The 69,869-nt window shown below is 32.3% G+C and overlaps 11 protein-coding genes and 1 long non-coding RNA gene across 14 annotated transcripts in view; 9 read left to right on the forward strand and 3 right to left on the reverse strand.

The window, feature by feature from the left end:
• Nucleotides 1-7,178: 7,178 nt before the first annotated feature.
• LOC139098270 (uncharacterized) lies at nt 7,179-9,494 on the reverse strand. 2 transcript variants are annotated; one of them, XR_011545166.1, is made up of 2 exons: nt 9,373-9,494; nt 7,179-7,481 (listed from the first exon to the last, which is right to left on the reverse strand). It is a non-coding gene; the product is annotated as an uncharacterized lncRNA (long non-coding RNA). The 2 variants fall into 2 exon arrangements; XR_011545165.1 differs by having other exon boundaries at nt 7,179-7,547; nt 9,373-9,486.
• Nucleotides 9,495-12,202: 2,708 nt separating this feature from the next.
• Nucleotides 12,203-16,865, forward strand: LOC139098477 (uncharacterized). The gene is made up of 4 exons (XM_070650700.1): nt 12,203-12,366; nt 12,855-13,039; nt 13,435-16,367; nt 16,428-16,865. Exons 1-4 carry the CDS (start codon nt 12,208-12,210, stop codon nt 16,730-16,732), a joined length of 3,582 nt encoding a protein of 1,193 aa, XP_070506801.1. The 5' UTR covers nt 12,203-12,207; the 3' UTR covers nt 16,733-16,865.
• LOC139098428 (SREBP regulating gene protein) lies at nt 13,367-32,506 on the reverse strand. The gene is made up of 6 exons (XM_070650632.1): nt 32,308-32,506; nt 32,111-32,240; nt 31,860-32,041; nt 31,678-31,784; nt 31,297-31,614; nt 13,367-13,493 (listed from the first exon to the last, which is right to left on the reverse strand). Exons 1-5 carry the CDS (start codon nt 32,425-32,427, stop codon nt 31,533-31,535), a joined length of 621 nt encoding a protein of 206 aa, XP_070506733.1. The 5' UTR covers nt 32,428-32,506; the 3' UTR covers nt 13,367-13,493; nt 31,297-31,532.
• Nucleotides 16,940-24,069, reverse strand: LOC139098478 (scoloptoxin SSD14-like). The gene is made up of 4 exons (XM_070650701.1): nt 22,609-24,069; nt 21,216-21,361; nt 18,745-18,986; nt 16,940-18,628 (listed from the first exon to the last, which is right to left on the reverse strand). The coding sequence occupies exons 1-4, from the start codon at nt 24,052-24,054 to the stop codon at nt 17,145-17,147; spliced, it is 3,318 nt and encodes a 1,105-aa protein (XP_070506802.1). The 5' UTR covers nt 24,055-24,069; the 3' UTR covers nt 16,940-17,144.
• Nucleotides 25,558-26,767, forward strand: LOC139098184 (probable isoaspartyl peptidase/L-asparaginase GA20639). Its single transcript, XM_070650311.1, has 3 exons — nt 25,558-25,691; nt 25,748-26,354; nt 26,435-26,767. Exons 1-3 carry the CDS (start codon nt 25,581-25,583, stop codon nt 26,728-26,730), a joined length of 1,014 nt encoding a protein of 337 aa, XP_070506412.1. The 5' UTR covers nt 25,558-25,580; the 3' UTR covers nt 26,731-26,767.
• On the forward strand, nt 27,314-28,269 carry LOC139098479 (isoaspartyl peptidase/L-asparaginase-like). Its single transcript, XM_070650702.1, has 2 exons — nt 27,314-27,766; nt 27,826-28,269. Exons 1-2 carry the CDS (start codon nt 27,314-27,316, stop codon nt 28,267-28,269), a joined length of 897 nt encoding a protein of 298 aa, XP_070506803.1.
• Nucleotides 28,563-29,804, forward strand: LOC139098427 (probable isoaspartyl peptidase/L-asparaginase GA20639). The gene is made up of 2 exons (XM_070650631.1): nt 28,563-29,065; nt 29,125-29,804. Exons 1-2 carry the CDS (start codon nt 28,709-28,711, stop codon nt 29,530-29,532), a joined length of 765 nt encoding a protein of 254 aa, XP_070506732.1. The 5' UTR covers nt 28,563-28,708; the 3' UTR covers nt 29,533-29,804.
• On the forward strand, nt 29,859-31,210 carry LOC139098426 (probable isoaspartyl peptidase/L-asparaginase GA20639). The gene has a single exon (XM_070650630.1). The coding sequence runs from the start codon at nt 30,152-30,154 to the stop codon at nt 31,208-31,210; it is 1,059 nt and encodes a 352-aa protein (XP_070506731.1). The 5' UTR covers nt 29,859-30,151.
• A 16-nt stretch (nt 32,507-32,522) lies between the features above and the next one.
• On the forward strand, nt 32,523-34,576 carry LOC139098425 (pre-mRNA-splicing factor CWC25 homolog). Its single transcript, XM_070650629.1, has 2 exons — nt 32,523-32,983; nt 33,156-34,576. The coding sequence occupies exons 1-2, from the start codon at nt 32,660-32,662 to the stop codon at nt 34,500-34,502; spliced, it is 1,671 nt and encodes a 556-aa protein (XP_070506730.1). The 5' UTR covers nt 32,523-32,659; the 3' UTR covers nt 34,503-34,576.
• A 76-nt stretch (nt 34,577-34,652) lies between these two features.
• LOC139098424 (DNA-(apurinic or apyrimidinic site) endonuclease-like) lies at nt 34,653-37,036 on the forward strand. The gene is made up of 3 exons (XM_070650628.1): nt 34,653-36,182; nt 36,245-36,753; nt 36,838-37,036. The coding sequence occupies exons 1-3, from the start codon at nt 34,758-34,760 to the stop codon at nt 36,977-36,979; spliced, it is 2,076 nt and encodes a 691-aa protein (XP_070506729.1). The 5' UTR covers nt 34,653-34,757; the 3' UTR covers nt 36,980-37,036.
• Nucleotides 37,037-43,083: 6,047 nt separating this feature from the next.
• Nucleotides 43,084-55,177, forward strand: Sdb (SAXO downstream of blistered). 2 transcript variants are annotated; one of them, XM_070650060.1, is made up of 6 exons: nt 43,085-45,279; nt 45,924-46,232; nt 46,290-46,369; nt 46,431-47,253; nt 47,322-47,433; nt 48,223-55,177. In XM_070650060.1, the coding sequence occupies exons 1-6, from the start codon at nt 43,561-43,563 to the stop codon at nt 55,080-55,082; spliced, it is 9,903 nt and encodes a 3,300-aa protein (XP_070506161.1). In that variant the 5' UTR covers nt 43,085-43,560; the 3' UTR covers nt 55,083-55,177. The 2 variants fall into 2 exon arrangements, with proteins under 2 accessions (XP_070506160.1, XP_070506161.1); XM_070650059.1 differs by having other exon boundaries at nt 43,084-45,279; nt 47,322-55,177.
• An 8,784-nt stretch (nt 55,178-63,961) lies between these two features.
• The window catches only part of LOC139098239 (uncharacterized), a 12,371-nt gene continuing 6,463 nt past the window's right edge, over nt 63,962-69,869 (forward strand). The window contains exon 1 of the mRNA XM_070650369.1: nt 63,962-64,172. Within this exon, the coding sequence (XP_070506470.1) occupies nt 64,097-64,172 (76 nt within the window). The 5' untranslated portion in view covers nt 63,962-64,096. The remainder of the gene's footprint in view (nt 64,173-69,869) is intronic.

Here is a 69,869-nt window from a genome sequence, read left to right on the forward strand (position 1 = left end):
TGTATGCACTAGTAAAAAAAAAATGTCTTTGATGTTCAAAGAATTGCTTCATTTTTTCGCTAAGAAAAATCAAAACAAACTTTTCCTTAAAGTTTAAATCTTTCTTAATCCTTAAAACTCTCGCTCTCTACTATATAAGAGCTTTAATTTTGTGTTAATTACTGGTTTTAGTGGCACGTTTTGAATTTGAAAATATCAAAATTACTGGTGTTCCTTCTCAACCAATGAATACTCCTCAAATGAAGAATAAGAATTAAAAAGAAATTTATCGACAATCATTTCTTCTCCTCCTTATTTGACGTCAGGAATTTAACCTTCAAATTTTAGATAGTTTGTGTTCTTTCATAACCTTGAAGAATGTGTCTTACCAACAATTCTTTCGTCTCTTAGAAATTTCAATCAATGTATGTAGCAAAAAAATAGTATAAGTTGATCTTTTCATGAACAAGGTCTTTGCCACTAAACCATAAATAAATTAAAGCAACAAAAAATTGTTTTTTCATTGTTGTGCTCTCGGGTCAGGTTGTTTAATTATTCTCAGAACAAGCGGCACAAGAAAAAGTTTCAATCTTACAGGAGAGCAACCAGCATAGGCAAATACACAAAAATTCAAAAGTTAATGAAAAGGAAGAATTTTAAAAACAACTCGCTAATCTGATTTATAAATACTGTATGAGAGTTAAGTTGACCATTTCCATTTCTGTCAAATATTCTTTGATGATAATAAGTTTTCAGTCATGATGATGTTGCAAAAAATTATGAATGATTAGTCCGGAAAGCGGAAAAAGTCAAAAAAATTGATGTCACATAACTCACTGCCGGTATATCAATTAAATTAATAGATTTTCAAGCGTAAAAAGTATTGACAGTGAGTAATTCGATACCTAATTATAAATTAAGGATAAGTTTTGTCCATGTCCTTGGATGAGTTTGACGTAACGGAAAACAAAAGCTGTTGATTATTGAAATTACTTTTTTATGCAACAAAATACTTTAATCTTGATTGGATCATTAAATTTTAATCATATTATCACCTCAGCAGGCAAAGAGCTTCCTCTAAAGAGCAGAGCAAGCTAAAAGCAACACCAAAGAAGCTCTCAAGAGCATACTCTAAGCATCTTAAGGAAGACATTTAAAAATCAATGACGCAAATTAATATCAGCAAAAAAGGAATATTGATGTATGTACAACAAAATTCAAAGTTGACATATCCGCTATATCAAAATTCCCAAAATAACTTGATTGTGATTACTGAATTATATTCCAAATGCAAATTCAGATCCAACATCAAAATAATGTTCTAAATTTAAAAACCAAACAAACCAGTTTATTGACACCGACTAATTGTTTCTTTGATCTTGTTGATTGCCCTTCAAAATCTAATTTAGACTAAAAATATCAGAACAATCCTTTCACTAATTTAAAATTCCATTAGGGCACGTTCGAGAATTGCGTAACAATTGGGAAAAGAAAGACAATAAAATTACGCAACAATATACATTGATCATGAAATTTTATCATAGTGGCCAAAATCTAAAGAGATCGTTGAGAGCAACACCAAAGAAGCTCTCAAGAGAATACTCTAAGCTGGTTAATGAAGACATTCAAAGATCAATCTGATATCAGCAAAAAAAGGAATATTGATGTAGTTTGATATTCCGCTATATCAAAATTCCCAAAATAACTTGATTGTGTTCTGAATTATATTCCAAATGCAAATTCGATTCTAATTCTAAATTTAAAAACCAAACGAAGCTCGGTTCCGACTGTGTTTCTTTGGGTGCAGTTTTGAGACTTTGGTCACTAATTTAAAATTCCATTAAATATTCTGCTACGATTAGGATACAAGGACAATTATATTATGAAATATATTGGATGATATCCATTGGCCTTAAAGATCGTTGCACACGTACCAAAATTGGGTAACTGGCTTCGTACATTTTTAAAGGATTTCAGGTCTTATGCATATACTGTATGCAAATGTATGTCTCAGATCCCATGCATATAATTATAAGGATATTTCCTTGAGGTATTGCACACACAATAGACTGGGTACATTTCCGGATCAATCGCAATCATCCATGCACAGCATAATCTCAACTAAGCTCTTTGCAAATAATATTATAACAAATGTTATTCTAAGCGTTACCTAACTTCCGTACACCTCCAATGCAGAAAAAAATGTTTGAAACCGGTAAAAAAATTGTATAATGAGAAATAATCCGAAGCTAATTATAATGTTTTACAATTTAAGAATTGGAAGTTGTAGAATTTTTCTTTAGGACTAATGTATTGCTAATGAATGCTATTCCTAAATAAATAAATTTTTGACAAATGCGAAAAATTAATAGGAAGTAATTTATAGGTAATTTAGAATGGATAAAAAAAATTTCTATTCTACCTCAACTTGCGCAATTTAAATTTTTTTGCGAATGAAAACAGAAGTAGCAGCAAAAAATTCAAATTTATTGAATTTGAAGGCAATGAAAACAAAACATGCTGTTTACTACATTGTACAAGAGCTTTGATGTGAGGCGCTATTGTAAATTATAATGTTTTTGAACTCATTGTGATTCTTATTTCTTGCTAAATTAATATGTGTGCAAATTTCATATCTGATTATAGACTAATTTAAGGCTTTAATCTGGCAAATTTTGCTTTATGCTTTAATTTTTAGTTATGTCTTCATTATTCATTTGTTTACTTTTTCAATTTAATGTATATTTGGGATCGGGAATAGGCAAGCTTACTTACTTACTTTACTGGTCAAACAGATCAGTGGCAATCTATGAACTCCCACAGGAGTCGCCTGTAAATGGCTTTATCGCTGGCTTCCACTTGCCAATTTCCGATACCAAGCGCAGTACTATCTCCATTGACACAGATGGCATGCAGCCAGCAACAGAACTAGGTTTAGGCGACGTCAATGACATGTCATGAATGCAATTGATCTGCATGGCTAGTGGTGAATTAAGTAAGTCAGTAAGCTTAAATTATTCGAATCCCTAATGTACAGATTAAAATGTTTTGTGTCTCTTCTACCCGAGCATGGTTTGGCCACGGAGCTTTTAAGACTCCGCTAAAGCTTTTTATTAATACTAAATAGAAGACGCTTACACGTGTCACTTGGGATCAATAGCTCTGACGCAATTCATTGATTACTATGAAACTATTTGTTTCTTCTATACTTCCTTCTTAAACAAACCAAAGGAGCCATTCTCATTATTATTAATAGAATTCTTAAAAATATTATAGATTACTATCGCTGCTGTCTATATATCTTATGACGGATAATCCATCTCATAATAAACAAATCGTATATGATTAACTCACTTGACAGACAAACGAGCAGAGCGTAGATAAATGAACCTCCCATATGCAAACAAGATTCGTCAAACAAAGAAGAAAATACCAAACAGTGAAGTAGAAATATTTCATTCATGTAAATTGTAAATGTTATCAATTTCACCGGATCTCATATATCCAGCATAATATGATGAATGAAGAGATTGATTTAATTGTTTAATAACATGTTCCGCATCGCTAAAAGCCATCTTTTATCTTTGTGAGATGGGTTCCGCAATAATAAAACACAAAAAAAAAAGAAGTTAAGAAGAAAAATGAGAGGAGATGCGAATATTAAAATATGGCACAGTACCATCAACAATTTAAGACTTTGTGTCTCATCTCATGAATTGAAACAATATGCGATTATCAATCATCTTATTATAATTTTATTTTTCACTAGTCATTCTTTTCATTATGTTGAAGAAGGTAGAGGTAATTTGAATAAAATGTGAAAGAATAGTCTGCCTACTTTTACATTACAATGTCATTCAGAGTAAGTACCCAAAAAAAAAAAAAAAAAATGAAGCATACAAAACCTGTTGCCAGTGAAATTTCTTTAACTCAACTCCACAATTCATTAGATTGTTTAAGGGAAATGAGCGCAAAAAAAGCGCACATAAAAGTAAATATATACTTCTTTTTTTGACATTTGTATAACATGGGTAAACATAAGCAACGCGCTAGTCTATAAAACTGGAAGTGAAATTGTCGTAATAATGCATTATACCTCTGTCTCATCTAACAATGCAATTTCAATCTGACATCATCGCGAACTAGATGAAGTAAATGAGAATTGCCAATTAGGGATGGAAAATAATGCAAAAGTAATTTATTAACTTTTTTTAGTGCGATATTTTATGATAGAAAGTTTGACTTGGTTTTGTCATTTTGTTGGATGGAATTTTTTTAAGTTTATTGGTTGAGCATTAAGGGATTGCTTAAAGGTATCAGCACGCGTAAGTGAGCTTTTGAAATGAACTAAGTCTTGAACTAGATATACGCAGCTCTTTAATTGAGTGATCGGCATTCTTCCAGAACTAGAAGCATGCAACCTTGGACGATCTATTAGGTACAGCCGAAAACTGGAGGCTCGTCCATCTAAAACACAGGAAATTCAGGTCTACGCATCAAAAACGCAGCAAATACAGTCTTGCGGTTTTGGCCAAGCTCGATTTTATTGTTGGACCATCTAACTAAATATTCAGACATATCTCTCAAGACTGTCTACATTTTTCTATGAAATGTCACTTGTTTTTGTCGTGTCCGTTAGCTTTTTGCTAATTGCTACTCAAAATATTGCTAAATAATTTGATTATCCATGACATTTGCAATAAGATTTGAAAAAAATATTTGACATGCTAAATCAGTTTTAATTTTCCTGTGTCCGATTTGAACTGACTTCCTTTTCCAATCATCGAATGTTATGGACTGTTGCCACGCTATATCATATAAGTGTTGCCTGCTAATGTCATTTAAATTGTAGTCTCCTTTGACTTTTAAAAGTAATTATGCTGAATTTCCAATTTTGTTCATTAAGAAATAAAGTTTTTCTACCCTGATAAAATGAGCGCTCGATTCGTTAAGCTTTACATTCATTTCTTATGATTGTACGAATACTAAGCAAATAAATAAATCTTTATGCCCTTGTCATCTCACATATCTGCACTTTCGTTTTCGTTAAATATTTTTTCACTAGTTTGTATATATGATAAATTTACAATCGCAGTAGTTGGACATTAATTTGCTTACTGCACCCACCATCGATCATCGAACTTTCTGCATTATTTCAATTTTTTTTTTATTTATTCATTATTCTTTTAATTTTATTAAATTTATTTTTCGCGGTTACTCAAAATTACGTAAGTCAACAGAGATTCAGGTACAAGTTATTTTTCTTATTTCATTTAAAGAAATCAATTTATTTCGAGTCTCATGACAGATGTGGAACTTTTGTTGATAAAAATTACTTCACTTACCATTAATAAACTTTCCATTTTGTTTTCTTTCTTCTATGGCTCATGTATCATGCCGAAATGCTAAGACAAGATCGGACACGACCTTGTGAGGTAATTTTCACACAACGGCAGCATAAATATGTGGATATACATAAATGAGTTATTTCCTTATCAACATTCAATGATATGTAAAAAATTTTAACAGCTCAATAACTTTCATTACCATGAGAAATTGAAGATTAAAAGCATTAGTTGAAGTAATATCCTATTAATAGCTCACCTGTAAGTATAAATCATATGTCAGATGAAAAATCAAAGTGTTAAGTAAGTATGTACATTGTATACATAAAATATTTTTTTTTCCTACTACGATGACTGCAATTCATTGCAACGCATTACCTGCAATACATACTCCAACCATTTACAGCTCCGTACTGTTGCTGTAAATAACACAGCGTAGACATGAACGAAAGGGAAATTTTTTTTTCTTCTTTCGTGTACGGCTTTTTTTATTAAATTAATTATTGTTTGTATACAGTTTGTTCGGGAAGCTTCTTAATAATCTGATCTAATTAGTGGTTCTTGCCATGATAAGTAATATTTATACTGATTAATGAGTTAGTTCAATGAAGCTATGCGTGATTAAATCGCAATTTAAAATTTGAGATGGAAATGATTTAATTCTAGAAATGTAAACAAACAATTTGAATTTTAAATGACCGTTAAATCATCAAATTCAAACTAAAATACAGAAATGCGCTTTAAATGCATTCCTCACAACTTTTTTTCAGTCAATTTGCTCGTCGATATGCGTATCATGTAATAATCGTACAAAACTAAACTGGATTACTTTTTCATATTTTTCTTATTACAACCATTGTCGATGTGAAGAAGAGGAAAAAAATAAATGTAAATAAATAGCAATGAACTAGCCTCTCTTTATGGTCATGTCTCGGACGTATATCATATACATTACTACAAACATGTATATACACAACTGCGGATCAGGTTTCCCGAAATATATATAAACATATATGAGATCAATAATTACAGCATGTCGCGCAATAGGAAAGTGAAATTACGAATGAAGTAAGAGATCTTTTTTTTCTTCTGTAGATACAGTGAGCAGCAAGCGAGAATAATGTGCAGAAATAGTCAACAAAAAATAAAGTTTTTTGCATTTGCCTTAGAAGAGAAAGAAACTAGTGCAAAATTTTGTGATTCTGAGGGCTGAAGTGGTTGCGGCGCTTTTTGGAGTTAGTCCATTTGGGCATGAAGAAGTCATTTTTGAGAGCTGCTGTCGATTGTGACTAAATATCTCTAGCAGCCAAAGAGATCACAAGGTAAACTTGTGCGCTTTGCCTGTTAGGACATCATCCATCGGTCCATTATAGTCAAGTAAAAGACAAAAAAACTGACAAAATTTAGTATTTCATGCATGCCACCCAAAGCTAAGCCTTCACTGATACCAAATTCCGCTAAAAAATCTCCCATTTTATCATACACAGGAAACTTCAATCTGCTTTCTTCGTCTCAAATGGTCAATTTAGTAGATTAAGATTAGACATACCAAATATCGAATATTAGCTTAATAAATCATTTTATCTGTGATTAATTGTAGTCGTTGCGCACATGATCCCAGTGATTACTTAATAATGGTGACTTTTTCGACACATATCAATTTGTTATGGTCTAATTGAGATGACGACGACGATCAGACGACAATAGATTGGAAGGGTGCAGCTTATAGCACTTATAAAGTACATTATGCTAGGTGAAAGCCCAATCAATTATGAATACTTAACTGTCGATTTAAACGCATGAAAAAATGTCTCAAATAAATATAAATGCACAATTTTCAGTCATTACGAATAATTTAAATAGTGATCATAACTCCTTCACATTTATTCTCTTGTTTCTTTTATGCTCACATTCTGTATCATTCACCTTATGTTATGTTGCTAGTTGCTGGCTGCTGCTGCCGCTTCTGTGATTATTATTACATTTTTTCACCACAAAGCATGTGCCATTTGGTGAGAGAAAGAGATTTTTATTCAGTGACCATGAGAGAAATTGAGAAGAAATTTTGGTGAGTTTATGTTTTCTTTCACGTGCTGTATGTTACCTCTTGTTTATTACTGCTGGTACCGTCGTCGTTGTCATGGAGCGGGGAAAAATCTTTAATATAGAGCAGTGAAATTACTTAAACTGGATCATTTTTCGTTTAGCTCTTGAATCGTTAATCTCGCGAAAAAAAAAAGAAAATAAAAAAAAGTTTTTCCTTTCATTTTTAATGTCATTTTGCATGATCGGTTGTTGGTGAATGAAGTTAAAATAAATTTAAGTAAAAGAAATATTGTGAAAAAGACAGACAAGAATAAATAAAGTGAAAAATTAATGAAAATATGAAAAAAGGATTAAATTTTAATTAAAAGTTACAAAAAAGTATTAAAAACATGACTAGTGTTATAAAGGTAAAAAAGTTAATTAATTTCCTGAGACAATCTTCATTGAGTTTATATAAAAATGCAGTTAAATAAATTAAAAGCAGTAGCTTCAAAGGATCAAAAGTCGATTATTATAAGTTTTATGTGGTTTTGTGAAAACGATTGAGAATATAAGTGCGGTAGTTTTGAAAAAGCTCAAATTAATACAAATTAATTTACTTTAGGTTTGATAAGTCGGTAAAATTAAGAAAAAAACGTGTAAAATTCAATTTAATTTTATGAATTAGAACAAGAAAAGTTAAAAAAAAATTCAATTTCATAAATTGCAAGATTTTTAAATGAAACTTAAACAAACTGAAAATGTCTCATTAGTCACATTAATTTTAATTTTTCACATAAAATTTGCAAAATTTGTGATATTTTAAATTCCAAAATATTGTAAAAATCGTTAAAAATTACAAATTTTAAAACAGTGTCTGACCCTGCATTAATTTCATAAAATTATCGATAGATTTTGTACCAAATCACTTCATTGAAAATTCAGCAATTAAAATGCAATTTAACATAAATTTTTCCATGAATCTATGAAAACAAATCATTAAAAACATTAAGAGTATTTATATTTTTAACTAAATTATTTCCATTCCAATCGCTTTAAATGAAATTGCTCGTAATCTCATTATTCTTAAAAGTCTTAATAATTTCACAAAATCTCTAATAAAATAAAATAAATACCGAATTAAAGACTCAAAACAATATTATTGGTTATTTTCACATTATCATGCATGATTAAAACTTGCAAATTATTTTCGAATTTGCATATAAATTTCAATGGCTCCATGTAAGTTAAATCAATAATCATTCAATAAGTGCATCAAAACACGCTTAAATGGTTGCCGAAAAATACAAATTAGCACAATTAACATCTTTAAAATATGTCGTAAGCCTTTAACGTTGTTAATTGATATTGGAAAAAAATGTTTTAATTTAATTATACAAATTTAAATGATATTCTTGGCTACAGACAAGTTGACTCTATAGTCAATCTTCAGATTTTGTTGAAACAATTAATGGAATATTGTTAATTAGTCAACTCAAACAACTTTTTGATCTAAATAAATATTAAAATCATTCAAAAATGTCGTCAAATTTGCTGCATGCGCGGATTCAATTAAGATTCTGACTTAAATAAGAACATTCGTCAAATGTCAATAATTTTCATGATTTATGCGTTAAATTCACCTTGAATAATTAAATTAATACGATATTAATCGTTAAAAATGCCATGACTGTTGAATTTTTGCTAATTATAATATTTAATGATAAATAAATCAATACTTAATTGCGCATGCCAAAAAACAGATCATAGTCAATTAAATTACTGCAAATAATTGAAAAAAATAACAAAATATTCAATGCTTCCAATTACATTAGCTACCATAAAAGCTAATAATGTGAGGAGAAATGGATGAAAGTTTTAAGCCACACACAAAAAAAAAACAAGGCACAACAAAATGTCAATCAATTGACTAATCCACTTTAACACTTAATTGAACTCACATAAGAGGATGAATGAAGAGAATGACTTGACGGTGTTATTGTGATCGGAGATTTAAACGCACTTTATGCTATAGTTGAATTGTAATAATTGTTATTATGTTGACTAATGCATAATAAGCTAGAGTGTTGAGCCGGAATTCCGATTTACTTAAGACAATATGTTCGAAATCGACACGAATTTTATGAGGAGTCGAGTAACTCAAGTCCTGATCCAAACTGACTTTTCCCTACTAAATTCAAATTAACTTTGACTTCTACTTAAGGAAATATACTAGATTTTTGGACATTCTACTGGAAGCAGTAAGAAGTTAAGTTCAAATCTTGTTTGTTGCAAAAATTGGGGAATTTTGAATCCTACACAACAAAATGAATACAATACAAATAAATGTAACCACAAAACCAATAAATGCTTAGCAAATCATCCATAAAACATGTCCATCTTTGAAATAAACCCACAATTCTCTCACAACAATCGCAAACTTGAACTTGAAAAGAGAAAAAGAATTGAAATGAATGCAGTAAATAATGTTTTCTATGCAAGCGACATAACAGCGATATATGTAAGAATCGTGCATTTAATTTAAACATTCACATAAAAAAATAAAGTTCACGATATTCAAAAAGCAACAAGCAATTTGATGTGAGTGAAAACAAAGAGAAATGTTGACGAAAACGAGGTGCATGATCGACATTAAATGGAAATAAATTAACTAAGAAAATATTTTAATTTGTCAGTCAATAGTGTCAGTTTTGATGACTATTTTCGTTACTTCAATTAACTGGACTTGCACTTAACAAAGTTTTCGTGAAACTTTCCGATTTCCTACTCTAGATTTACAATTTTTGTTAGTAAGTGCATCAAATTTAACTTTATTTTATGTAACAGATTTGGATCTAAAAAATCTATAAATTTTACAAAAGTCTATTATTAATTCCAACAAATTACTTCATCATGAAGTTTACTTTCATCTTATGGGTTTATTAAATTTTATGCTAGTTTTAAAATATCCATATTTATCTCTCTTTTCTATCTTGTTAAACGTTAATAATTTTCACACAGAGTTTATTGCATTATTAAGTCATTAACTTAAATATCTTAACATTCACATGGAAGTCATTTCCAGCGGATGAAAAATGATAGATAAATATTTATACTTTACACGACATTGAAAGGCCTTTTGTTATGTTTATGATCGTGCGCAAATTGCTGAATCGATCTCAATTTAAGTGATCTTAAGCAATTGAATTGGGTCTTTTGTGATGCTTTATGGACATGTCATTATTAAATTTGTTTGATTTTGATCATGTTTGAGGTTTTGACAATGGCATTTTTGATTTTATTTTGTAATTTTAAGATTGTAATGTTTGATCTGAATTAGAATTAAATTCACAATCCTTCAAGAAGTTCCAAACTCAATTGATGAAACGTACCCAAATTCCTTACGTAAATTGAGTCTTAATTAATCAAAAAATAAGTCATATGATACACAAATGTTACAAAGAATTGACTGCTGGATGTTAGATCCTATTGAGAAATTAAATGAACATGTGGATTCAGTGTAAATTACACAAAAGGATATTGACAAGAATTATTTTATTAACATTAATTAGACTTCATTATAATGTTAAATATCCAATTATTTCTAGTGCAGTAGCGAAAATCCCCGAATATTAATTGTCTGATAATTGAAGCTTCAGAAGAAAATTGAATGAAGACTTCAAAAATTCCCCTGATTCTCACAAAGAAGTTAAAAATCAATTCTTAGTGTAGTTTCCTACTCCATATATATATCTGAACTGATATATGCACATTTATATCTGATAATTGATTTTTAATTGCTCATTCTGAGCCTGGATCGTATGACAAAACAGCACGACTCTCCAATATCTCAATTATATAAATCCCAATTATAAAAATATTAGAATATATATGAAAGATGCATTTATTGATAAAATAAATAGTCAATTACGACTTATTTGCTTCAAAAACCCCAATTTGGAAAAAAATAAACTTCTTCCATGTTTATTTAATAAAAAATCCCGGAAAATAAATTAGATAATATTCATTGACGTTTAGAATCTCCAGTAGGAGTGATAAATGCAAAAACTAATTCAAATATTGTGCACAATACCAAATAAATTGAATAAATCTGATTACAAATTGGAAAATATCACGTACTGATTGATCTTTGATACCAAATAATTCTTAACACAAATGTTGAACCTCTAAAAAACCCAAAAAAGTCCATAATTTCTTTTAGAGTAAATAGAAAAAAATGATTCAGTAAAATCGGGAAACTTCAACTATCACATGACATATCTAATGAAATTCCCGTCACATCAGCAAAAGATGTTTGCATGCCAAACAATTAACTCATAATAGTAAAATTGTGATAGACTCAACTATTTCGATTTAAAAAAGTATGATTTAATAATTGCTGCCAACACGAAAGCCCACCGTTGTCAATGTATGCTGATTACTATGTAGTATTAATTTACATGAAATGAAAGCCGTGCAAATTATAATATTTGTAATAAATGATCAATTTCCATTTTGATTGATGGAGAAGATAGATAAAAAAAAAATTATGATGTGGTTGTAATTCGTCATGTCATTGTTCAAAATTTATGAATATTAGTAGCAGTCGAGTGAATTTTTAAATATTGTTCCAAACATTGTTGTGCCTTTTAATCAATTCATAATACGGATATTTTTTTTTCCTTTACTTTCTTTTGACACCAGCGGAAAGAAATGAGAAATGAGATCAAACGAAAAAATTTCGCTAAAAGCCATTGCATAACATTATCGTAATTACTTTTGATACTTTTGCATGCTTCGAAAAAAAATTCCAGTTTTTTTTTTGCTTCCACTATCCGCCACCAATTACGAATATAGAATGTCTGTCTCTCTTTTTTTTCCTATATTTAAATTATTTCACAATTTATTTAATTTTTTTACCCCGCAGAGATTATTTCTTGTGGTCACATTACTTCATTGCTCGGTGATAGCCGTTAAACCTCCAAATTATATTGAGAAGCCAAAAGTTCCCGATAAGGTAAGCGCAAAAAAAATATATAAAAATAAGACCTACAATTTATCTTTCATTTTCATTTTCATTTGTTTATGTGTCGCCCCAGACAAAAGCTGTATGTATTTATGGCATCATGTTATGTGTACAGCATGCATGGCTATATCAATTTGGAAAGTGAATTTTCTGCTATACATTTAATAATATTCTCCTCTTTTGAAGATCATTAACAGTTCAACGTAACTTGAAAGACTTGTTTCATTGATTATTTCATATCCCTAACATGGCAATGATTTTTATACTTTTTTTTTTATTTTGCGTATATCCAACTTTCCTGGCGGTCGCTACATACGCGTACTTTTCATCATGTAATTCATGATAAGCACAAACGATATGCATGCAGCACATAATATGATTTATTAATTTGCAATTTCCAACACTTTGTTGTTTATCTCGCAGTCTCTCGTAGCTTGTTACTTATCCAGTCTTTTTATTTTCTTTCACTTTATATCCAGTATCCGCCGAAATATGAATACAATTATTTCATTGCAAATCGAAATAATCAGGCAGCACAAGGGCATAAAGAGATAAGATATGGTGACAATACTGCAGGCAATTATTTTGTTAATTTGCCAAAGGGTGAAAGTAAGACGATAGTCAACTACATTGCTGATGATTGGGGATTTTTTCCAATAACACGGTAAGAAACAAAAAAAAAAAACTTTTCAATTAGCATTTTCAGCTTATAAGCAGAGTTGTAGTCTTGTAGGGGTTTGGTATGAATCGGTGTGTTAGTTGTACCCATTCATACCAAAGGTACCGCTTTGGTTTCTAGTAAACTAATCCGACAGTTTAACAAGCATCAGCTCAGTTGACAGCACTCAATTACCAACTCTGCTTATAAGTAATATTAAAATCAAAGTAAGTAAAAGAAGAAATGTAAAGTATAATGTAAGTATTGAAAAAAAAAAAACCTTTCGGATACAATGGATATAACTTTCATTTAATGTAATAGCTTCTTACATTTGCGCTGTCATCGTTATCATGATATTGTTATTATAATGTACATTATTCATTTCTCTTCATCCATAATAGATACTCATCGAGTGGTCCACATCATCGCGTCTCTGGTCATTTTGCTCTCGGGCAACATGCTGTCGAGAGATTAAATCAAACAACATTGAATACCAATGAAGTTTTCAATCAATTGTCTGAGAAAAATTTAAATCAAAGGCCTCAAGAGCAAGCCGAAGCATCATATGCATCAGCCCAAATTGCTTTTGACACAAAAGTGCTACCAACGCATGTTCCAACAACATTCGATAACAACCATGGGGCAAATGTCAATACAAAACTGTATCCGCTACCACAACAAGAGCAAATTCAATTTATTCAACCGGCTAATCCAAATTTGCATTTTAATCATGCTCCACCACAATTTCATAAACACGAGCAGCATCCCGGACCATTGATTTACCATCATCCACAACAAATACCATTCATCTATGAATATGCTCAACAGAATGTTCCACAACTCAATTATTTCTATCAACAGCAAAAACCACATGAAGTGATTTATCATCAACAACCGATGGTGTCGATGGCTGAATTGAAATCACACCAACAACCAATTATTTCAATTTTTCCAACAGCTTTGCCAACACAAGCAGCAGCACCAAGCAGCGAAAATATTAATATTGTTGAAAACGGAATTAAAAATCATCAAGAAATTTCACCGACATTAAATGGGAATTTATTACAAGTTCAAACCACACCGGGAGATGTGGCAACAAATAATCAAGAAAATGCAAAAATTAGAGACGATGCACAGAAAGCCGACGAGGCGCAATTTGAAGCTCCAATTGTTGTTAGCGAAGAAAAAGACGATACGATAATTGTGAAGCAGAAATCAAATCAGCTCAAGTCATTTGAAAATTATCAGCCACAGAAGCAATTTAATGTACAAATTTTAGAAGACGAGAAAGTTCCATCAAGTACACCAAAGGTCATAAATGGTCATACAAATAGCAATAATTATCAATATTTAGTCGAAGATAAAGACCAAGATTTCTTAGGGTCAACACCATCAACATCAAAAGAAGCGCCAAGCCGACTATTTTTAAAAAACTTTAAAAAATATCATTCCGCTGAGTACTCAACAACCTCGCAATCATATTCAACGACAACAGCACGCACAACGATTGAGTCATCAAGTGATAATTGCTGCAAAAATGGAAATAATTGCTGTAACGAGAAGGAGGTGCCAATTACACCGCGTCCAATTCCAAATGCTATTCTTGCGCCCGTTCATGCTGGCGTGCGTTTATCAAACGAGAAATTGGACGATTGTATTGACGGACATGGTGCCGATAAGAAAACAATTGTGGAAGTGAGAAAAAATGTTCAAATAATTACTTCAAGGAAGCCTGCTTATGGCGATCGAATTGTTGTCTCAACACCTACACCAGTTGTTAATCAACCAATTTTCATTCAGAAAGTTCAACCTCCAGCTGTAAACCATCAAATTTTTAACCAAAACATTCAACCTCCAATTGAAAACCAGCAAATTTTCACCCAGAACATTCAACCTTCTGCTGCTTCCCAGCCAATTTTCACTCAGAAGATTCACTCTGCAGTTGAAAATCAGCCTGTAATCATTCAAAACACTTACGCTCCTGCTGTTGCTCAACCAGTTGTCATTGAAAAGATTCGTCCTCAAGTAGTTACTCAGCCTGTGATTGTTGAAAAAGTTCGTCCACAAATTGTAACACAGCCTGTGATCATTGAAAAGACTCAACCGCCTGCAGTGTTCCATCAACCCATTGTAGTTGAAAAAGAAGTCGTCAAAGAAGTTCCAGTTGATCGACCAGTCTACATTCAATCACCGCCAGAAACAAAGATTGTCGACCGGCCAGTCTACATCAAGAGCCCACCAGAAATTGTTGAAAAAGTTGTTCATCAGCCAGTCGTTAAAACAGTCGAGAAGCCAATATTCATCGAAAAAGTTGTGAAGCAGCCTGTTGAAGTCGAGAAGATTGTTGACCGTCCAGTGTACATTAAATCACCTCCAGAGACCAAAATCGTACAACAGCCAGTTATTTTTGAAAAACAAGTCATTAAAGAAGTTAAGGTTCCATATGAAAAGACAGTTTATGTAAAATCGCCACCAGAAACGAAAATTGTTCATCAACCAGTAATTCAAACAGTTGAGAAGCCAGTGTATATTGAGAAAATTGTTAAAGAACCATATGAAGTTGAAAAAATTGTTGAAAAATTCATTGATCGTCCAGTTGAGAAGATTGTCGAGAAGCCAGTCATTCATACAGTTGAGAAGATTGTAGACAGACCAGTCATTCAAACAGTCGAGAAGCCTGTGTACATTGAGAAAATCGTTGACCGTCCAGTTGAGAAAATTGTTGAAAAGCCAATCTATCAAACGGTGGAAAAGATTGTCGATCGACCAGTGATTCAGACAGTCGAAAAAATAGTTGAAAAGCCAGTTTTCCAAACCGTCGATAGGCCTGTATATATTGAGAAAATTGTCGATCGTCCAGTGGAAAAAATCGTAGAAAAGCCTATCTTCCAAACAGTTGAAAAGATCGTAGAAAAGCCAGTGATTCAAACAGTAGAGAAATTTATTGACCGTCCATATCCAGTTCCATATGCTGTACCATACGAAAAGCACATCTATCATAAACCGGATTTCCATGTGATTGCAAAAACAATTCCGAATAAGCATAAACTTTTCGATTTTGAATCATTATTTAGATTTCTCACGAAGAAAGAGGAAGTTAAGCACATTTACGTGCCTGCAAGTCCACAATATCAATTAAATCAACTCAATAAACATCAATTAATTGCATCAACATATACGACGATTGAACCAATTAAGGAATCGCCAGTTTTAGATTATAGTCGTTATGCAACATCACATCTAAATCCTATCAAGCCCGTTTATGGCGTTCCGGCATCAAGTACCGTGTTGAAACCACTCAGTAACTCTTACAGCAGTCCAGATCCCTATGCCGGTAGTTAAAATTTTTATGGAATTTGTCGATTTATGCTCAAAGCGAAATTTCTCTTTTCAGGAAGTTATACAGCATACAACTCGAATCAAGGTGTTGCTACAATTCCATCATCATGGTTGACAGACAGTATATCATCTCAGTCACAAACATCAACAATCCACAAGGATAATTATGTTGGTCCAACACCGAATAATGAAGATTATTGGGCAGTAAATGTCTCGACAAAAGATGGAATTAAATTCCGAAGAAATGTCGAGAACGGAAGAAGTTTAAGAATTGAATATGGAGGCTTTTATCCAAAACTTAATCCATCTGTTGAAATTGATCAAAATGGAACGCCGATAAAGAAAGAAGCTGAGATGTAAATCTAGTGTTTATTATTACAAAATTTGTAGACTGTTTATCTTATTTATTGTTTCTGTCTAAACATTATTTTTTTTGTACTTTTAAGTCTGTGCCATTTGTTGACTTTGTTATTGCATCTGGATGTAAAAAATTTGATGCTATATATGGTTATAAGGAGATTAATTAATTAGTTACCAATGACTGTAATTGGAATAACGCAAAATAAATTGTTATTTACCGAATTTACTTTATTGTTTATCAAAAATACATTATAATTAACATTAATCCTAGGTTTTCTAACTGTTTTAAAAATTGGTAAGTGGAAACCAAGACACCTGAACTTCATAAAGACATTACAATCTTCATAAAGCACAAACATCTCGGAAAAAACAAAATAATAGGGACAGAAAATAAATCATTTATGCTATCACATTAAAACACAACGGAACTGCCTCCTCGTCGTGGATCATATGCACTTTGTACAGAATCTTCATCAACATAAATTCCGACAAGTGCACCGAATCCAATTGATTGTGTTACTATCTCTGTTGAGTGCTTATACGTTGAATTTAATTCTTTAATAATTTCATCGTCAAATCCATCCTCGAAGTAAAGCTTATTGGGGATTAACTGATGATGCAATCTCTTTTCTGCGAATGTATTCCAAAGAGACTCTTCAGAATTGAAGAAATAGTAATTGATAATCGTGTTTGCTATTGCTGTTGTGATTCTACTGCCACCTGCACTTCCAATTACCAAATCAACATCTCCATGTTTATTTACGATGATTGTTGGAGCCATTGAAGACATTGGTCGTTTACCAGGTCGAATGAAGTTTGCTTCTGAAGGTGGAATTCCATAAATATTGACTTTTCCTGGTGTTGAGAAGTCATCCATTTCATCATTGAGAATTATTCCAGTTTTAGAACGTCTTAAAGACCCTAAAATGTAATTGATGGTGCCCGTAGCGGAAATAGCATCTCCATTTGGTGCAAGAATGCTTATGTGTGCAGTTCCATGGTCCTCTTCCGATACAAAATGTCCACCGTAGTATTCAATGTTCTCAAAAGTCCTAGTATCATTAATTTTTTTACGCATCTTATCAGCAAATACTGGATCAGTCATGTTTTGAACTAAAATTTTAGCACTTTCAACAAAATCGGGATCAGCAAGTTCAGAACGACGTGCATATGCCAATTTATATGCTTCAATAATTCTATGATATGACAATGTATCTCGTTTAAGATCAAAACCTTTCAATAAGTTCATTATAAATACTAAAACAGCACCAGAACCAGTCAAAGGCATAGAATATAATTTTTGTTCTCCTTTAAGTGTCGCTTCTACTGGTTTAACCCATTTGACTTTATAGTCTGTAAAGTCTTCTTCAGTCAATATTCCACCAAACTCTTTAATGTCATCCAACAGTTGACGACCAATTTTCCCCATTTTATAAATTGTATCAGCACCTTCCTTAGCAATTACTTCGAGTGTATCAGCTAAAGCAGGTCTTTTAACTTTATCACCAGCATTCCATATATCACCGGTTTCAGGATTTACGAAAATTTCACGAATTGAAGGAATTTCTTTAATCTCTTTTTCCTTAATTCTTAAGACTCTAGCTAAATACTCAGTAACTTCATGACCCTCACGACACAATTTAATGACAGGCTCGAATAGTTTACTCCATGGCAATTTTCCATATTTTTGATGTAATTCCCACATACCTTTTAATTCTCCAGGTACGGCAATCGACAATCCACCTTCAAGTGATGATTTTTTCGTGTCATTTACAAACATTGTCTCATATGCATTCTTTGGTGCAACTTCACGAGCGTCAAGACATTCAACAATATTCTTACTTTTTATGTAAATCGTCATATGAAAACCTCCACCAAGTCCAGTACTTTGTGGACCTAAAAAACAATTAAAATTAATTATTAATAAACAGTTTGAGGTCAAAACACAAGTTTTAGTGAAATCATAAAGCAATTGACCCCCATGTTGATATCAACATAATGTACAAACTTACATGTAATCCCTTCACATAACAATGTTGTAATTGCGGCATCAGCAACAGAACCTTTCTGTTTTAATATCGATGCTCCCATTTCAGCACATTCCTTTCCATTTGTTGCAACAGCACCGTGCATAAGTTTATGACTTGGCGTTGAGTCATTTCTAATTCCAAAATTATAAGCTGTTAGTGCACCGACTATGATGATTATCAATATGAAGATAATTATGAAAATTCGTTTACGTGAAATATTGGATCTGTAAGTAGAGGAAATTAGATTTATTGATTATTGGATATTCATAAAGGGTCAAATGAATGATAAAATTAATAAATGGGAAATTCAGATGTGACTTTTATCCAATTCCATGGTGTGTTTAGACAATTAGTAATAAATATGAGAAATAATTAGCGGCACAAAGTAAATAAAGAAAAATTCCCATCCATTCTTGACTTTTTCAATCAGCACGTAATTCATAATTTCTAAAACAAAACATTAGTTGAGTTTCTGGAAGTGATGATTGACTGAAAATTTACACAAAATAAGATTTACACTGTTTATAAATCATTGACATCAAAAGTTCAGATTTTGCCATAAAATCTTCAACTATTTTGAGGTTAATACTTCTTCCATAAAGATGTCTAACTTTATAAATAAATAGAACCATATAGTTTACTAGTCATTAAGCTTTATATCATAAATTATTTTAGGAAATCTAGTTTAGACTTTATATTCTCAGCACCATTATCATAGTATTTGTTTAAAGATCAAATATTAATAATCTTAGTCGAGTTGATCTTTAAGACTTGCAGTTCAACTGATAAAATTGTTTCAAAAGAAGTTTTTCAAGAATTTGTTTATGAGTATTTGGTTGTAAATATTGAAGTTTAAAGATCAACAATGATGAGTAAGACTAAGTTGCCATTTCTAGGTATTCTGTGGTGAATTACTTGGTTGTTTTAATGAATTTTTAAAATAATTGATCATTTTGAGCAATTAAAGTTCATTTCTAGTAGTATCATACTTGATATTTGTAATTAGTAACTGTAGCCAGCGATTGAGTCAGCTTCATGCGCAACTGGCATGAATGGATCACACTTCAAATCCAAACTCTCAAATAGCTTAATAATCAAGTATAATCCTCCACGAGCACGACTGTGACTTTGCGAAAAATTTTGTAATCATGAATTGTGTCACACTAATTGAATTTAATAGCCATTTTTTTGAATATTATCAATCTTTATTGCCCTTTAAATGCTCGATTGCCATGAAATAATCCGCAAAAAACAAGTAAAGTTTCTAAATTATAGCTTTAGCTAAAGTTGTAATTTTCGTTTAATCGCCACGCTTCCACAAAGCATTTAGATATTACACAATGTGCTAAATATTCTCATATTCCTGAATGATCATTTTAAATGATTAGAATGATAATTGTGTGAAAATTGAAATTTAATCTATGAAAATTTACAAAACATTGTGAATGATAAACTGATGTAAATTAATAAAGATCTTGATTGCATAATTTGTAAATTGGACGTTTTCAGTTGAATTCATTGATGATCTTTGATTTTTGAGGGTTTTGTGATGTTTTTTATGTGTTTAATAATGTTTGTTTTGAATGTTCGTGTGGCAGAATTTCTGAGAATGGACTAAAGTACAGTAAAGTCAATGCCTGGTTTTAATGTATATTTGTTAACTTGGATTCCTTCACTTCTAAACATTCTTGATTTAGGATTTAAATTGTTTATATTCTCACTAATTACTAAGCATTTTCAAAACCAAGTCCAAATCCCGAGATTTGTACCGACCGAGACATCATAAGACCCCTTAACAGTCTCGGTCTTGATCCCGTTTTCTACAATTTGTCGATACCGAGACCTCGGAAATCCTAATAATTACATGATAATTACAAAAATCTTGTAACAAAGGTAGTTATGACAGACGTTTAACAATATACTATATCAATGTGATCACAGGTGATGAAGTTCATGTTATTTATTGCATCAGGTGGAAAAATGATGGAATATCACTCATTTCTTGCTCCATATGTACGATTATTTTTAGTTTTTTTCGCAAAAGAAGGTTTAAATATTCAGTAGGTCCATTAATAATGTCTGCTTAAAGACGGATTCTGTCACAAAATTCAGTTGTTCTGTTTACTTCTCCCGCATTTCAAATTATTGACAATAGCGGTACAATAGAACCAAACAAAGCTTTACCAAACCAATATTTGTTTAGAACTTAGTGTAGATACATACAAAATTATGTAAATCATCATTTGTTAATAACCTTGCCAGTATAATTAATGTATAGTAAATAACACACAATGCAATATTCAATTTTAACTGAGAATCATTGTTATCTTGTTAACAAAACATCCAGAACTCTTGATTATGCTTATGAATAAATTTCAATTTGTACTTGAATCATAAAAAATAAAACTTTTGTTCCTATTTATGAATAAATTAAATTTTTTATAAAAACCTACAGATCCATTTTCGGCACTAATGTGAAATTATTAAAATATAAAAAAACCAGCACTGAACAGTTTACTCTGGTATCCGAACAGTAACTAAACAGCACGCGGTGAATAAAATACTTTTGTTTTTTTGAGTGAGAATTTGTTTGAGGCATTTAGCTCTTTCTCTCATTTCCGAAAACAAATGACGTAATGAGAATAAGAAACTTTTTAAAGGGAGCACAAAGATTTCAATGAGATATCAACAAGAGTTGGATGTTTTCTCTCTGAAAACGCCGGTTTTTGATAATAAATTATTCAACTTCAGATTTATCTCTCTCAGTAGATGTTCTTGAATGAGAACAAAACATTATCTCATAATCTGAATTCTTACCTGATTGGAGATGTAAACATCAAGGAAAGTAAACTGGTTTTGATAATGTTTTGAATGCTTTTGGATTCTATTTTGAGAAAATATTTTTGATCAGTTGTTGTGGATTGGATTCTGGTTTATAAATTTAAACTATCCTTTGGCTGCCTTCAGCATTTTGTATATTTTGATTTACTTTAGAGCTTTCAGTGGTTCCATTCATTCAATTGGCTTGTAATTTTTAAATCTCGCCTTCCCTCTCTTCTGTCAGTGACAGCAATGGAAGCAGACTCGTTGCCCCAAAATATTGTATTTGAGAATTTAATCACAAACTAAACAAGAGACAATCTCCTTACAATAATAAGTCATATGAAGAACAATAGTTGCGCTTGGATGCAATGAGTACGCTGTGCAACAGCGTTTCTTTGAAATCATATCAAATCAGTTGAGAGTTTTGAATTTTTTAATGCAGTCTTACTGTAATAAATTAATGCAAAACCCTAGTGAAGAACCCTAGCAAAACTGGAGTGAACAAATGTAAAGAGCAAGATATAATCTTGTACAAAAAACTCAAATTAGCAAATTCAGGAGAAAATCGTTCAATTCTGAAGAATCGCGATATAAATAAATACCAAATTCTAAAAAAAATTTTGAATGGAGTCCTGACCTACGATATTTTAAACGGAATCAATCCATTTTGATAAAATTAAAGGCGCCATTTAGAATTCTTCAGAATCAAAATAAAGGTTCATTGACATTGATTATTCAAAACGGCATTGTTGAGACTCTCAATTTAAATGAAAAGTAAATGCTTATCAACAAAAAGTGTAGTAAAAACCAACATCGAACCTAATAGCGAATCAAATCAAAACAAAATTACATTTAATTCAATAATTTTTTATTTAAAATAAAATTTTGTCACAAAGTTTTTAAATTGAAAAATCAAATCAGTCTACCAAGTTTTTGACTCTCTCTTAGACATTAGATGCCCATAAATAAGCGACACCTTTACAATGTAATTTTTATGCGATAATTATTCAATGTTTCGCATTAAAATACCACAGCGCTACCACCTCTTCTCGGATCATATGCGCTTTGTACGGAATCTTTGCCAACATAAATTCCAACGAGTGCACCGAATCCAATTGTTTGTGTGACTTTCTCTATTGAGTGATTGAGTGTTCCATTCAATTCTTTTATGATTTGAGCATCGAAACCTTCTTCATAAAGAAGTTTATTAGGAATCAATTGATGGTGCAATCTCTTGGCAGCAAATGTCTCTTCTAATGATTCTTCAGAATTAAAGAAATAGTAATTGATGATCGTGTTTGCTATTGATGTTGTGATTCTACTGCCACCTGCACTTCCAATAACCATTTCAACATTGCCATTTTTATTAACAATAATAGTTGGAGCCATTGAGGACATTGGCCGTTTGCCAGGTCGAATGAAGTTTGCCTCTGAAGGTGGAATTCCATAAACATTGGGACTTCCTGGTATTGAGAAGTCGTCCATTTCATCATTAAGGATTATTCCAGTTTTAGAACGTCTTAAAGATCCTAAAATGTAATTTATGGTACCCGTAGCGGAAATAGCATCTCCATTTGGTGCAAGAATACTGATTTGAGCAGTTCCATGATCATCTGCAGGCATGTAATTTCCACCATAATATGCAATGTCATCATAAGACTTCTTGCTATCAATTTTCTTACGAACGATATCTGCATATGCCTGACTAGTCATATTGAAAACTAAACCTTTTGCACTTTCAACAAAATCGGGATCTCCAAGCTCAGAACGACGTCCATATGCCAATTTAATTGCTTCAATGATCCGATGATATGACAATGTATCTTTCTTAAGGTCAAATCCTTTCAATAAATTCATCACCATTACTAAAATAGCACCAGAACCAGATAAAGGCATAGAATATAATTTTTGTCCATCCCTCAAAGTGGTTTGAACTGGATTTACCCATTTGACTTTATAATCAATAAAGTCTTCTTCAGTCAATATTCCACCCCATTCTTTAATGTCATCCAGCAGTTGACGACCAACTTTTCCAATTTTATAAACAGTATCGGCACCTTCCTTAGCAATTATCTCAAGTGTATCAGCTAATGCTGGTCGTTTTAGCTTTTCTCCTTCATTCCATATTTCATTAGTGGCAGGGTTAACAAAAATTTCACGAAGTGACGGAATTTCTTTGATTTCCTTTTCCTTAAGTCTCAAAACTCTGGCTAAATACTCAGTAACTTCATGACCCTCACGACACAATTTAATGACAGGCTCGAACAGTTTACTCCACGACAACTTTCCATATTTCTTGTGTAGTTCCCACATTCCTTTTAATTCTCCAGGCACGGCAATCGACAATCCACCTTCAAGTGATGACTTTTTCGTGTCATTTACAAACATTGTCTCATATGCATTCTTTGGTGCAACTTCACGAGCGTCAAGACATTCGACTAAATTTCTATTCTTGATGTAAATTGTCATATGGAAGCCTCCACCCAGACCAGTACTTTGTGGACCTATAGATCATTTTTATCGAGTGATTTAGTGATTAAAGCATCAAGAATTTTAAGTTTCAATAAAATCGACTTAAGTATTGGCATCGACTCATTTAATTCTAGCATAGAGTACACAGAAACTTTCTTACATGTAATTCCCTCACAAAGCAATGTTGTGACAGCAGCATCAGCCACAGAACCGCGTTGCTTTAAAATGTCAGCTCCCATTTCAGCACATTCTTTTCCGTTTGATGCAACAGCACCTTGCCTAGGTGTTTTTCGAGTAAAAATTTGTGCATTTTTAACTGCGATAATTTGTGATGCTTGTCCGACAGCAATTAATAGAAAGAGAACGACAAACATTCGTTTAAATAGTAAACTGGCACTAAGGAAGAGAAAATTGGAAAATTGTAGTTCCATTTTTAACGGATATTTTCCATAATTTATTGTTTTTTCTGTGTAAATATTTTTTGTTCAACTAAATATTTATTCTCGAGCTTAATGATCCATAATACTCACGTATACATGTGTGGAGTACTGATTTAACTCAAACAGCAAAATACTCAGTTCCACACGATGACCAAAAAATAACTAAAATTTACTCAGTTGATGCTCCTTCTTTTATAGACCAGAAATTTTGACTGTTTAAAGTGGAAGGAAGGATTTTAGGAAGCAAAAAATGCTAAACTAGTTATCGTATTCCTTCGGGGCTGGATATTTAACTGCATGACATTATTAGCCTGTCTATTTTTAAATTTGGTGTACTTTAGACTGGTTGGGACTAGTTATAGCCGGTTGAGTTCAAAAATTACGTTTTTGATATGTTTAACTCCTTAATTTCTCCTCAGATCTCTTCTGAATGGTCACCCAATATTCACAAGTTGAAGTAAATCCAGCAACTGAACAGCAATTTGTTGTGAACTCTTCATCAAGCTTTCTGGACACTTTCAGCGATTTCCGTACTAGATTTCGTTCGATTGTTACTAATTCCGATATTTTTTGCTATCATTTCTATGCTCATATAAATCATTTGAATATTCAGCAGCAAAAAGTTTGTCACATTAATTCCATGTTTTTTCCATCAATGATCTTAAATGCGGCTGCTGGTATTTTTTATTTCACACATAAATTCACACGTTAATCGCTTCACTAAACTTTTCTGTTTTATTATTAATAGGAGACCGATTATTGGTAATTGAATTAAATGACTGATTCTTACTTCCCTGGCAGTACAGATCAAGTGTGATCCATGACTGATAATATTAAATATTTTACAGCTTAGAACTGAATTTGTGATTAAAAATTAATCTGATGGATGATGTTCATGATTAAATTGGGAAGAATTTTGCAATTGACTTGATAATTGCTGTTTTACACCACTTCACGTTTAATCATTAAAAGTTTATGACTTATTATCTAATCACAGCAATTTAAAGATAAGTGAAATCAATTTGACCATTAATTGTTATCACTGGCACGATAAGTCAGTTAATTCTCAGCACTCAATTAATAATGAAGCAATTAATTTTCATTCAGTCTTGTTTTATTTTATTTATAGCTTGTCAAGCTATTGATCCTACTGTCATTTGTCATGGGGGTGCAGGATCAGTTGATCCAAGTCGAGTAAGTAAACAGTACAAAATTTTACCATTTTTCAGCTCACAAATCCTATTTTACAGTATGTAGGAAAGTTCAAAGGAACAGTCTTAGCTGTACAACTCGGATATCAAAAACTTAAAGAAAGTGGAAATGCATTGGATGCTGTTGAGATTGCAATTAAAAGCATGGAAGTTGATGAAAATTTTAATGCTGGTTATGGAGCAGTATTGACAAGTGACGGAGAAGTTGAAATGGATGCATGCATTATGGATGGTTCCAATATGAAAGTTGGTGCCATCACTGGAATGCAAGACATTTTTCATCCAATTACATTAGCAAGACGTGTCATGGAAAAGACAAAATATAATTTCCTTGGACCTAAAGGTGCTATGGATTTGGCAAAAAAGGAAGGTTTCGAATTTCTTCCAAAAGGAACTTTAGCTACGCAAAGAGCAAAAGACTCATTGGAAAGATGGAGACAAGCTCAAAATGTATCACTTGGTGAAATGGTAGGAGAAGGTGGAACTGTCGGTTGCGTAGCTATTGACGCAAATGGAAATGTGGTTGCTGGAACATCCACAGGGGGATTGACTGGTAAAATGCCTGGAAGAATTGGCGACACACCAATTGTAGGTGCTGGAACGTATGCTGATAATTACATGGGAGGTTTGTCTGCTACAGGAACAGGTAAATTCAGTTTAACCGCAGTAGTTGAGCATTATAAATTTATATTCATAAATTATGTTCTTCTTTAAACAACTCTAAAGGCGAAGTAATCATGAAATCAGTCCTGATCTACGACATTTTAAAACGAGTTAACCTAACAGAAATTACTATTCAGAAAGCAGCACAAGATGCATGTGACGAAATGTTAGAAAGATATGAAGACGACGGTGGAGTCATTGGTGTCGATCGATATGGAAATACAGCTATAGCATTCTCATCCGAACAAATGTCTTGGGCTTACCAGAACAAGGATAATGAAATTCATTACGGAATCAATAAAGGAGACGATTTTCTTTACAATATTGCAGAATGTAAGAACAAAAATTGTTTCGTTTAGTTTAAAAATAAAAGTCAGTTGATAATGTGTACAATCAGTTGCGTAATCTTTTTTTGAGTGCTGAAATATTCGAGTGGGTGAATTTTAGGTAGATTACTGACAAGGGCGAATCCAGAAGAGGTTTCAATTCTAAACTGAAGTCTATTGATTTTCTAGCCTATGCTTCTTTTCAGGAACTAAGTTATAACTACTGAATTTCAGGAGCTTTTATAATGGAGGATCATTTACTAACCAGTAACGTCTACTAAAACTAACTTTATGGTATATAACACATTATATGGCACAAATTATTATATGGAAATTGAACTATACTTTAATAAGATTAGATCCAGTTTAATTCAGTGAGAATATATAAGTCACTGAAAAATTTACAACCTGGCCCATTTTGATTAGAACTTTGTAAATCCACTTCGATCAGTTCTAGTCAAAAGCATGAAGTATTTACTTCTCATTTCCTTAACTTTCGGTTTCTATTCCCTCAGTCAAGCTGCAAAACCCGCTATTTTCTGTCATGGAGGTGCAGGAATCATACCAAAACACAGGGTATAGCTTAACAATAATTTAAGAACAAGATTACTCTTCAATGGAACTCTTCTTAACTTTCCAGGTCGATGGAAAAAATAAAGGAGCAATTTTATCAGTCAAGACTGGATATAAAATATTACAAGCAGGTGGAAGTGCTCTAGAAGCAGTTGAAAAAGCCATTCATGTAATGGAAGCAGATACAAATTTCAACGCAGGCAATGGATCTGTATTAAGCGAAGATGGTGAAGTTGAAATGGACGCTTGCATCATGGATGGATCAAATATGAAAGTCGGTGCTGTTACAGCCATCAAGAATATTTTACATCCAATTTCATTAGCAAGAGCTGTGATGGAAAAGACATTTTATAACTTCTTGGGCGCAAAAGGAGCAATGACTTTGGCAATCAATCAGAGTTTTCCAATTCTTGAACCTGGAGAACTAGTGACACAAGCTGCACGAGATGCACTGGCAAGATATTTGCTGACCAGAGATCCAACAATTAAGGAAAATGTTTGTAGAAGAAGATTAAATTTAATTTTGAAGATTTTTAAAATCATGGAAATTTATAGATCGGTGAAGGTGGAACTGTCGGATGTGTTGCAAGAGACTCTAAAGGAAATCTTGCGGCTGGAACTTCAACAGGTGGTTTGGTCGGAAAATTATCTGGAAGAATTGGTGATACACCGATTGTAGGTGGAGGAACTTATGCTGACAACAAAATGGGTGCTATGTCAGCTACTGGAACCGGTGAAGTCATCATGAAAGCAGTCTTAGTTTTTGATATATTACGGACAGCAAGCCTGACTAAAGAAAGTCTTAACAATGTAGCAGCTCAAAAAGTTAAAGAAATGATGGATCGATACAACGGAGATGGTGGTGTGATAGGAATAGATAGGAATGGACGATTTGCAATGGCATTCTCATCTCCTCAAATGTCATGGGCCAGTCAAAATTCAATCGACAAAATTCATTATGGAGTTAATCCTGGCGAAAATTTCATTACAAGAGCCTGAAGTATTTTTTAAAAATAAGAACCTGATCTCAGTGAGAATTATGAGAGAACATGTCAAGCTGAGAACGGAGAGTCAAAAAATAAAGCAAATTCTCTCACAAAATTCTCTTCTTATCTTGTTTTGTTTTCCTTTCTGTAGTCTTCATTTGACTTTCAAACAATTAAAAGCGCAAAAATTTAATTTCTTGATAAAATTCACAAAAAATTGTAATAAAAAATGGAACCGATTGTTTTAGTTCATGGTGGTGCAGGTAAATTAATCAATTAGACCGACTTAAATCAAGCATATTAAATTGTGTATGTAAACAAATACAGGAGATATTCCACAATCGAGAGTTCAAGGAAAGTTACGGGGAGTTCGACAAGCAGCACAAATTGGACATTATGTTTTAACTCAAACTTTAAGTGTATTAGATGCTGTCGAAGCGGCAGTAAAGCATATGGAACTAGATGGTGATTTTAATGCCGGTTATGGAAGTGTCTTAACAACTGAGAAAACTGTCGAAATGGAAGCATCAGTTATGGATGGGAAAACATTGAAAGCCGGTTGTGTAACTGGAGTTGTTGACATTATGCATCCAATTACAGCTGCACGTAAAGTTATGGAGAAAACTCCACATAACTTCCTTGGATTTCATGGTGCTAATAATTTTGTGCGGCAACAAGGTTTTGAGATTCTAAAGCCTGATGCTTTAGTGACTGATCAGGCATTGGATGCCCTTGAGAATTGGAAAGAGGAACAAAAAACAGGAATAACTAAATTTGCAAAGACTGAGATAGGACATAGGAAGGATGAGGTGAGAATAGCAGTTCTGTAATAAGTCCTTATCCTTAAAGGATATATCTAATATTGTAGAGAGGAGACACAGTTGGTGCTGTTGCCATTGATCAATATGGGAATATTGCTGTAGCAACATCGACAGGAGGAATTACAGGTAAATTGCCAGGACGAATTGGCGACACACCAGTCTTAGGAGGCGGAACTTACTGTGACAATCGATATGGAGGAGTTTCAACGACTGGACATGGCGAAACAATCATGAAAGCCTGTCTAGCACACGACATCGTTAAGCGCATTGACTACCTCGGTGAAGATGCACAGACTGCAACAGAAACTGCATGTAAAAACATGACAGACAGATTTTTAGGAACCGGCGGTGCCATAACAATTGACAGTAAAGGAAAGGTTGGCATATCGTTTACATCACGTCGGATGGTAAGCAAACAACTCGAAAGATATGAACAGAAAATTATCAAAATTTAATATTTGCAGGCATGGGCTTATCAGAAATTAAATATTATGCATTACGGCATCGAAAAGGATGATCATTTTGAACAGATTGTGGTACAAATTCAATACTGTGACTTGTAATTATTGTATATCATTATGTTCTCATTTTTGTTACAGGAGCAATCAGAAGTTGAATCATTAATTGCTGGAAAGTCCAACTAACTGTCTCATTTCATCAAAATCATTTCATTTGTTGACTAACATTGAATTCTCATAATTAAAATAATAAATTTTTTTAAAAAGGACGCATAGCTTCCGCCTTTTTATTCTACAGCATCTCGGTGTCAATTACTTAATTCTGTCATAAGACTTACTTATTTACTAATTAATCAACTCAAAATAGACATTAATTGCCATTTAAAATAGGTATATCCCATAAAAATATAATTAATCCTAAAAATAGACCAAAACGTGCCAGACTAACCTTGAACCACAAAAATATCATCGACTGATAGTGAAAAAGTCATTACATCATTCGGAAATGCATCAAAAACAAAATAACAGAAAGTAAACATCGCACAGACGATGAGTCAAAAATAGATCAAAGAAGAGAAAATGCGAAAAGATTTTCATTCATGAATTTCATTTGAAGATGAGCTTCAGTATTAGATACGAAATGAAAGAGAAAACAAGGAAGGAAAAGCTAATTGAAAGGAAAGTTGTGAAAAATATTGAGCCATGTCTTATTGTACATGGAGGTGCAGGAACAATACCACAAAGTCGTGAGGAAGGAAAAGTCAAGGGTGTTAAAAAATCGGTATATTATGGATATAAAACACTAATAGAAACAGAAAATGCACTTCTGGCTGTGGAAAAAGCTGTCAATGTTATGGAATTGGATGAATACTTTAATGCTGGCTATGGAAGTGTATTGACGCAAGAAGGAAATGTGGAAATGGATGCAAGTATTATGTGCGGAAGAACATTAAATTTTGGCGCCGTTAGTATAGTCAAGGATGTTCTATATCCAATATCATTAGCGAAATTAGTCATGCAGAAATCTCGTCATAAATTTCTCTGTGAAGACGGTGCAGTAACGTTTGCAAGACGAAACGGAATGAGAATTTTATATCCACCAGGACAGTTAGTTACAGATTTCACATCTAATTTTATGCAGACATTCGTCAATGAACAGTTTTCAAAAACAGATAAATTGAAAGATCACGAAAAGAAATTTGAAGCAATTGGAGAAACAGGAACTGTCGGAGCTGTTGCAATTGATAGAATTGGCAACATTGCAGTTGCGACATCGACTGGCGGTATAGGTGGAAAAATGCCTGGACGAATTGGTGACACACCAGTTATTGGATCAGGAACTTATTGTGATAATAAATTTGCAGGAATCTCAACAACTGGTCATGGAGATATTTTAATGAGAGCATGTATAGCACATGACGTTGTAAAGAGAATGGATTATCTTAAGGAAGACATACAGACTGCCTCAGAAAATGCTTGTAAGAGAATGTTAGATGATTTCAAAGGAACTGGAGGATTAGTTGGAATTGATACAAATGGACAGATTGGAATGACATTCACTAGTCAGAGAATGGCGTGGGCTTATCAAAGAGGAAATCAACTTCATTATGGAATTAAAAAGAAAAATGATTTTATACAGCAAGTGGATGATGATGATTTTAGTGATTTTGAATAATGTCAGCTGATAAACAGCTTTTGAAATTAAGTCATTTAACAGTGTAAAAGATGTTAATTATTTGACAAAATATAAGATTGACTCACCTATCTAATTGTTGATATTTATATCCAGGTGACACCCTATATCGAAACTGTGACATTTGACGACTAAAATTACTTTGAGCCATTATTTATAACTATTTTTTGATATCAGTCATTAATCTTATCCGTTGATTATTTCGACTTCACTATTCTAATTTTAATGTCTTTAATTTTTTTTTTCTTTTGGCACTTTAAAAATAATTTTTTTTTATTATTATTTTGATTTTTATGAATTTTTTCTAATCGTGAGGCTCTGTTTTCATAAAACAATGTTTCTTGGGTGACTTGTAGTAGTGTTCATTCACTACACTTTGACTATTACTGTAAAATTAATAAAAAATACACTTAAAACAATTAAATCTCTCAATTAATACTCTCACTTACCTCCTACAAATCGATAAACACAAATCAAATTGATCTTTTACACTTAAAAATAGTAATTTTTGTCTATCATTCTGTGCCTGTGCGATAGCTTTTTGCAGCAGCGGAACCTAGTGAATGAAATGAATAAAATAACTTTGTCAATATTTGTGACTGTAGGTAAGTTATAATAATTGTGTATTTACGTTATCTGGATTTAGACAGCAGCTGACACAATGCTCATAAACTTCACAGCACTTTGAGACGTCATCGCATGTTTCACAGTAATAAATGTGTGTATTTTCAGCTTGAATGTTACAACATCCAGTAATCTTTAAATCGTCCCTTGAGCACAAAAATCCTCTCTCGTCAACTATGAGATTTATGCCTAATGATTGTAAATAATGTAATTAAAATGTCATTAGAGGATAATTAGTTGCACAATTTAAGGAAATACCTTGCTGAGAATTTTTGCAAACTTCACTGTCCGTCAAATTGTATTCCTTTAAGGATCTCCAAATTAATGGTGAATCTCGTTTATAATTAATCTCCTCAAATTCACCGTCGTCGTCTTGAAATTTACGATTCTATGCATGAATAATAGAGAGAAAATAATTAGTGAAAGTTAATTTTTATGAATTAAAATATTCATACAATTCTTATTAGTTGCAAAGCATTGAATTGAAGCAAGAAATATGCTAATGAAAATAAAAATATTAATGACAGAACAACACGTTTCCGAAAAAAGCACAAGATTTTGATATAAACTTCCATGAATGCTGGATTTTACAATTTAATTAAATTTCGCATTTTAATGTCAAAAAAATTCTCTTTATTTACGTAGATCAGCGTAGTTTCAAAGGGACATGTAAACATCAAGGCGCAGTCACATTTGAAATTTCAAAATAGTTTTTGAAAATATTTAAAACACAATATCAAATAAATTGGAAATTTGGCTATAAATAAGGCACTAATTAACTAATCGCAACGATTAACACATTGAACAATGGACAATGAAGACAAGAAACTGGAATGGATGTATAAAGGCAAACATGACATCAACAGAGAGGACTTTTTAACTGGAAAGAAAGTTGACAAGCATTTTGAGGAAAATGAATTGGGAAATTGTGTTGAATTTGAATGTCTTCCTTCATCCATTGGCAGAATATCCAATGTTGGAACTGAGAAATACAGTCAAGTTGATATTTTGCGTAAAGAAATGGAAGATCCATTAATGCTCATTAAACAGAAAGAAATGGAGGCACGGCGGAAAATTTTGGAAAATCCACTAAAATTAAAAAAGCTGAATGAGATTTTGAAGAAGGAAAAGGTAAGCTTATTATTAAATTCATAAATTAAAGATTAACGGTTAGTTCGTTAAAATTTTTGAAAGTTTCGTTAAGTTTTCAAATCCCAAAGTACCGGTAAAATTTAAATTTTAGAATACCGGTAAATTTCTTTGAATCAAACTAATATTTGACATAATTATTAAAACATTTCAGAAGGAACCAGAAGGAAAATCATCAAAAAAGAAGAGCAAGAAAAGAACAAGATCCAGTTCGTCAAGCTCATCTTCCAGTGATTCTGAGGATTTGGACAAGTTACTTATGGAAAAGTACAAAAAATTACAAGGAAAATCACAGCCACAAGATGATGATGACGAGGAATCAAACTATGTTGACAGAAAATTCAAGGCACTTACCACAGAACTTGATAAAATAGCAAAAAAGAAGAAAAAACGCTCATCATCCAGTGACAGTTCTTCCAATGAACGAAACTCAAAGAGACAAAATCGTAATGACAAAATGGAATGGTCAAATGACAGAAGAGGCAATAATCGAAATTATGATTATCGTTCAAAACGTGGAAGTAGTCGTGAACGGTACAGAAGAGATAATTCACAAGAAAAGAGATACAACAAATACCGAAGTCGAGACCGTTCAGTAGAAAGGAAAATATCGGTAAATCGCGGCAGATCTCATGAGAAACGATTTGATAAAAACAGAAGTCGTGACCGATCCAGAGAAAGAAAGATGTTCAGTGTTCGTGGACGGTCACATGAGAAACGTAACAATAAAGACAGAAGTAGAGATCGTTCTCGTGAACGTAAAAGATCCAGTGACAGACATCGATCTCGTTCAAGAGACCAGAGAGTAAATTACAGAGACAGATCAGGTGAAGATAAGTACAGAAATCGCGACCGTTCAAGAGACAAAGTTGACAGATATGTTCGCCCAAAAGACAGAAATCGAAACCGATCAGCCGAAAAGTCATCCAGAAACAAAAGTCGAGAACGTTCAAGAGATCGTGGCAACAGGAATCGATCAGCATCCGTTGACGATTCACGCAGCAAAAAAGTTGAAAAGAAAATGTCAGTAAGTCCTCAAAAGTCTTCAGAATCTTCGTCTCCAGACGTTAGAAAGCTACAAACCACTTCCAAGCAGTTTGGCTTAGTTACAGCATCTGGCGAAAAAATTGAAATAACAAATAAAAGTGAAGTCAAAAGGTACACAAAAGAGGAACTGAAACCAAAACGTGAAGCTCCAAAAAAATTTGACAAAAATGTCAAGGCACAACTTACCGAAGAAGAAAAAGAGAAACGATATCGTGAAATGCTGTCGAATGCGGATTGGCGCGAAAAAGATAGGGAACAGAATGTAAAGAGATACAATGATGAAGTTGAAAAGGAACAGAAAACGTTTGAAAAAGATTTTGACCGAGATTTCATTAATAAAAATATAAAGCATGCTCAGGCACAAATTGGTTCATTGGAAAGTAGAATTAAGAGTAATGTGAATAATATTCAACGATCAGGGCAGTCAATGAACCAGAATTTTGCTAAACGTTAATAATATGTATTATTATAATTATTTTAATCAATACAGACGAATAAATGTTGAATTTTAATATAAAAGCTTGTGCTACGCACGGAAGTCATTAACGATCTTTTTATTTTTTGAATTTAAGTATTTGTGAGAAAAACTACGCCAAAAACGGATTTTAAACTTCAAATTTTGCTCGATAAACTTACATTTTAAGAAAAATAATTTTCAAGAAAGTATACGTTAATTAAGTCTAAAAGTTAGTCATATCAGTAACTAAACATGCCTAGAGTAGCAAAAGGAAAGAAAACCACTGAAAATAATAAAGTAAGTGCAGAAAAAGCCGACGAAAATGGAACGACGCCTAAAGATCAGGAAATTACAGAAAAATTAAGTGTCCAGGACGATAAAATCGATGAACCAGTACTTAATGGTAATGCTGAAGCCAAAACAACTGGTAAGGCTACAAAATCTGCAAAAGGAAAAAAGGAATCAAAGAATGAAATTGAAAAACCGGAACCAAAAACTAAAGGTGCTCAAAAAAAAGCGGCTTCAAAGGAAGTGACATCAAATGACAATAAAGCTGACGAACAAGTACCTGAAAATAAAAAACGTGCCACGAAGAAAAAGAATGATGAAGTTCCTGAAGAAACGCCAGCTGTCAAAAAACGAAACAAAAAAGAACCGGTTAGTAACGGAAAGGATCCAGAAAAAGTTGAGGAAGTGCAAAGTACTGAAAATAATAAGAAGGAAGCACCAAAAAAGCGTGGCGCTAAAGAAACGGCAAAAACAGAAGAACAACCAAAAGCTGACACAACAGAACCTGCAAAGAAACGCACGAAAAAGGCTAACGAAGTTCCTGAAGTTTCTGAAGACAAAAAGAAACCCGTACGAAGGCGAAATGCAGTTGATGAAGTACCTGCCGATGAAAAAACAGAATCTGAAAAGCCGGCTGCAAAGAAACCAAGAGGCAAAGCTGCCGCAAAAGATGAAAATGTAGCAGATGAGGATAAAGATGATGATTCTGAACCTGAAAAGCCAGCTCCAAAACAAACAAAAGGCAAACCAGCCAAGAAAGCTGACAACAAGGAAAAAGCTACTCCAAAAAAGGGAAAAGGAAAAGCTGCTGAAAAATCAGAAGAGACAGAACCGGTCACTGAAAGTGTAGAGCCAGCAAAAAGAGGCAGAGTCAGTAAGAAAGGAAATAAATCAGAAGATAAGACTGATGAAATTGAGGAAGAATCTAAGCCTGCACCAAAAAAGGCAAAAGCTTCAAAAAAGGACAGTAAGGAAGAAGATGAAGAAGTTGAAGAGCCAAAACCAACACCAAAAAAGGGAAAAGCCAGTAAGAAGACTGAAGATAAAGTTGATGGAAATGTTGCAGCAAAAGTGACGTCAAAAAAGCCCAAAGTCACTAAAAAGGACAGTAAGGAAGAAGAGAACTTAGACGAAATTGATGAAGAACCAAAGTCAGCAACACCAAAGCAAGCTAAAGGAAGAGCTGCTCCAAAAAAGACAGAAAAACCAGCACAAACAGAAAAGAAATTCCAGAACAGCATCGAGTCAGACTTCAATATTGACTTTAACATTAAAGAGAAATGGAACCTCAAAATAGTCACATGGAACATATCCGGACTTCGAAGCTGTGTTGATAAAGGCTGCGTTGAATATTTTAAGCAGGAAAGTCCAGACGTAATTTGCTTAAATGTAAGTATAATAGCTATACGGGTGACTTGATAATTTTCATGACTCATTATTTTTATACACAGGAAATAAAGTGCGGCACAGATGAGGAAATACCCGAAAAGATGAAATTAGAAGGTTATCATGCTTACTGGAATATTGCAAAAGGAATGCCTGGTGTTGGAGTTCTCACAAAACAATTTCCAGAAGAAGTATTTTATGATCTACCAGGACAATTTGCTGATGAGAAACGATTAATTACAGTAGAATTTAAGAAATATTACCTCGTCTGCTGTTATGTCGTTAATGCCGGTCGTGGATTGAAAACATTAGATAAGAGACTCGAATGGAATAAAGCATTTGATGAATATATTAAAGATCTTGATAAGAAGAAGCCAGTCATCATTGCCGGGGACATGAATGTTGCACACAGTGAAATTGATTTGGCAAATCCAAAGTCCAATCAAAAGAATGCTGGATTCACAAAGGAGGAACGCGAAGGATTCACACAGCTGTTGTCTTATGGATTTGTTGATACATTCCGTCAATTACATCCTGATGATAAAGCTTACACATTCTGGTCTTATATGAATAAGTGAGTAATTTACTTATTTTTTGAAAATTATTTCAAAGCTTGCTTTAAAACTATTATTAACTAAATATAATTTCATTTCCATAGTGCACGTGCCAAGAACGTAGGTTGGCGTTTGGATTATTTCATCACAAGTGAACGTTTTATGGATAAAGTGAAGGATAATGTTATTCGATCAACGATTAAAGGCAGTGATCATTGCCCGCTCGTTCTCTTCTTAGATTTATAATTTCTTTAACATTTTTATAAATTTTTCATTTTTTTACTAACAAATTTATTCTATTCATTCGTTAATTATTCTTTCATTATTGACTTATTTCATGAATTTACTTTGTGTTTCAAACATTCTATTATTATATTATTACTACCTCAGAAAAAGCTCTTATCTATTTCATTTTAAATTACGTTAAATTTCTTGTCATATATTTTCTATTGTATTTCGTTACAATAAATTTGAGCGAAAATTTTGTGGGCTTTTTTAAGGAATTGTATGAAGTTTCGGTAGAAAACATATATAAGAACATAAATAAAAACGCCTGATTCTTACTTTTTGTATTTAAAATTTTAAAATTTATAGGCTTTATTCAATTTTAAAGAAATTCTGATTTCGTTGTGATCTACTTGAAAAATTAATGTGGAAATATTCGAACCACCCTTTTCAATGGTGGGTAAGCTATGTACTGAGGCACACTAGGTTTGTTCAGAGGTCGAAGTCGACTCGACTCCATATGAAATTATAGATGACTTCGAGCTGTTGCTTTTTGGAAATGAACCGTATGCCGTGTGCGGTTTCGGCCGCGGCTCACCAGAAAGTTCTGCTGTGGAATAATAAGGTTGTCTATCACTGGACTATTAAAAGGCAGCAAAAAAGCAACAGTGACATATTGATTAGAATGTCGGCTTACCAACCCTAACGACCCGGGTTTGGTAGTCCGAAAGTTCCGATCTTTTCAGATTCAGTTGCTTTTTCGCTGTTTCCAGTCACACCAAATTGTGGCTAGGTACATAGCATTGGTATACCCTGGCCCGTGCAACTGTGCAGAGTTGGAAAATAGCAAAAAGACATTTATGGCAAATAATTTAAGATGGGTCATTCAATCATTAAGTATCACACAATAAACGAATTTTTAGATCCATTAGTTACATCCACTGGATTACATAGAATTCCCATTCATTCAACTCGAATTTCCGACAAAACTGCAAGGTTAGTCTCAATATCCGAGTTGCAATAAATCAAAAATAAAGCTTTAAAAACACCTTTATTTTGTAATTACGTGGGCACGATTCCCCCAACAGAGGCTAAACTTTCAATATTTAAAGGTAGAGTATTGAAGGGATCATGCAGTTAGTATGACTTCAAATGAGAAATATTCTCCATGTATTACATTGGAAACGTTAATGTAATACACATTGAACACTTTGGTTACATTATAAGGAAGACTATAATTAAATTAACAAACTTTTCCCATCCATAAAAAGCTCTAAAAAATTCAAATCCAACCGCAAAAATCACAAAAACCTTTTCATTCAGTTATTATCGTCCTATATAGCGCTTATTATTCACCAATCGTTCAAATCTTTTTGCACAAAATTCCTTAGTAATCTACAGGTGGATCACAAAATATTTTTTGGCAACATGCAAGAATTTCATATTCAGCATTAAAAGTCAATTCTCTCAAAATTACTCACGACAAATGTCGATAGCATTCAATAGTAGTAGTAAGATGAGAAAGAGTCTCGCTCAATTTACGACTGACTTAGTCGCCTACGAGAAGAAATATCAGCGAATATAAACATTTTATGAGGCATATAGGTGGTCAATAACGTTAAAGATTGTTTCCTTTTTAGTCAAAGATTTGCAATTATGTGTCTATATTTATAAATAGAAGTAAAAAAAATATACAGTAAATACATCGACATACATCACGTAACTTATGCGTTCGTTTTTTAGCAGCGATCAATGCATAATGTAAGGTTGTCGATGACTATTCCAATTCACTTGATACTTCTTATTAAAATCTGTTACTTTTAATTGAAATAAATGCGCTATTTGGAATTGATTTGACATTTGGAAATATAGAAATAAATGTGAAAGCTGATTATCTTATCAGAAAGGTACCTAATCTTTTGTGATTATATTTGCGGAGAATTTACGACTGGGATAATAAAAATAAAAATGTAATTTTGAAATGATTGCGAATGATATAAGCTCTGACTTAGTAATTTATGTGAATGACTGAAAGCAACAAGTTTTTTTTTTGTTGATATTTTGAAATGAGAACTAGATGAAAGGTTGTTGATAGATGATTGGATGGATGGTGCGCATTTTGGGTTTTGACTTTAGGGAGAGGACGAAGGGACGTAGACTGAAATGTTTGAGGCTTTTTAGTATTGAATATTAAGACTTTACATAGATTAATGTAGGATCATACCTAAAGAGGGAAAAGGGTAGGGTAAGTGCCAACCATACCCCTCAACCTTTGTTTTTGGACAAATTTTTTCAATCTGCTAAGGTTGTTCTGATCAAAACTTTCCAAAATAGTTTTTGAAAGATTTTATGCAAAAAGGGGTGTGAAACTATGCGTAAAAATTTTTAAAATCAGCTAAACTGACATTTTGTTGCACCAAGTATGCCTAATATTGCAATAGAAATCAGGAACAACCCTAATGGCTGTATTTTTGGCGCAATATAATGCCTAATTGACCTACAACCATTCAAGCAATAGCCTGCAACAACAACAAGCCTCAATCATAGCTCTATAAATAACTTTGTATAATAAAACAATCATATTCGCATTAATAAAAATGAGAGCAAAACAGCGCTCCAATCAATTATTTCTCATGACATTTTTCTATTCGGATGCAGTAATCACGTTAAGTGAACATGATGCTACTGCAATGTGCCTCTCGAGTTCTCAGAAATGTATTTTTCAATGACTCTGTCTTTCCAAAAAAAAAACAAAATGACATTGTACATTAATGACTAGCTTTTTTTACAAAGACATTAGTCACGAAAGAGTTAGCATGAAGAAAAATTTTTGCCAAATAAAGTTCAGCATTAAACTTTAAATTTTTTGTTTTTATATATCTTCTTAATAAAAGTCATCCTACGAGATTCGAGAGAAAATATTCAGCAGAGAAGAAAACGTCGTTAATTGACACAAATTGAAATATTTTGAGATATGTGTGAGACGAAGTAAAGAATTTATGAATTTATTAAATGTAAAGATCTGTTCTTGCTTGTTATTGTTTAACATCATGTTCGCTGAACTCCAAACTGAGGAAACTTTGTGTGTTCGTGAATGATTATTTACCCGAACAGCACTGAGTGTTCACTAGGGTGTCAGTATACCATCATTCCGATTAGACGCAAATTTGCCCAGACGGCACTATGATGGCTGACCTCGACTCATCATAACCTCGAAAAATGCAACTTTCCTCAATGTGCAGCTCGGGTTTCATATTTTGTATTGTTTTTTCTCATCGCAAATTTGGTATATTTTTGGATTATTCAGCTCTAACTAATGGATAAAAAAAAACTCGACAATAAATATAATTCATATCCATTTCCTTTGACTTGAACTCTTACAATGTCATTGAATTTATGAGCAAATACCAAAATTTAAACAATTATATTAGCTAATTTATATTTATAATGTGGCCGTCACCGGTTTCGGTGATAACGATAACTCAGAACTTGTGTATTGATTAGAAGAACACGATTTTTTTACAATCGGAACTTCTATGAAGCTTGTAGAAAAGCAAACAAATTAGACTCGCTCAATTTATGTGCATTAATCAATTGATATTTTCTTGATCGATTTGTTGTTTACGTTGATAATTAGAGTTTATATTAGCATACAAATATTAATTATTGTCTGTCTCTACGGTAGAATAAAAGCCTTTTTTGGAGGCACAATTCTATGATGACGTGATTCTTTGAATAAATAAAGCTGATAATAATTTAAATTAATGTTTATTGCAAGTGACGTTTGTTTGATAATTTGTTCGCTAATCCTGCTTGATATTTTTATTAGATTCTGACTCTAATCTTTATTTTATTAACTATTCTCTATTCTATTTTAATAAGGATTACCTTCAATGTAGAAAATATTTGTAACAGTCAAAATAAATTTGAAATTTTTCATCGAAATTTCATTTGTTTACAAATTTTGAAAATCATTCTCAAAACAAAAGATTGTGTCGGAATTTAATTAAAATTACTATTTCAAACTTCAAAAACAGCAAGATAAAAGTAATAATATGGTAAGTAATGTAAAATTTAATCGTTCAGTTGCGATTTTGCATACAAGTAAGTAAACAGTAATAAATTTTTTATTGAATTTGCATTTTTGATCATCAAGATACAAAAGTTTATCCTTTCTGTACGATTTCATTCAAGTAGCCTTGAATATAATTGCTAAAATTGAAACCTTCATTTATGGTCTGCATTTAAACTAAAACTGCTAAGTCTGCATTTAATATAAAGAAGAAACTCAATGTTGACAATAAATCATTGAATTTTTGTCCATTTGTAAGCAAAAAATACAATAATTAAAATTTTTTTATAATTATTTCTGATAGACATCAGTGTCTATTTAGCAGCATAAAGAAGAACTATTTCGGTTAACTTTCTTATTAAGTAGATCCAGTAAAAGAGAACTAGTGCCATTAATAACAACAGAAACCGGTAAGAATAGCCTAAATTTCATTGATTTCCATCCTTTCAAAATATCTGTGAGTCAAATTGGGACATAAAATGTTTAGCAGACAATACATACAACGGTATAAGCTTACGTCATTTTTAAATTAGCAAACAACAAGTTCACTGAAGTTTTGAGTGTTGTTCTGAAAATATTCGGGATTTTATTACAAAAGGTGAAAAAACATGAATTTTTGTCATGACTTAAGAATAAAAACAAAGCCTTGGCTGAAGTGCCTTAAAAAATATTGCATAAAGCAAAATATCAGGATGACCGATAACAAAAATCCACAAAAGTTGTTCTAAATATAAATAAGACGTGTAGGATTCCTTTTGTATAAACTTTAAATTACGAAAGTGTAAATGTCACACAAACTAAATTTTTTTATCATTCTGGTATCTTACTGTTTATTACTTTTTAAAACATTTCATAAAAAAAAAAATAAACAAACACGTCTGATTACATTGTAGGAGTTCACATTACAAACTGACATATAAAGACTCCAAGTTTGAACACAAATTGGCATTTTTTTCAATTTTGCGATGAGGTTTCTTTTAAATGAACGCCTGACCGGCATTCATGTTATCGATTTTCAATCGAAAAGCAAAGTAATTTCATTTTGCAAAAATTGATTTTTGTTTTGACTCCAAAAGGCAAAGAAAAGTATACATTTGGCACATGCATACAGCGTGAAATCGACTATTAAATCGACTTAACACAAAGAATTTGCTACGCCTCAATTATTCAGGCAGAAGAGTTTTGTATGTGCTGTATTAAAATTGAATGGAAATTTTATTTTATTCTACTTATTGCCAAAAAAAAAAATAAGGTTGAAAGTGTAATGAGTATTTTTATTCGATATTCTTATCTTAATTACGTTAGATGGCTGATAACCGCAATTTCGGCAACATCGCCTAATTAGAGAGAATGCATCATTTTTTTTGTGTAGATTGTAAGAAGAAGTAAAGCCTTTTGTTATTTTTTTATATTTTTGTACATCAAATTCTTCATTCTCCACACACACATAGCATAATTGGACGTCTGTAAGTAAATTATTGCCTTAAATATGGCAAGAGATGAGTCTTATATTTATTATTTATACAGCTTTCTCGAATGGATTTAAGAGACGAAAATAGGAGAGTAAAAAATGAACATTTTAAGAAACCTGTTTAAAAGTGCTTAGAAAGGCGTCGATTGCCGATATTGTCACAATTTTTTCATAATATACGATCTCAAGTAATAGACAGAGTAAATAAAGTTTTATGCGGAGTGTGCCACGAAGAGACTAAGATTTGAATGAAATTCAGCTGCATTGGATTGACGTAAATTTATAAAGTCACGCAAACATCATAAAAATTTAGTTTAATAGCTGCTCATTACCTCATCGTCACATCGAGAACTTTGAATATTGCACAACCATTTTTCCGATTATCATACGAGTAAATTTTTACATCATCCATACATATAGCTTCATTCTAATCTAGACTATATGGACATACATATTAAGTCCATGTAGGTGTGCAAAATTTCTTATTTTTCTCTCACGTTCGTCGCCTGTGCTCCCACTCTATATGCGAGCGAATGAAAAAAAAAAGCCTCCAACATTAGCGAATAATAAAAGTTGTTTCAACAATCTTTCGAGCTCAGTCTCATTGTGGCTTTCGTGGAGTGATCATCTGAAAAAATAAAGTAAAGAAACCAGAAAAGTGCTGTTTTATTCATTCATATTAATATATTTAAAGTGTATAGAGAAGAAAAAAAAAAATAAAGAATAAGAAGAGAAAAAAAAAAGAAAAATAAGGCAAGAAAAGGCAATATATATGAAAAAATATTTATAGTGAGTCAGTGCGCGGAGAAGTCAAACCATTTATGGTTATTTGTTGGTAGAAACAAGATCGCAGTTCATAAAATATATAAAAAAAAGTCAATTTTGAAATTGATCATCAAGTGCTGATACATAGATCTATAAAGTGTGTGAATATCATTAAAACATATTTCAATTATTCACATTGCCTTCAAACTGATATATGTAATTTATTGAATGATTAATTAAAGTTTACGATCAATTAATAAGCATTTGTGTGTGAAAAAAATAAGAACTACAAAAATGGTCAAGTCGAAAGTTAGTAATAAGAAGGAAGAGATGAAATCAATAATTTCACATTCGGTTGTGTCATCGGGTGAAGTCAGAAGCTCCCCACAGGGTGGTGGGGTCAAGACAATTACAGTTGCATCGCAACAATTGCCAATGCTTCAAGAGAAAATGGTTCAAAAGGATATTTCAAGTTCAGTGATGAAATCATCATCGTCGACAAAAGTCTCGTCCTCGTCACAGGAACAAAAGTTCTTTTCAAGTTCTACATCATCAACAAGCAGCTCAAAGGCTATTAAGTCTGGAAAAACTGAGCACTTAAAATCCCATTCGGATGACTTTCTACGTGGCGAAAGAATGTTGACTGATATCGATGCAAAACGATCTAATAATGGATCTGTTATTATCGAATCCACTGATTTACAAACATCATCTTCGAATGCCCAAACAGATTCTAATCTACAAAATTTAGTTTCTGTTGAAATTGAATCAAAAGATTCATATGCCCAGCACAAAAGCTCCAGCACAAATGAATTTCACACTACCACACATTCAACATTTAGTAGCAGCAGCCACAGCGCAGATCAAAATAGAAATGATGTAATCGCCGTTGAGAGTGGAAAAAGTAATGAAAAAAATTCAACTGTTGCAGTATCATCAACGAGCGGAGATCAGAGAAACGAATCATCATTAATTCAAGGCTCAAATGTGTCGTCATCAGCTACGTATGAGGAATTCTCTTCTTCTTCTAAGGCATCATCAAGCACTGTTAATAATGAGACTAAAGCGGCGTTCTCCAAAAATGCCCAGTCGTCAAAGACCATTAAAGGCACAGATGGAAAAAGTGTAGCAGACACCACAACAACATTCACATCTAAAGTGTATGACGACAAGACAAAAACGTGGGTGGTTGTTGAACAGTCATCGGTTAATGAAACCGATATTATATTGCCGGGTGCGAACTCAACAACACAAACAACAGCTATTAAATCTTCGTCATCAAATGACAATAGAAACACAATGACACTGAATAATAATAATAATAATTTGAATACAGCGACAACATCCACATCCACAACAACTGGACAAATTTCTTCCAATGTTGATTCAAAGAATATGAATATTGACTCAACAACAAATATGACGGTTGATTCATCAACCATTAATAATAAAATGATGCATTCCGATACAAAAATGACTTCAAAATCATCAAAAGAAGTTCTTGAGAAAAATATGAGTAGTAAGAAGGAATCTAGTCGAAATGAAAAAATTGTATCATCAACATCAAATGAAACAATTCAAGTTTTTGACTCAAAATCTAACACATGGATAAATGTTGATTCGAGTTCTTTTAACAAACAGAAACGTCCTTCATATCTACGATATCGTAGTCAAGATGAATCAGGCAAATGGCATACAATCTATAAGCGTAAATTGTATGATGAATTTAGCAAACAATGGCGTATTATAGATGAAAAGATTGTTTCAAGCGATGACACCACAAAACGTGCTGAATTTCCAGAAATGATTGAGAATATCGAAAATGCCACAAATGTAACGACCACAACATACACCACAAAAGTATATGATACAAAAACAGGCAAGTGGACGATCGTCGAGGAGAAATCCTATGTTGATTCTGAACCGGTTAATGTAACACAGGATATTAAACGTGAAATTGAAAAAGATCAACCTGACATAGCAAATATCATCACCACAACTGAGACTACAAAAGTAAGTGCATTTTTTATATCTATACATCAGTTAGAGTGACCAGATATGATTAAATTAGGTCAATTGAGTTTTCCATATTTTTATATTATGAGCTACACTGTTATGAAAGGTTTATATTAAACTTTATAATAAGTCATGACGTGATTATGATGAAAAAAGAGCTTGTGTAAAGCCATTCGTGAAGAATTAATAATTTATTCTACTTAAATCAAAATAGAATGATGGAAATAATTAGCATATTCAACCTCAATAAATATACAAAAAAGTGTTCTTTTTTCGACTAACAATAAGAGCGCTTACATGAGTCAAGCAATTTGTTGAATCTATAGAAATTCATTGTTTTTTAAAAGCCGCAAATGTATGTAAAAGAGAGAATAAAGTTACGCAACTTTTTTTTATGTCTATATCATCTTCAAGCGGCAAAATGTCTATCATTGTATTAGTCCGCTCATTTTAAGTTCAGTGAGAGAATTTGAGCGAGTGGAAAAGTTTGTTTACGTCTCTCACACTGGAAGCACGTGATTACTTACACATGTGTAAAAGCTCATATTTGTTTTGTTTATGGAAAACTTCCACACATATGGAACTTTTTGACGGTCACTATGTTTTGTAGTTTAAACTAATAATGTCAATTTAATTAATAGATCTTTGATGCAAGCACAAATAAGTGGAAGCTTATTGATGAAAAACAGCATACCGATTTTTATGAAAAAACTACCGAACATGAAGTTGATGATGATTTGCGATATCGAAAGAATATAATGGATGAAACGAATATCATTAATAATCAAGAAAGAAACTTACTCGAAGAAAATTTGAGGGAGAAACACATTAAAACAACTGACAGTGTTGACTTTATCCGTAGTGATCATTTGATTGATGAAAGTGTCTCGTCATCTGATTTAGTCAATCAAGTTATTGTTACAGAAGATGTTAGAAGTAGAAAGGATAAGGTAAGTTATTAAATTCCATACTTTTCTATGGCAATAATAACAATATTCAATTTATAGAAGAGAACCGACAAGACATTCCATAGTGAGGTGACAAATGTTCATAAGGAACAATGTATATGCGAAATGTGTACATGCGGGTACGTAGACTAAAATTAAAAATTTAGACACAAACTTTAATTAATTTTAATCATTTTATAGACGGCACAGATGTCCTCATGAACAACCAGAACATCTCACAGTAGAAGGCGATTTTTACATTCCAGAAAAACCTCAATATCAAATGGCTGAAAAACCAAAACCAATTCGACCAACAGATAATCTTATAATTGAAGGAACATTTGAAGGAAAACGAAAGACAACTGATGACTATAAAATGGTACATGTCGAACGTTCACAAATTATAAGACATGAGGATAATTTGAAAATAACTGATGGTCAGTTTTATGGACAAACAACAAGTAGAACTGACTATCAGAGAGAAGTCGAAAAAGATAAGCCTATTAGAAGAAACACATATACCAAAGAAGAAATAGAGAATTTAAATATGGAAACGACTGAAGTTTCAACAATACGTCGTCGAACATTCACGAAAGAAGATTTTGAAGCAACTAAACTTCCTCAAAAGCCAGATGATTCACCTGTAAAATATAAAAGAGTAGAAAGACCACAACAAATTAAGCCATCAGATAATTTGAAACCAGAAGGAGAATTTTATTCTCCTGAGAAGGAACAATTCCGTCCATCAGAAAGGCCACAACAAATCAAGCCATTGGACAATTTGAAACCAGAAGGAGAATTTTATTCTCCTGAGAAGGAACAATTCCGTCCATCAGAAAGGCCAAAACAAATCAAGCCATTGGACAATTTGAAGCCAGAAGGTGATTTCTATTCTCCTGAGAAGGAAAAATTCCGTCCATCAGAAAGACCACAACAAATCAAGCCATTAGACAATTTGAAGCCAGAAGGAGATTTTTATTCTCCTGAAAAGGAACAATTTCGTCCATCAGAAAGACCAAAACAAGTACGTATACATCAGATTCGTTTGTAAACTTAATTGAATTGTCGTTTTTTTTTTTAAATTCATTTTAGATCAGACCTGTTGATAACCTAAAGCAGGATGGCGACTTTTATCAGCCAAAGAAGGAAGAATTTGTTCCAGCTGAACGTCAAAAACCAGTCAAGCATGATGATAATCTAAAACCTGAAGGAGATTTCTACACACCAGAGAAAACACAATTCAGACCAGCAGAAAAGGTTACTCAAAAGAAACCAACTGATAATCTCAAAATGGATGGACCATTTTATGCACCAACAAAGGATGATTTTGTTCCTGCTGAACGTCAACAGCCTGTTAGACATGGCGATAATTTAAAACCAGAAGGTCAGTTCTATACTCCTGAGAAAACTCAATTCAAGCCTGCTGATCGTCAACAACCAGTCAGACATGAAGACAATTTGAAACCTGAAGGTGATTTCTATACACCAGAGAAAACCCAATTCAGACCAGCAGAAAAAGTTACTCAGAAGAGACCAACTGATAATCTCAAAATGGACGGCCCATTTTATGCACCAACAAAGGATGATTTTGTTCCTGCTGAACGTCAACAGCCTGTTAGACATGGCGATAATTTAAAACCAGAAGGTCAGTTCTATACTCCTGAGAAAACACAATTCAAGCCTGCTCCTGCTGATCGTCAACAACCAGTCAGACATGAAGACAATTTAAAACCTGAAGGTGATTTCTATACACCAGAGAAAACCCAATTCAGACCAGCAGAAAAAGTTACTCAGAAGAGACCAACTGATAATCTCAAAATGGATGGGCCATTCTATGCACCATCAAAGGATGATTTCGTTCCTGCTGAACGTCAACAACCTGTTAGACATGACGATAATTTGAGACCAGAAGGAAAGTTCTATACTCCTGAAAAGACTCAATTTACTCCAGCTGATCGTCAACAACCAGTCAGACATGAAGACAATTTGAGACCTGAAGGAGATTTCTATACACCAGAGAAAACCCAATTCAGACCAGCAGAAAAGGTTACTCAGAAGAGACCAACTGACAATCTCAAAATGGATGGTCCATTCTATGCACCAACGAAGGATGATTTTGTTCCTGCTGAACGTCAACAGCCTGTGAGACATGATGATAATTTGAGACCAGAAGGAAAGTTCTATACTCCTGAGAAAACTCAATTTACTCCAGCAGATCGTCAACAACCAGTCAGACATGAAGACAATTTGAGACCTGAAGGAGATTTCTATACACCAGAGAAAACCCAATTCAGACCAGCAGAAAAGGTTACTCAGAAGAGACCAACTGACAATCTCAAAATGGATGGTCCATTCTATGCACCATCAAAGGACGATTTCGTTCCTGCTGAGCGTCAACAGCCTGTTAGACATGATGACAATTTGAGACCAGAAGGAAAGTTCTATACTCCTGAAAAGACTCAATTTACTCCAGCTGATCGTCAACAACCAGTCAGACATGAAGACAATTTGAGACCTGAAGGAGATTTCTACACACCAGAGAAAACACAATTCAGACCAGCAGAAAAGGTTACTCAGAAGAGACCAACTGACAATCTCAAAATGGATGGTCCATTTTATGCACCAACGAAGGATGATTTTGTTCCTGCTGAACGTCAACAGCCTGTTAGACATGATGACAATTTGAGACCAGAAGGAAAGTTCTATACTCCTGAAAAAACTCAATTTACTCCAGCAGATCGTCAACAACCAGTCAGACATGAAGATAATTTGAGACCTGAAGGAGATTTCTACACACCAGAGAAAACACAATTCAGACCAGCAGAAAAGGTTACTCAGAAGAGACCAACTGACAATCTCAAAATGGATGGTAAATTTTATGCACCAACAAAGGAAGATTTTGTTCCTGCTGAACGTCAACAGCCTGTTAGACATGATGACAATTTGAGACCAGAAGGAAAGTTCTATACTCCTGAAAAAACTCAATTTACTCCAGCAGATCGTCAACAACCAGTCAGACATGAAGACAATTTGAGACCTGAAGGAGATTTCTATACACCAGAGAAAACTCAATTCAGACCAGCAGAAAAGGTTACTCAGAAGAGACCAACTGACAATCTCAAAATGGATGGTAAATTTTATGCACCAACGAAGGATGATTTTGTTCCTGCTGAACGTCAACAGCCTGTTAGACATGATGACAATTTGAGACCAGAAGGAAAGTTCTATACTCCTGAAAAAACTCAATTTACTCCAGCAGATCGTCAACAACCAGTCAGACATGAAGATAATTTGAGACCTGAAGGAGATTTCTACACACCAGAGAAAACACAATTCAGACCAGCAGAAAAGGTTACTCAGAAGAGACCAACTGACAATCTCAAAATGGATGGTCCATTCTATGCACCAACGAAGGATGATTTTGTTCCTGCTGAACGTCAACAGCCTGTTAGACATGATGACAATTTGAGACCAGAAGGAAAGTTCTATACTCCTGAAAAAACTCAATTTACTCCAGCAGATCGTCAACAACCAGTCAGACATGAAGATAATTTGAGACCTGAAGGAGATTTCTACACACCAGAAAAAACACAATTCAGACCAGCAGAAAAGGTTACTCAAAAGAAACCAACTGACAATCTCAAAATGGATGGTAAATTTTATGCACCAACAAAGGAAGATTTTGTTCCTGCTGAACGTCAACAGCCTGTTAGACATGATGACAATTTGAGACCAGAAGGAAAGTTCTATACTCCTGAAAAAACTCAATTTACTCCAGCAGATCGTCAACAACCAGTCAGACATGAAGATAATTTGAGACCTGAAGGAGATTTCTACACACCAGAGAAAACACAATTCAGACCAGCAGAAAAGGTTACTCAGAAGAGACCAACTGACAATCTCAAAATGGATGGTAAATTTTATGCACCAACAAAGGAAGATTTTGTTCCTGCTGAACGTCAACAGCCTGTTAGACATGATGACAATTTGAAACCAGAAGGAAAGTTCTATACTCCTGAGAAAACTCAATTTACTCCAGCAGATCGTCAACAACCAGTCAGACATGAAGATAATTTGAGACCTGAAGGAGATTTCTATACACCAGAGAAAACCCAATTCAGACCAGCAGAAAAGGTTACTCAAAAGAAACCAACTGACAATCTCAAAATGGATGGTAAATTTTATGCACCAACAAAGGAAGATTTTGTTCCTGCTGAACGTCAACAGCCTGTTAGACATGATGACAATTTGAAACCAGAAGGAAAGTTCTATACTCCTGAGAAAACTCAATTTACTCCAGCAGATCGTCAACAACCAGTCAGACATGAAGACAATTTGAGACCTGAAGGAGATTTCTATACACCAGAGAAAACCCAATTCAGACCAGCAGAAAAGGTTACTCAAAAGAGACCAACTGATAATCTCAAAATGGATGGTAAATTTTATGCACCAACGAAAGATGATTTTGTTCCTGCTGAACGTCAACAGCCTGTTAGACATGATGACAATTTGAGACCAGAAGGAAAGTTCTATACTCCTGAGAAAACTCAATTTACTCCAGCAGATCGTCAACAACCAGTCAGACATGAAGATAATTTGAGACCTGAAGGAGATTTCTACACACCAGAGAAAACACAATTCAGACCAGCAGAAAAGGTTACTCAAAAGAGACCAACTGATAATCTCAAAATGGATGGTAAATTTTATGCACCAACGAAAGATGATTTTGTTCCTGCTGAACGTCAACAACCTGTTAGACATGATGACAATTTGAAACCAGAAGGAAAATTCTATACTCCTGAGAAAACTCAATTTACTCCAGCAGATCGTCAACAACCAGTCAGACATGAAGATAATTTGAGACCTGAAGGAGATTTCTATACACCAGAGAAAACCCAATTCAGACCAGCAGAAAAGGTTACTCAAAAGAAACCAACTGATAATCTCAAAATGGATGGTCCATTCTATGCACCATCAAAGGATGATTTCGTTCCTGCTGAACGTCAACAGCCTGTTAGACATGATGACAATTTGAAACCAGAAGGAAAGTTCTATACTCCAGAGAAAACTCAATTTAAACCTGCTGATCGTCAACAACCAGTCAGACATGAAGACAATTTGAGACCTGAGGGAGATTTCTATACACCAGAGAAAACCCAATTCAGACCAGCAGAAAAGGTCACCCAAAAAAGACCAGTTGATAATCTAAAACCAGAAGGAGAATTTGAAAAACGCCCTAAACAAGAATATCAAGTAGCTGAAAAAACTACGCAAATTCGTCATGAAGATAATTTAAGAGTAGAAGGAACGTTCTATACACCTGATAAACCACAGTTTAAACCTGCTGAGAAAGTTACTCCCAAGAAACCAACAGATAATTTGAAACCAGAAGGAGAGTTTGAAAAGCGTACAAGAGAAGAATATCAAACTGTTGAGAGAGTTACACAAGTTCGTCATGAAGATAACTTGAAAGTAGAAGGTACATTCTTTACTCCAGAAAAAACTCAATTTAGACCAGCTGAGAAAGTCACTCAAAAGAGACCAGTAGACAATCTGAAACCAGAAGGAGAGTTTGAAAAACGTCCCAAACAAGAATATCAAACAACTGAAAGAGTAACTCAAGTTCGTCATGAGGATAATTTGAGAGTTGAAGGAACATTCTACACTCCGGACAAGCCTCAATTCAAGCCTGCTGAAAAGGTCACACAGAAGAAACCGGTTGATAATTTAAAACCAGAAGGAGAATTTTATAAACCTGAAAAAGGTGATTACAGACCTGGTGAACGCCCTACTCCTAAAAAGCCAACTGATAATCTTAAACCAGAAGGAGATTTTGAAAAGAGAACAAGACAAGAGTATCAGACAACTGAAAGAGTTACACAAGTTCGTCATGAAGATAATTTGAAAGTTGAAGGTACATTCTACACACCGGAAAAGCCTCAATTCAAGCCTGCTGAAAAGGTCACACAGAAGAAACCGGTTGACAATTTGAAACCTGAAGGAGAGTTTTACAAACCTGAAAAAGGTGATTACAGTCCTGGTGAACGCCCTACTCAGAAGAAACCAGTTGATAATCTTAAACCAGAGGGTGAGTTTGAGAAACGACCCAAAACAGAATTCAGACCAAGCGAAAAGGTTACACAGATTCGTCATGAAGATAATTTGAAGGTCGAGGGTACATTCTTTACACCAGAGAAAACTCAATTCAAACCAGCTGAAAAAGTTACTCCTAAAAAACCTATCGATAATCTCAAACCGGAAGGAGAATTCGAGAAACGACCAAGACAAGAGTATCAGACAACTGAAAGAGTAACACAAGTTCGACATGAAGATAATTTAAGAGTAGAAGGAACATTCTATACTCCAGATAAGCCACAATTTAAGCCTGCTGAGAAGGTTACGCAAAAGAAACCGGTTGACAATCTTAAACCAGAAGGTGACTTTTACAAACCAGACAAAGGCAGTTATACTCCTGGTGAACGTCCAACTCCCAAAAAACCAACAGATAATCTTAAACCAGAAGGTGACTTTTACAAACCAGACAAAGGCAGTTATACTCCTGGTGAACGTCCAACTCCCAAAAAGCCGACAGATAATCTCAAACCAGAAGGTGAATTTGAGAGACATACGAAACCAGAATTTAGGCCAGTCGAAAAGGTCACACAAGTTCGTCATGAAGATAATTTGAAAGTTGAAGGATCGTTCTATACACCAGATAAGCCACAGTTCAAGCCTGCTGAGAAGGTTACACAGAAGAAACCTGTTGACAATCTCAAACCAGAAGGTGACTTTTATAAACCAGACAAAGGCAGCTACACTCCTGGTGAACGTCCTACTCCCAAAAAACCGACAGATAATCTCAAACCAGAAGGTGATTTTTACAAACCCGACAAAGGTAGCTACACTCCTGGTGAACGTTCTACTCAAAAGAAACCAACTGATAATTTGAAAATGGAAGGTACAATGACTGTCACAAAACGAAATGAGTATGGTCAAAATATAGAAAATGCTTCAACAACTCACGTTAAAGGAAAGCATACATCAACAGTAAAATCCTCAATTGTATTGGGTGAAGATTCATCAGTCATGAGAACAACTAATCAAATAAATTATAACAAAGCTGTAAAACGTACTAATGAAATAATTGAAAAAGCTCCAATGAAAGAGGATGATATGAAACGTGATGGTGCAATTATGGTAACAACCAAAAAAGTCACAACAGTTCTTAAAACACCTGGTGATAAGAACAAAGTTGTCGGTGGTCGAAAGAATATGTCAAGTATTTCATTTGACAATGAAAATGAAAATATTGTGATAAATCGTCAGAGTAAGGTTAATGTTGTTAACAATGTTAAGGATAATAAGGTAATAAGAGATAGCTCTCTAATGTCTCAGACATCTGAAAAAGTCGTGAATGGAGTAACATCGTCTTCCGTTACAAATGGTGAAGCTCGTCATTCAGTTCACTCTTCTCAAACTACTGGTTCGAATATCCAATCATCATCAATTAAGCAATCTACTTCATCTTCACATGTATCCATGTCAACATCGCAAAACATCTCAAATGTTCATAATCAACAAAGCATTCATAATCAAAATATCTCGAACGTTAATCAACAAAGCATTCATAATCAAAATGTCTCCAATGTTAATCAACAAAGCATTCATAATCAAAATGTCTCAAATGTTCATAATCAAAATGTTCATAACCAAACTTCATCAAATGTTAATCAACAAAACATTCATAATCAAAATACTTCAAATGTTCATAATCAAAATGTTCATAACCAAACTTCATCAAATGTTAATCAACGGCAACTACAAAATCAAATTGGTTCTAACATCCATCAACAACATTCACATAATCAAAACATTTCAAGCACACAAAATATTTCAAATATTAATAATCAACAAACTGGCATGACAACATCATCACAATCCTCTGTTACAAAACAAAGTCAATCAACAGCAGAGTCTCATCATCATCGTAAGAGCGTGATAACAGAATCATCAGAACAAATGTCTAATGCAATTTTAACACGCAAGACAGATCGTCAAAGTGATATGGCTAATGCAAAGGGCTTAAGTATTACAGGTGCACAACAACGAAAGAGTATCAGCAATTTGCATGAACAGTCACAATATTCATCAAATGCTCAAGGAATTGATCGTAAGAGTTTGAGCTATATGCATAGAACAGGAGGAGGTGGAACTACTGAACATTATCATTCAACAGAATGTCAATTGCATCCACAACAAACATCAACAAGATCCTCGTCTAATTCTTATCAAACAATTCAAGGACAAGATTCTCATGGAGGATCACATGGTCGAAGCGGATATGAAGTTAGAAATTATGAAAGGTCATCCGGTGGACAACAGCTTTCGAAGAATACACAATCATCAATAAGCTTTGGTCAAGCAGATTCTAAATCATATCACCAAGAATCGTCATCAAAACAAATTTCATCTAGTTCAGTAACAAGAAATATGTCATCATCAGCTATCGGCTCGAATTCACAATCGATGTCATCAGAGTATAGAATCATCGGTTCTCCATCAAATCAATCATCATCAACAGTAACGACAACAAGAGTAACACCAGTTGCTGGAGCATCTTCTGTCCATCTTGCAAATCAAAATCGAACAGTTCGACGACATCAAGGAAATTCCTCAAATATAGTCTTTGGATATGATAATAATGCATCCTCACAGTCTCGATTCTCGTCAACATCACGCACAGAATATGTTAAGGATTCGTTCAAACCGTGCCCTGCAAGTCATCTAGATAAGAATCATCTGAAGCAAACTAGAACGACAAAAGCGCACCAGTTCTATCTCCGAGAAGAATAAAAAGAAAATTAATATAAATGACATTAATTTTTAATTATTATATTTTGTGAACTAATAAATTAACCAATAAAAAAAATTATATTTTCTTCTAATAATTTCATATACTGCATGCCATTATTGTCAATTAACAAATCAGTCATAAATAACAAATTAACAGCGAAAAAATTATATTTTTTTTTATCATTTTTGGATTATTTCTTTATGTATTCGAGAAATGAATGAAGGATTTAATAAAATTATTTTGAATTTTAATGAATTTTTAAATGCAGCTATTAAGGCATGGTTCCATGAATTTTAATTTCAGATGCTTAATAAAGTGCCGATTGTCGTAGGTTGATGACAATATTTACTAAATTATCATTCGAGTGCAATTGATCACGTTCACATGGAACGTGCTGTCTTCAGTTATGTATGCATAAAATTACTAGTTTTAGCGTAATTCCTCTGTCAATCTTAAGAAAAATCGAATAAATTTGCACAAATTTTTCATTTTTATAACAAATCTTTTCAATGTTTTTTATAATAAATGTTAAGATGTTAATTCATTACACTAGACACAGGCTTTCATGGAAAAAAAGGCAGCTTTACCACATAAATAGTGCATTTCTTGACATTAACCTTAGACCTTCGACATGCTTACTTCGTAACTTGTATCAGATAGTAACGGATAATTTTTTATTATCATATTATGAACATTAATTACATAAATTTTATGTAGGTTTATGTACGATGTTATACACATCAGCATAACGTAATAAATGTAAGGTGAATAAATTGACATGATTCGCTGTGGGTGAGCAGCAAAATAAAAATATTTGCTTAAAAAAGAATTATTTATTAGAATTTTGACTGGAATTTTGATTCGTTGACTTAAATTGTTGCTATATAATTTGAATATGACTATTTTGAAATAGTTTAGCATATTTCTGGTACTTAAAATGCAAATTTATGCAAAATTAAACTTTTCTCTTTACGACAATATATAATTAGATTTGCATACATTGAGACAACTTTAGAACTTATTTCCCTGTTTTCTACTTTCAACTAACAAGGTGAAAAATTTGTAAAATCATTAGCCATGTAAGTGGCTTGATATACAACTCTAATACTTAATGGGTGTCAAAAGTCTATATTTTAATGCTATAACTATCCAAAATTACAGATAATTGGATTACATTAATGGATATAAGGTTTAATTGAATTACATTTAATTCTAATAATTTTAATGCGACTATAAAATTTTCTTAAATTGGATTTACCAGAACCATTTATCCTCATAAACATGCAAGAAACTTACTCAACATTAATTATCTCTCATTATAATTAAATAAGTGAATGACTGAGTAAGTGAGGCAAAGCAGCAAATTAAATAATTGTTAAGAAATGTCAACAACTATCAGTTGTCTATTTGCAAACTGTCAGAAGTGTACGAAGAGATGAAACAACTCGATTACTGTAATAATACATGAATAGTCTTTGGCACCTTCCTCTTTTTTGCGACTCTTTCACACAATAATTCATTCATCTGTCATGAGAGTCAATAGTCGTGCCTGCAAAATTCATCATGCTAATTTGACTGATGTTGCAGTTTCATTTTCATCATCACAATCCGCGATGCATAGATTGTGAAATTTTTATTTCTTTTATGTTACAAACTTTTTACGAAATTCTTTATAAAAAACCTTTTTTTTTCTATTGTTGGGTGTTATTTGATGCCTTAACCACAAGAATGATATTTGTGAAGGCAGTAGAAAAAAATTGTGAACGGATTTATTTCTGCTCTTTCTCGTCAACAAGTTGAAATGTGATGAAATTTATTTATATTAGTCATAGCATGAAAATGTTCTGTCAAGTCTCTTTTTTTGTTTCGCAAAAAACTAAGATTGAATTAACAGCAATGAGTAGCTGCAATATGTGGAGTGGTACAAAAATTATTTCTTGTACTTAAAACGATTATGGAAGAAAATTTTTCTTTTGAATATTTTCCAAGAGATCGATGTAAATTGTCTGTTAGGCTTGCTGGTTTGCATGCTGTTTAATTGAGATTTTCTGTAAGATTATTACGGTTTAATGTGTTTGACAGTAAGAATATTTTGTAATTTTTCACAGTGTGGTAAATGCAATAATTGTTAATTGTTGCCATTATTTCATGATTTTTATTATTTTCAATCTGTTACAGCTCATAAATTTGAGTATCTTAGATGCCCTTTTTTGCAGGCTTCTTGGAAAGTTCTGTGAATGATATCGGAAAGAGTTAAATTCAGACTTTCGTATCCAAATGAATATTTAACCTAAAATGTCATCAAATCACTAACTCAGTGGTGGGCAACTTGTTACTTTTCGAGGCACACATTGGGAATAAGCCTCTACCAAAACCGCAAACGGCAAACGATTCATGGAATTTACAATTCTTTTGATCGGAACACTGGCATGACGCAGCACAGTCTAATGAAGCTTTTAAAATTCAATTTCAGATTACAAAATACTTCCAGTTCAAAACAAAGTAAACCAATCCAAAAATGCAGCATTAAATTAAGCTATTTGAATAAGAATTTGTACTTTTTTTCATTTCAAATAAGCGGTAAACAAAACCTTACAATTAGCAACATGATACTTGCTTAAACTACATTGATCTCTGGATATTGAGCAATGAAAATTATAAATCCCTATAATTTGACTCATAATGTGAACCAGTCTCAAATTAAAACAGCATTTAGAGCGTTACAAAATCTGTTATAATTTCGACCTGATTCATGCACGAAGCAGCAAGGAAGTGGAAGCGGAAAAATTTATTTACATTTTTGTATCTTAAATTAAATTTTATCTTGAAAAGTGTCACAAAGTATATATCTCATTCAAAAAAAAATTAGCATTTAAGCCATTCGAATCTACACAATAAAGATAACGTATTGATTGTGTCAACAAGTCTTTGAATGCTAATAAGCAGTGCTGAATGCAGTGCATGAATGATGAAATTATTTATATTTTTTTGCAGTTTGTTGGCGGCTTTTTCAGGCTGATGGATGGAAAATACACAAAATGTTAATGACTTCGACCGCAACAAAACAGCTTTACTATGTACTACATTTTAACAATTATGTTTTCAATTCATAAAAATGCATGCATACGACGATTGCCTTAAATTTTTGCGCCTTTATATTTCCATCCGAACTCCGGTTAATAAAGGTTGAAATGCGCGCGCGCAAATAGCAAAGTTGAAAACTAAGAGGGAAAATAAGAGATTTCGAAATATCAATCTGGAATTTGACTTTAACATTTGAGTTATTTTTTATAAAAATTATATATATATTTTTCCATTCTTGCAGTCGAAAAAGTAACAACCAAAAGGCAATTAATTGCGATGTTTTTTCAATGTTAAACTTGTTAGGAAATAAATTGTTTCTATTAAGTATTTTGTTGTTGCTTTTGTAAATTAGATTAGAAAAATTTAATTGCTGGTGTTAAAAATAATGTATAAATTACCGTATATATGCATATGAGTCAATTTGTATCTTCCGATTTATGTCTCGACCTCCAATTATAGACAGAAGTGATTTATTTAAAATTCCCAAAATTTCCTTCTTCCTTTTATTAAAAGTCAATTTGTTGAAGCTGTTGCGATTTTTTTTCACACAAAACATTTCTTCATATAGACCGTGCAAATGATTGACAAAGCAGAACAAAGCAAATAATAGAATTGACTTTAAGCAGCTTTAAAATTTTTTAAAAAGGCTTTTATTTCGACATTAGTGTCGTTTTCGTGAATCTTTAGCAATTAAATAGTGATTTCTTATATTTTTTTTCTGCATACATATTCATTAACAATCAACTGCTAGAAATTTAATTTGCAATTCTCTTAAAATAGGCCAATTTATAAATATATCTTATAAAAGTCAACAATAGCCAAGAGTCAAGAAGAGCTTAACAATAATAGAGAAACTTTGTTTACTTTTTCTATTAAAATTGAATATCATTATTACATTTTTGTGGCTTTTGTGGTGCTCGAATTATGTACATATGTATGATGGGAAAGATGATTTATTGAGGAAATTATTTTTTTTACAATTGTATCAAAAGAAATTGTAGAAAAACAGCAAATAGTTAAAATATAAAAATTATATTGCTTTCAACATCATTGAAATGTATTAAAATTATGATATTTGAGTTAAAGCCAATAAAAAATTGTATAAAGTAACAGGGACGTACCATGCAATTTATATCAGGAAATTGGGAAGAAGAGGGGTAGGGAGAGTCAGTTTTTAAAGAGAAAATTTTGGGATTTTTACCTCGTTTTTCTCAACTTAATATTTTGTTCACAAAACACCAAATTGAACAGCTTTTTCCAAAAGGAAAGGAAGGAGGTTGACCCTCAACACACCCCTCGCCCTCACAGAAAATGAGTTGACCCCCAACATCCTGCCTTTGCATAAGCTTTTGTAAAGTAATCAAATAAAAGATTTTCTATTGTATTATTAAAGGTTTAATGTGGAAATTTTAATTAAAATTCGCAGTACTTTAATAAACTTTAATTTTCTATTATTAGAGAAGATTAAACTCCCATACCATTAATAGCTAAGCTCCTAGCATCAGCCTAAAGCCGATACTCAACATAATCCAATAATTATCTTGTAAAACTATAACCAAAGTTGCACAAAGTTAATGTACATAATTAACATTACTAAACAAAATTAGCAATTCAAAAGTATACACCTCCTTTTTCCATTTCTCAAACGTTGTTTATTAACATTAATAATTTTTTTTTTAAGTTCAGAAATTTAATTGAAATAATTTTTTGACATTTGCCGGTAAACTGCACAGATTGTTGCATGGGATACATTAAAGAGCATTCAAAATTAAATTAAAAAGGATTGCTTGTCAATATCCTTATCTGATTTGTATGTTATCGTTGTGAAAAGCACAGCATAGAGCAATCAAGTCATAAAAAAGCACTTTTCCACTTAATATCATCAAGATAATGTGGAATTGCATTTTAATATTAAAGCTGAAGGCAGTCAATTGAAAATTTGAGGTAATAAGAGAATAATAATAAAAAAAAATATTTAGCAAATATCACGTTGAGTGGCAGTTGGAGATATTTTACTTGAAAATAGAACATGTAAACATATCAAGATTTATATCAAACAACAGCAGCCACCTATGCCTTGTCGTATTTGCCTTTTCATATGATCTACATGTTTATTAAGACTGTAATACCTCAATCATTATGCTTGTTCAAAATCCAATCAATTGCCAATAATCAAAGAAAGTTAATTTTAAAGTCCATTTAAGTGGCGGGTTAAGAATAATTTTTATTACCATTTCAATGGCTCTAATAAGCATTTATGAGTGCACTTGTATTATTGGTATTAAACATGAAACAAACTTTCAAATTTTTGCCTTTGACAGCAATTGCTTTACAATCGAAAAATTGCCGTAAAATTGCATGATTTATGCTTATCACAATTATAATTGAATTGCAAACAGAGAATTTGACCCTTGGTGTGCGCACGCATTTAAAACACATTAATAATATCAAAATAAATAAATTATCAATAATTATTTTGTTTTTGAATCTGATAAGCCAAGCCTAAGTTTCACAAGTTACTGCCGCTGCACTTTTTTGAATTGAATGAACCTTTATGCGAAAAAAAAAAACACAAATCTAAATTTGAAATGTTTTGAGTTTTTCGCTGCTCCTTTGAAACATTTAATAGATAATTGTGATACAGTAATTATAATTAAATTTAATGAATATACTTTTTTTTTTTCGATCTGATCTGTAATTTAAAATTTGTTATAATTTAATTTTAATGCAATAAATTATGCGTATAAAATGTTTGATTGAAATTATAATTTCATAGTTCTTACTTAATATGGGTACGTAAGTACATTATTTATATGATTGGTAAAGTTTTCCATCTCATTGTGCCTCACTCCTATTCGTGCATCGAAATCTTTTGTGTTAACTTTCAAAACAGCTATTAAATTTTTTTAAATTTGCTATTTTGTGTAAACATCGATTAATTTTTGCTCTTTAATGGAGCAAATGATTCATTTAATCTGCACAATAATTATGAGAGTTTTGAAATTCTGAAGAAAGTCGCTTAATTTTCACCTTGTTCGAATGAGTTGATTATTATTATTAGTATGGTTATTTACTGAATATTACCACTATGTTTATAAATGTTAATGGTAATTGGGAAATTTTACATTTACTTTATTGTCGAATTTATTGAGACATTTACTTTAAAATTATGTTAAAAAATATTGATACTTTCGAAGATTTTTGCAATTTTGGGTTTGGTCATGCAGATAATATGATGTTTAAATGAGTATTCAGGTTCATGTCTTTGGTACATATTGATATATTTTAATGCCTCTTGTCTGACTCCATATCAAATCTCGAAGTCAATCTCGCAGATTTCGTATAGAAAAGTAATCTCGAGTCAACTTGAATCCATGCAAAAATCAAATGGACTTCGAGTTCTTCATTTGAAATTCGAGCTCTAGTTTAAGCTTGCGTTAATAAAGCCATATTTCAGAATTGAGCCCAAAATATGATCAAGTCTCAATTTATTCAAATTTAGAAGTCCAAAGCAATGAACTAGGTCATAAACATTTGTTTTAAATTTCTAAAAATTTCAAAAGAATTTCAAGCCCATTTTTGTGAAAAATTCTCAGCATATGCAAAATAGTAATTGATTTATAAACTAAGAAGGTTAAACTGCACCGTGGGTAAAATAATTAAATATGCTTGTTCAGCCATGAGGTCAATGTTCATACTCGTTGATAATAGTTCTAGAATGCCTAATTGAGTTCTTTACGTCAAAACTTAAAATTAATTAAAATAATAACCACTGGATTATATCTTAGGAAACCACAAGCACATCATCTATTTACAATTCAACATTCGCTCATAATCAACACACAGCAAGTCCAATAATCAGCTGGAAAATTATGATGAAAGTGCAGTAGTACAGCAATAAACATATCATTAAACTCATAAGCAGAAAGAAACATTTCCCATTCATATACATATTTAATATATTTATTTATATGTGCGCACGTTCAAATCCGAAAAATTATGATTATTGCACTTCATTGCACAATGTCTTCCTCATTAACCATTATTATTTTTTTTGAGTATATGCTGGCTACTTTTACATATCATGCTATAAAATTCTCTTTATATATATTTTGCAAATGTAAAAATTGGCAGTTTCATATCCATTAGTTGCCAATAATGATCAAAATACTGAACGTTAGTATTACTGACTAATTATAACAAATCTCGCCTCATTTATGTCGATGACAATTTCAAAGAAATTTTCTCTACCTCATTAAACTTGGGGAGTAAATTTTATTATTTTTATTTTTGCCATAACGCAATATGTAATTATGCAAGACAAAAAATAATTATTAATTAATATAGACATAAGGCTGTGCTCCATCCTCTCGGTTAATATTTTATTTTTGTTTATATAATGCCTGCACTTTTACCAATAAGTCTCAAAAAAAAAAGTTAATTTTATGCTAATAAATTAGATTTTTTTGTACAATTTCTTAATTTTTGCATGTTAGGCGCTAATGTGGATACTTTGTCTGCACTACCTGCTGATCCTATAATTGCTTATGCAGGTAAAGCACAATCAAAGATGTGATCAAATGTGCTTGCTGATTTTTAAAAGATAATTAAGAGAATTTGCAGTAAGAAAAATGAAATTGATTCAATTGAAAATTTGTTCACATTTGTCAATCATAACGTGTAATAAGGCATAATATGATACTTTCAAGTCTGTTTATATCAATATTCCATTCATTAGGTAATCAAGTAGATTTCGTCTCTTTGTCTCTTGGTTCAATTTAAGTGTCTGACACGTTTCTTATTCATTCGTTGTTCAGATTTAAATATGAATGACTGAATTCGAACCGACGATCTTCGAGTTCCAAAACCAAATTTCAGCCAAACGTAAGAACAGACTATAAAGCATTGTGATGACTGATTTTTGTCCTAATGGACGTTTTGCATTCCCCAACTCTGCACGCTGCATGATCCAAGGTATATCAAAACAACTTTCCTAGACACAATTTGTGTGTCGCGAATCAGCGAGAAAGCACCCGAATTCGACTAGACTTTTTCGTTTCGCAACCGGGACCTTATAGTCAATTACCCAACTTCCTAACCAACTTGACTTTTGCCGCTTTTTTGTAAAGAACTTACTATTAAGTATTAATTGCTCAAAACATGCACTTTCGTCCCTTATTAATGCATTCTTTCTTACCAGTTTGATCCATCTCCATTGCAACTTTGTCCCGCCTCATTGTAAATTAAAACGTAAGTTAAGATTGAGATCGATAAAGACTTAATATCTCAATGGATATCGATCAATAATCGAACATTTATAATGAAAGAAAGTCATAAGTTTTTATGCTCTTTTTTCGTGTTGCTGTTGCTGCTGCTCAGCAAAACATTTAATTTATGTAGACTTTCTTTGTTCCATTATAGACATAGCACAAGATTTATAGCTTCAGATTGAATCTTAAGACAAAATAACATCATTTAACAACTAGGAAATGACTATTCAATCAGTTGTTTGTGATCGTACAATTTTCTTTCAAGAATGAGCAGCATCGACGGTGAGAAATTGAGTAAATGAGAGAATTATAGCACTCAAATGCTATAAAAGAGATCAGCACGTTCAGCTTTAAAAGCTTTTCGTCATACAAAAAATGTTAAAATTGAAGCATTTTTATTGTTATTATGTGCTTTGAAGAGAATATCCAGAGAGCGGCACGAAATGTCTTGAATTGGCTTAAAAATTTTCATGATTTTCATGATTCACAGTCAGTACGTTTAAACATTTTGTCGGTAACGGTTTGGAAGAAATTTGACTAGCGGGATTTAAAAATGAAATTTTGTTCCTTGTGAAAGAAATGAAAAGTTAAATAAAAAAACAAAGTGAAATTTAATTAAAAACAAATAAAAAGAAAGAAAAAAATTGACAAAAGCAATTATGAGATTAATAATAATAACAATTGTGTTTTTAATTTATCAAGCATCCCACGGATTACCGCATGAACCTAAAAATTGTAAGTTATTTGTCATATTACGACTTTGCAAATGTGATGATAATAAAAGAAGAATAAGACTAGTTTTTAAGTCAGTTTAACACTTATATGAGAGAAAAAAAGAAAGTGAAAGTTAACCGCTTGCAACTTTATCGACGTTCCACATATTTATGAATTTAAGTATGATATTTTTGAATCACGAAGCAGAAGAAATTGTGAATTTTATAATGGAAGTAATTTGAATGCATTTCTTGGCTTAATTTTGGCATTCTTTACTGCATGAGGTTGAATATAATAGTAATTGCAGTCAATTACATCTTGCTTGGTATGGGCAAATAACACAATAATGCACAGAAATTATAGAACCTAATTCATATGAATTTCAAAAAAGAATTTAAAAGCATTTGTTTTGCAGTAATTTCTGTGAAGGAAAATTAAATATCAATAATAATTGCGTGCGAGACTAGAAATTACTCGTCCAACAATGCAACTAAACAGTGTTATCGTGTTAAGAATTTAGGTCTAATACAAAAATGGATGTTGTTTTTATGAAAATTGCAGAAAAAGTTAATGACTTAATTATTTGTGAAATTAGTTCACTAACGGTTAAGAAAAAACGCGTAAACTTGAAAATTACGGTCATAAAATATTGAGACGTTTAGGGTAATTGGAATTGATGGATGTTTGCTAATTTGCAGTAAGAAAATTAATCATGTTTGAGAAAGAACAAAATATGAGGGTAGCTACTTAATTTAAGTCTAGTTTTGTTGAATTTCTGTTTTTTCAAAGCAATTAAATTTTTAAAGAATCTTGTGAGCTCATTAAGCTTCAGATTTGTTTAATATTGACCAAATTAAACTTTATGTGGGATCAGCAAAGTTTTTTTTTAAGAAAAATTGTTTTTTTACAAAAATATTAATATCCAGAGCTCGAAGCTAGCTCGAAGTCGACTCGTATATTAAATGGATTCAAATAATGTTAAAGCTTGGGTCTACAAATACGCATTTTTATGCTAGAAAAATTGAAATATTTAGTCAAGATCTTCTCAAACTTTGCTTCGCGACACACATTTCTTTTGAGACCATATCGAGAGTGACAATATTCAAGTGTGTCGCGAAAATTGGTGAAATTGCCTTTTAAAAAGTTTGAGAATTCCTGAACCAGGCAACAAATCTTCGAAATTATCTCGATGATTTTATGAATTCTTCAAATTAGCAATTCATTGTGTTCTGTATCAAATCTATTGGTGATAACATGCGGTTAATATGTAGCGCATAAGAAATACTGTGAGATTATCAAGATGCTTACCATTTTTACTTCCTTCTCGTGATATGAATCTTTTCTCGAAAATTCGTATCTTGAGCTCTTGAACTTTTTGAATGACTTGACGCAAATTTGTATCAAAATAAAAAAAAAATCAAATCAAATGTCAAATTTTTTACAAAAATTATCAATTAAATGAAGCCTGTCATCACTAATCCCTAGCACTAATCCTAATAATATTAATTCAAACTGTGCTTGTGCTCCAATTTCTATCACACAAATTCACATCATTACGTCATAATCCTTTCAAAATTTATGCAAATTTCTCTTTTAAAATTTAGCCGAAACCATAAAATTATGTCTAATTAAAAGCCACAAAATGCAGCGCCCCTCATACAACTAATTTCTAATCCTATTGAAAAAATCATTAATATCTTCATCACAATTTTACAAATAAAAAGAGCATTTAGTCCCAGTGTGAGGTCTACAGTCATATTTTGCCCCAGTATGAGGAATAAGCATTACGTAAAATTAGTAAATAATGAAATTTCCTATCTATGAAATATCACACTTCAATAATTTAAAAAAAGTCAATGAATGCGCAAACACGATTAAAAGATATTGCAATAATTATCAGCAGTAATTGAAAATTTATGTGATTGTAGCTTAATTACAAATTCCGTTGATGTACGAGGCATTAAAGCCACATTAAAGCAACTTGTGAGCGACGAGAATTTTTAAAAAGTCATTAGATAGAATCTTTGAATAAGGAATCAATAATTTTATGACAATAATGAGCTTCTTGATAAATTATTAGTTTTTGAGCCCAGAGGTGATATTCTATGCTAATTATTCTGATGAGTATAATTTTAACAAGAATGTTGTAAGCTATAAAAATATTGAAGGATCACGATCTAATACTTGATGTTGTAATTGCAGTTTCGTGTTTGGTGGAAATAGCTCCTTTTAACAGGTTATTGCTTAGGAAGTCGTTAATGTCAGTGTTTTGGTTGTTATGCGGAATATTGTCAAGAATTTCATTCAAGTGTGATGTCCAAAAACAGTATTGTCTTCTTCAAATAAAAGCGTGTAAAATCATGTGCAAATGGCCTGTCTACTATTAATTTCACCATCTCATATAAGTTTATATTTGAGTCATTCTACAAGCAGTGATGGAGAATCTTTTATTTTTTGTGGCACACATTGATAGTAATTGAAAGCCTGGACCGAAACCGCACACGACGTACGGTTCATGGCATTTTTAACAATTTTGGCGGTTGCCCAACGTTACTCTAAAGCAATGGTGCTGCCAAAAATGTTTGGAAAAGCCATGTATCGTTTGCCACGTCCGGTTTCAATCGAAGCTTCCCACTAAGGTGAGTCTCAAAAAATATAAGGTTGGACACTACTGCTTTAAAGTATAAAATTCTTCCTAAAGCTCTAAAACATCACAACGTCGCTTAATTACGTACACGATCACGTACACACGTCAAAAAGAGAAGCATTCTTTAAAACTTGAAATCCTGGACAGCACAATTTAATTCTGTCAATTCGATTTACTCTCTAATTTTTTAAAAAATTCGAATTTCCTGTGAATTAATTCTGGTTTTTATCATCATATATAAATAGAACCATCGGAAGACAGTTTACTACAAGATTAAATAGTAAATTATTCAAACATCTGGTTTAGTGAATTTTTTTAAAATTTTGCCAAATCTGGATTAGCGAGACATCAATTCCTGTTACGGTTAGTTAAGTTATCGATAGCGAGTTTTTAATAATAGAATTCATAAAAATAGGAGAAAAAGAAGCGCCAGATAAATTAAGTCGACTAGACTCGATAATAACTCATCATTGCCAAAAAAACCTGTCGCTGTGGTAAAAATATCTCGTAAATCGCACAAAAGACAAGACAAAATGCCTCAACAGTTAGTTCTGTTCCTTAACTAATTCTAATTAATTTAAAATAATTTTCATAATTGATCGTAATTATCATTAGAACTTAGAATGAGATTTAATAATAGAATTTGTTATAAGTTTTCATTTTATTCAGCACCTATAAAATTAACAACAATCAAAATTAACAAAGAATACATTTTTTAATGACCAAACATACTTAAATTAGGCGTTGCCTACGTACAACAATAATTTATTTGAATTTAATTGAGACTCAATTCTAAGTAAGAATCAGGAGGGTATGCCAGAACTAAAGAATGATCACTCTTTTTCTCATTATTCCGTATAGTCAATCTGTGACATGTAATCTTAGCAGCAAACTTGAACTCATTCAATGTTATGTTAGAGGAAAAAATATATATTTCATATTCTCATTAAAATTATTTATTGTGACGGTTGAATTGATGACATTAGAAGGATTTTTTGTTCAGCTCTGCTTGTTTTTTCGAATTAATCTGATTTTTTTCATTATTATTTCCTCGCAATATGTGTTTATGAGTTTTTGTTACAATACTCTTTATTTTTGCGTTTTAAATATGTACAAATTGTTGAGTCATATGGAATTAAAGCTTATGGAAACCACCCAATGCATGTTTCTGATTCATTTACGGTTCTACACCTTACATAATCATAACAAGTCCATTCAAATGATTGTGATGTATTCCTTTGAATGTGAAATATTTAATTGAATATTCTCGTGTATCACATTTGATCACGTTTAGTTTGAGATATTTTAGAATAGCCTCGAATCATGTTAACGGAAATTAATTCGAAAAATTCTTAAAAAATTCAAATATATTTCAGCCGTTAAAAATTTAAATTCATAATGCCCGTAAAATTACTCAAACCCCAAAAAAGGAAAATTTCCAAAAAAAATCGATCCAATTTAAATTTTCAATGTTAATATCAGGCTTTGTTAACTCAATTACGCGCTTTTAATACAAAATTACTGCTTTTATTTCCAAAAACGTGCAAAAAAATGCAGTTAATTGAAAATCAATGAATTAATGTAATTAATGCTCGCGAAAGTGTCTGATCCTTGAAGTTTAATAACAATTTGATCCACATTTCTAAGCAACAATATAATCCAATTAATAAAATTTTACACACTTTAGGATTTTGCAATTTCACAAAATTCTTTGTTATTAAATGCTCCGATTTAATTATAATGAATTAATGAGACTAATGCTGAAGTTAAGGTCAGTTGTATGGAAAATACACACAAGATTATGCACATCTCATTGAAAATTGTTCATTTGAAATGCACATAAATATTTAATATATATTTTATGACATTTTACTGATCTCTTCATGCCATCCAAATGTCAAAGCATAAATAAAATGATTTATGGTAAACGGAGAATTGTTGTCGATCTGTGGATTTCGATCGGAATCTAAAGTAGACATGAAAATATTTTAAATTTTATGAAGCAAATATTTGTTTGAAGTTTAACGGTCAGTATATTTTTGAAAAGTAATGACTAAAGAGCGATTCCATGAGTGAAAAAAAATTTGTCTTAAAAGTTTTTTATGAATATTTCTTTAATTAACTACTTTTACCCCAATGTTATGAACTTATATTATGTATTATTGTAATATTTAACCACAATAATAACAAATTCACTACAAAGAGGCATAAAACAAAAGATTTTTCTGAAAAACTAAACTTAATCGGTTAACTTTTCGAAAAATTCTAAATTTTCAAGTGTCAATATTTCCTTAAATATACATTTTCGTGCAATAAAATTACACAAAACACATTTGAAAACGCCTAGGCTTTGTATTTATATCTTATTTGTGCCTGTAACTACTGTAATTAAGGAGAAAATTGAAGAAAACACAACTTAATCGGTTAACTTTCGACCGATTATTGCAAAACACAAAACACATTTTTAGCCATAATTAAGCTGTGTTAATATCTTTAAACACTAAAAACACATTTAAAATGGAAAAATAATCCTATATGTGTTTCAAAAGTTAACTAAAAATGCATAACTTAAGAGAAAAATGAATTCAAAGTTTTGTACTAAAATTTTTTCAGTTCCGTTTACTCATGGAATCGCTCTAAAATGTTTGAAAAAATAACGGACGAAAAATATTTGAAAATTAACGGTCAAAAGTATATTTGAAAATGCACCAGAGTTGTGAAACAGGCCAAAACCATACAATTTCTTGATAATTTGTATGGTTTTGAAAGAAAAATTAGTCATCAAAATTTCAAAAAACTAAGAATAACGGTCAAAATTTTCAAAAAACACAGAAAAGCGGTAAAAATTTCAAAAAATAACTGTCATAAATATTTATTAATTTTACAACTGCGCATGAAGCGTGAATGCTTAATAGAACAAAATGTCTATGTCAGAATTCCAACATGAGCATTAAGGAATTAGTTTCCAAGTGCCAATAAATTATAACACAAAAAAAGCAAAAATTCTTGAATATCCGACAATCAATATCGCGATATATGACTCATTAATTGATTTATTTATAATTTTTCTA

Source organism: Chironomus tepperi, unplaced genomic scaffold (genome assembly GCF_022539635.2).
Source record: "Chironomus tepperi strain 1889 unplaced genomic scaffold, CSIRO-AGI_Ctep_v1 contig_445, whole genome shotgun sequence".
NCBI lineage: Eukaryota > Metazoa > Arthropoda > Insecta > Diptera > Chironomidae > Chironomus > Chironomus tepperi.

Coding starts and splice junctions, on each gene's coding strand:
- LOC139098478 (XM_070650701.1), bottom strand. CDS start 24,054: ATGACAATTTACATCAAGAATAGAAATTTAGTCGAATGTCTTGACGCT. Junction 21,362..22,608: donor GTGGTAGCGCTGTGGTATTT/TAATGCGAAACA, acceptor AGAAAGAGCTAA/ATGCCTCAAACAAATTCTCA. Junction 18,987..21,215: donor TTAGTGCCGAAAATGGATCT/GTAGGTTTTTAT, acceptor CTCTACTTACAG/ATCCAATATTTCACGTAAAC.
- LOC139098425 (XM_070650629.1), top strand. CDS start 32,660: ATGGACAATGAAGACAAGAAACTGGAATGGATGTATAAAGGCAAACAT. Junction 32,984..33,155: donor AGATTTTGAAGAAGGAAAAG/GTAAGCTTATTA, acceptor AAAACATTTCAG/AAGGAACCAGAAGGAAAATC.
- LOC139098426 (XM_070650630.1), top strand. CDS start 30,152: ATGAGCTTCAGTATTAGATACGAAATGAAAGAGAAAACAAGGAAGGAA.
- LOC139098427 (XM_070650631.1), top strand. CDS start 28,709: ATGGAACTAGATGGTGATTTTAATGCCGGTTATGGAAGTGTCTTAACA. Junction 29,066..29,124: donor TAGGACATAGGAAGGATGAG/GTGAGAATAGCA, acceptor CTAATATTGTAG/AGAGGAGACACAGTTGGTGC.
- LOC139098424 (XM_070650628.1), top strand. CDS start 34,758: ATGCCTAGAGTAGCAAAAGGAAAGAAAACCACTGAAAATAATAAAGTA. Junction 36,183..36,244: donor CAGACGTAATTTGCTTAAAT/GTAAGTATAATA, acceptor TTTTATACACAG/GAAATAAAGTGCGGCACAGA. Junction 36,754..36,837: donor TTCTGGTCTTATATGAATAA/GTGAGTAATTTA, acceptor TCATTTCCATAG/TGCACGTGCCAAGAACGTAG.
- Sdb (XM_070650059.1), top strand. CDS start 43,561: ATGGTCAAGTCGAAAGTTAGTAATAAGAAGGAAGAGATGAAATCAATA. Junction 46,370..46,430: donor TGCGAAATGTGTACATGCGG/GTACGTAGACTA, acceptor ATCATTTTATAG/ACGGCACAGATGTCCTCATG. Junction 47,254..47,321: donor CATCAGAAAGACCAAAACAA/GTACGTATACAT, acceptor AATTCATTTTAG/ATCAGACCTGTTGATAACCT.
- LOC139098428 (XM_070650632.1), bottom strand. CDS start 32,427: ATGGAAGTTTATATCAAAATCTTGTGCTTTTTTCGGAAACGTGTTGTT. Junction 32,042..32,110: donor TTGCAAAAATTCTCAGCAAG/GTATTTCCTTAA, acceptor TACAATCATTAG/GCATAAATCTCATAGTTGAC. Junction 31,785..31,859: donor GCTGTCTAAATCCAGATAAC/GTAAATACACAA, acceptor TTCATTCACTAG/GTTCCGCTGCTGCAAAAAGC.
- LOC139098184 (XM_070650311.1), top strand. CDS start 25,581: ATGAAGCAATTAATTTTCATTCAGTCTTGTTTTATTTTATTTATAGCT. Junction 25,692..25,747: donor GATCAGTTGATCCAAGTCGA/GTAAGTAAACAG, acceptor CCTATTTTACAG/TATGTAGGAAAGTTCAAAGG. Junction 26,355..26,434: donor TTTGTCTGCTACAGGAACAG/GTAAATTCAGTT, acceptor ACAACTCTAAAG/GCGAAGTAATCATGAAATCA.
- LOC139098477 (XM_070650700.1), top strand. CDS start 12,208: ATGTCTGTCTCTCTTTTTTTTCCTATATTTAAATTATTTCACAATTTA. Junction 13,040..13,434: donor GGATTTTTTCCAATAACACG/GTAAGAAACAAA, acceptor CATCCATAATAG/ATACTCATCGAGTGGTCCAC. Junction 16,368..16,427: donor CAGTCCAGATCCCTATGCCG/GTAGTTAAAATT, acceptor TTCTCTTTTCAG/GAAGTTATACAGCATACAAC.
- LOC139098479 (XM_070650702.1), top strand. CDS start 27,314: ATGGAACTCTTCTTAACTTTCCAGGTCGATGGAAAAAATAAAGGAGCA. Junction 27,767..27,825: donor ATCCAACAATTAAGGAAAAT/GTTTGTAGAAGA, acceptor GGAAATTTATAG/ATCGGTGAAGGTGGAACTGT.